At 51.2% G+C, this 54,205-nt stretch overlaps 2 protein-coding genes and 1 long non-coding RNA gene across 10 annotated transcripts; 1 reads left to right on the top strand and 2 right to left on the bottom strand.

Annotated features, from left to right (window-relative positions):
* Positions 1–3,390: 3,390 nt before the first annotated feature.
* Positions 3,391–10,294, bottom strand: LTBR (lymphotoxin beta receptor). 3 transcript variants are annotated; one of them, XM_031650214.1, is made up of 10 exons: positions 9,635–10,294; positions 9,405–9,501; positions 8,943–9,068; positions 8,713–8,865; positions 7,907–8,003; positions 7,630–7,727; positions 6,338–6,445; positions 6,018–6,043; positions 4,627–4,855; positions 3,391–4,300 (listed from the first exon to the last, which is right to left on the bottom strand). In XM_031650214.1, the coding sequence occupies exons 1-10, from the start codon at positions 9,728–9,730 to the stop codon at positions 4,023–4,025; spliced, it is 1,308 nt and encodes a 435-aa protein (XP_031506074.1). In that variant the 5' UTR covers positions 9,731–10,294; the 3' UTR covers positions 3,391–4,022. The 3 variants fall into 3 exon arrangements, with proteins under 3 accessions (XP_031506074.1, XP_031506075.1, XP_031506076.1); XM_031650215.1 differs by having other exon boundaries at positions 9,638–10,294; XM_031650216.1 differs by lacking the exon at positions 6,338–6,445.
* Positions 10,295–16,359: 6,065 nt separating this feature from the next.
* On the top strand, positions 16,360–51,056 carry LOC101014444 (amiloride-sensitive sodium channel subunit alpha). 6 transcript variants are annotated; one of them, XM_021921938.2, is made up of 14 exons: positions 16,360–16,377; positions 16,690–16,789; positions 19,203–19,672; positions 33,522–33,789; positions 35,719–35,909; positions 42,569–42,672; positions 43,014–43,177; positions 43,600–43,698; positions 43,890–44,007; positions 48,497–48,575; positions 48,685–48,742; positions 48,895–48,950; positions 49,098–49,173; positions 49,645–51,056. In XM_021921938.2, exons 2-14 carry the CDS (start codon positions 16,775–16,777, stop codon positions 50,023–50,025), a joined length of 2,079 nt encoding a protein of 692 aa, XP_021777630.1. In that variant the 5' UTR covers positions 16,360–16,377; positions 16,690–16,774; the 3' UTR covers positions 50,026–51,056. The 6 variants fall into 6 exon arrangements, with proteins under 6 accessions (XP_021777630.1, XP_021777632.1, XP_021777633.1 ...); XM_021921940.2 differs by lacking the exons at positions 16,360–16,377; positions 16,690–16,789 and adding an exon at positions 17,823–18,539; XM_021921941.2 differs by lacking the exons at positions 16,360–16,377; positions 16,690–16,789 and adding an exon at positions 18,546–18,711.
* Positions 44,990–45,574, bottom strand: LOC110740636. Its single transcript, XR_002515500.2, has 2 exons — positions 45,379–45,574; positions 44,990–45,122 (listed from the first exon to the last, which is right to left on the bottom strand). It is a non-coding gene; the product is annotated as an uncharacterized LOC110740636 (long non-coding RNA).
* Positions 51,057–54,205: the final 3,149 nt, after the last annotated feature.

The raw sequence follows: 54,205 nt of genomic DNA, 5'->3' as shown, positions 1-54,205 counted from the left end.
CAGGAGATCAAGACCATCCTGGCTAACACGGTGAAACCCCGTCTCTACTAAAAACTACAAAAAACTAGCCGGGCGAGGTGGCGGGCGCCTGTAGTCCCAGCTACTCCGGAGGCTGAGGCAGGAGAATGGCGTGAACCTGGGAGGCGGAGCTTGCAGTGAGCTGAGATCCGGCCACTGCACTGCAGCCTGGGCGACAGAGCCAGACTCCATCTCAAAAAAAAAAACAAAAACAAAAACAAAAAATTAGCTGGGCGTGGTGGTGGGTACCTGTAGTCCCAGCTACTTGGGAGGCTGAGGCAGGAGAATGGTGTGAACCCCGGAGGCGGAGCTTGCAGTGAGCAGAGTTTGCAGTGTCCAGCCTGGGCGACAGAGCGAGACTCCATCTCAAAAAAAAAAAAAGAAAGAAAGAAAGAAAGAAAAGGGAAGCTCTTACTGACCCTTGGTGGGCTAACCCTGCCGGTACTCACAGTGCTTCCTGCCGGAAAAGACTAGAGTGAGTCTCCTGTGAAGTCTCAGACTGGTAGGGAAGCTGAACGCCCACCTCTCATCCACTATGTCCACTGGAGAAACCGAGCATCCAGGGACTCCTCTGCGTGTGGCACTGTGCAGGCTTGGGGAGGAGTGGCGTGGTCAGAGAGCAGCCATCCCCTTACTGTCTTCATGGTTTTCCTCGGCTCTGTCATCCCAGGGGACACAAAGCTTCACTCCAAGTTCTGGGGTATTCAGGGTGGTAAAGTTGCCACGGGATTGTTGCTAGTTGAAATTCTGTTGGGGAGGAGAGAAGCCGGAGAACTCCTACTTTGACATTGTGTTGATACCACTCTCAAAAAGGGAAATTCTGAATTACCCCATCCTCCGCCATCTCCCTGTGCTACTGCTCCTTCCCCAGTTTCATCCACCTTTCTTCTGGGCTACAGCCTTGTCCCCCTCACGGGTGTCCCACCCCCATGTTGATGTGGATTGGACTTGGTGTCAACTGTCTCCTCCCTGTGGCAGAGGATTAGGGTTCTCACAACCAACAGTTATTCCATTGTCAACTGCCATTGCATCCTGTTGCATCTTTTGAAGACCACCATCAAGAAGTTGTCTTTGTTGGTTTTCTGCCAACTTTTCCTTCTAGACAGAAGCTCCCCTCCACGTGGCCTGTGCTCTGTGGCTGTGTCCTGGAGCCTGTACTGACCTAACACTGGCAAAATAGACACGGGCAATGCTTTGCGTGGAAGCATGTCCCCCTCCAAAATCCATGTGCTGAAGCCAACTCCCAGGATCTCAGAATGGGACCTTATTTGGAAACAGGGGCTTTGAAGATGTGATTAAGTTAAAATGAGGTCATCAGGGTGGGCCTAATCCACTAAGAGAAGATTAGGACACACTCATGCACAAAAAAAGACCATGTGAAGACACAGGTGTCAGGAAGGCCACTATTAGCAGGCCAAGGAGAAAGGCCTCAGAGGACACCAACCTTGCCAACACCTTGACCTCTGACTTCCAGCCTCCAGAGCTGTGAGAAGATAAATCTCTGCAGCTTCAGCTATCCAGTCTGCAGTACTTTGTTATGGTGGCTCTAGAAAATTAATTTAGGCAGGCCGGCTGCAGTGGCTCATGCCTGCAATCTCAGCTCTTTGGGAGGCTGAGGTAGGAGGATCATTTGATCTCAGGAGTTTGAGACCAGCCTGGGCAACATAGCAAGACCCCATTTCTTAAAAAAGAAATTAAAAAAAAAAAAGAGCCAGATGTGGTGGCATGCATCTATAGCTCTAGCTATGTGGGAGGCTGAGGTAGGAGGATCATTTGAGTCTAGAAGTTGAGGCTACATGAGCCATGATTGTGCCACTGCACTCCAGCCAGGGTGACACAGTCAGACCCTGTCTCTAAAAACATATCAGCAGGTATAATCATAAATCTGAATGGTGTCACAAAGGGCTGTGCTTTAGTACCATTTCTTTCAAAATATTTTCCTCCTTTTATTTTGTTGAAAAAAATGTGTAAAATTTGTTTTTTTAAATCTAAACACATTAGAACAATTATTAAGAATTCATGCAGTCTGGCCCCAGCATATTGCAGGGGCAGGAGATTTAATTTTATTTAAAGATACAGCTCACCATTATTTACTTTTCAAAAAAGGAAGTTGGATGTGATACTTTCACAGTCAACCTGAAATGACCCATCCACTCAGTTGGATCAGACGCCTTCTGAGGTGTGTGTTTGGCAGCCGCTCCATCCTGATGAGCCCCAGTGACAGAGTTCTTCATATCAGAGCCACGACAGTGGCCTTTTATGGAAGGAGCAGCCAACTGGCAGCAGCTCCCTAACAATCCTGCAAGCTAAGATCCTCTCTAGAGAGCACAGGAGATAATTCAGGGACGGGGAGGGGCAAACACTTACTAATAAGAGGACTTGAGAAGATTTAAAGTCCTTTTGGGGGGAAAAAATAAAAGAAGACAAAAAGAAACCAAAGAAGTAAAAATCACAAATACTCTTTCTGAACCAAAAGGAGGCCAGCCTAAATTTCTGTTCACCAACAGAATGTGAACTTGGCCTCTCTCATTTTACGTCTAAAGTGCACACCTCAGGTCAGGCACGGTGGCTCTCACGCCTGTAATCACTGCATGTTGAGAGGCCAAGGCAGGAGGATTGCTTGAGCCCAGGAGTTCGAGACCAGCCTGGGCAACAAAGGGAGACCTGATCTCTACTAAAAATACAAAAAATTAGCCGGGCGTCATGGCACACACCTACAGCCCTAGCTACTTGGGAGGCTGAGGCAGGCAGATCCCTTGAGACAGGAGTTCAAGGTTGCCATGAGCCATGATAGTGCCACTGCACTACAGCCTGGGTGACAGAATGAGACACTGTCTAAAAAAAGAAAAAATACACACATTTCCCTTCAATCAACCTTGGAGAAGTTTGCGTGTGGCTAGATGTTTGAGAGTTGACTGAGACTTAACACCTGCGGAACATGCAAGAGATCTGATTATTTGAGAAAGCCAGACCATTCTACCTGTTCAAAGAAATTCTGGAAGGGCGTGATTTTTCCCCCCCTCAAGAGGCCTCTAAAAGCCAGACAAACTGGGTGCAAATCCCAGCTTTGTCATTTGCAGCTGAAATGGGAAAGTTACTGCTCTGTGCCTCAGTGTCCTCATCTGTTAAATGGGAATCATGTCTACCTCATGGAGTTATTGTGAGGATTAAATAAGTTAGCATTGTAAGACATTGAGAACACTGCCAGGCACGTTGTCAGCCATCGCTGACTCGACTGTTATTTCCTGGACTATACCCACCAGTTCCTCATTGAAATACCTTTATGGGATTATATTTTAGTGTCTTGACCTTTGTCTTTGGGACTGTCTCCATGGAATAGTGTTTCTGTATAAATCCCAAGAAAATAAATTATCTAGGTCCCATTCTTTTTATTTGCATGTGGTTACAATATAAATACACTCGCCATTTTCCTCCCCTTCCAAAACTCTTCCCCACACCTAGGAATCCTACCCAACCCCCTAGTTGTTAATGACTCCCTTTCCTCTCCTCTAGGAGGGGAGGGAAGGAGCGTCCTCCCTATAATTTCATCCTCATGCAGGGTCTACCTCAGTCCATGTGAAGTGTGGAACCCCAAAGGGCCTCTGAAGCTTGGGGATGAGCACCATGAATCCTTTAGAGGGCCCGGTGACGTCCTTGGAGGTGACCATGTGGCGGCTCCCTCGGTGCCGTGCTCCGGTGCGGCGTGCCATAGTGGGCAGCAGTTGGTATCATGTGCCCTGTCCGTGCCCGAGGCTGAGCAGCCCCAGTGGGTGGGCGGGTCTGCCAGGAGGCCTCAGGTTTGCTCAGGCAGTAGGGAGAGTCCTGTGGAGGGCATCGTACCCAGCCAGTGCCCACCTGCTCTCGGAGGTGTCTGAGCTTTCGTCCCTTAGGGCTGTGCCTCCCCGGGCCCTACTCAGGCCCCCTGTGAATCCCACATGGGCAGGGTGGCCTCAAGGGAGAAGGTGCCCTTGTGCCTCCAATCTTCTGCCTTTTCTCAGACGCCATCAGTCATAGGTGATAAATTGGCTCCTTGGGCCCCTGTTAGAGGGCGTGGCACCACAGTGCTCTGTCTCCGCCAGGTGCCAAGCCTTGCCATCTTCCTGGTGGGGAGTAGAGAGCCCGGGAGGGCCAGGGTCCCCCTCTTCGGGAATGGGGTATGGCGGGTCGGGGGTAGCTGGGAGATCTCCAGGACCTGGTGGTCCCCCCAGTACTGGTCCATTGTAGATGTAGATGTTGCCAGTGATAGTCATAGACCCGCCAGTGACATGAATGCCATTGGTACCTGTAGGAAAGGAGGCAGAGTGTTGAGGAAGGAAGGCCCCCAGTTCAGGCCCGCTGCTTCTTGAACTCCTACCTTCTTCTCGCCTTTCCCCCGGCCCTGCCCCTCTCCTGCTTGCTGCTGGTTTCTTGAGCTCTGTGTTCATTTCTGTTTCTGGGCTTTCCAGTCTCTTCCTTTTTCTCTAGTTGTGACACTGACTGGCAGCAGAGTCTCTGTCTGCCTCTGTTTTGGTCTTTTTATTGCATCTGGCCCACAGTCTCTCTCTGCCAGTCATCCCTCTCTCCCCATCCTTCCCCATCCTTCCTCTCTTCTCCCTGCCCCAGGCTCACCGTGGGCCACCTGGTTCTGCTCCCCAGGTTCCAACTGCGGCTCCCTGGTCAGGTCCAGAGGACTCTGCTGCTGCGGCACCCCTTCCTCCGAAACTAGGGCTGTGGGAAGCCCAGTGGATACTGGGGAAACATCTCCAGAGATGGGTAGCAATGGCTCTACCAGGTCAGGGTACTGTGGATTGGCCTTTGGAGGGTCCCAGCCTGCAGCTACAGGATTAGGTCCCTCTCCCTGCAGGGAAGAGATGGAGACCCAAACAATGACAAGGGCCCCAGACCCTTTTTTCTCCCTCCCTCCCTCCCTCCCTCCCTCCCTCCTTTTTCTCTCTTTTTCTCTTTCTCTCTTTCTTTCTTTATTGAGACAGGGTCGGGCTCTGTCACCCAGACTGCACTGCAGTGGTGCAGTCATAGGTCACTGCAGGCCCAAGAACTCTTGGACTCAAGTGATCCTCTAGCCTCAGCCTCCTGAGTAGCTGGGACTGCCTGGCTAACTGTTTTCTTTTGTTTTGTTTTGTTTTGTTTTTGAGACAGAGTCTCACTCTGTCACCCAGGCTAGAGTGCAGTGGCATAATCTCAGCTCAACTGCAACCTCCGCCTCCCGGGTTCAAGCAATTCTCCTGCCTCAGCCTCCCGAGTAGCTGGGATTACAGGTGCCTGCCACCAAGCCCGGCTAATTTTTGTATTTTTAGTAGAGATAGGGTTTCACCATGTTGGCCAGGCTGGTCTCAAACTCCTGACCTCAAGTGATCCACCCGCCTTGGCCTCCTGAAGTGCTGGGATTACAGGCATGAGCCACCGTGCCTGGCCCTGCCTGGCTAACTTGAAACAACATTTTGGGTAGAGATGGGGTCTGGCTGTGTTGCCCAGGCTGGCTCATCTTTCTTTAGTTCTCGTACGTACCCCACTCCATGCTTTGGCATCTCACCACCTGCCTCTGCTCCTCCCCATGCCCCTGCCTCAGGGTCTTCGCACTGGATGCTCCCTCTTCCTGGAGCACTTTCCCCCCAGATAACCCCATGGCTGGCTCCTCGCTTCTTCAGCTCTCCGCTCAAATACCAGGTTCTCAGAGAGGCCTTCACTGTCCCCTCTGTCTAAAATACCCCCCTCCTTTGCCACTGTCACTCTTTGAGCCCTTACCTGCTTTATTTAGCAATTATACCACCTGATATGTGGTTTAACTTTATTCTGGCTCCACGGGCATGTGGACTCCAGGAGAGGAGGTACCCCCAGTGCCTAGGACAGTGCCTGGCACATGGCATGTTCAGTCAATCATCAGTTGAATGAATGAATGAATGAGTGTGGAGTCAGCCTGCATACTCTTTTCCTGTCTGCTCCCGCTTTGTACTCTCATCACCTCTTCCCCTCCTTGCTGCCTTCTCAGCCCCCGCCATTACCTGTGGACGCCTCTTGAGCAGCGATCCTGCAATGGAGAACGAAATGGGTGTAGGCTCCCGGGCAGGCCTCAGACCTAGCCTTTCAGCCTCCACACCCCACCACAGTGTGTAGCAACTTGACCACCCGGGGGCCAGAGGAACAAGCCACTGTCACTCTCATCTCCAGCCTCAGAATAAGCAGCTGGATGAAGATAAGGATATCTATGTAGGGGGTAGGCTTTGGGAGTCTTGAGGGTGTGGAGGGTTGCACCGGGGAAGTTGAATATTCCTCCCTCCGCCTCCCACCACCAACCCATCCACTGCAGCTGACCCCTTCCTACCCAGTTTCCTGCAAAGAGAAGGGTGGCTCTTCCAGATGCAGGCAAAGATGGTGGCAAGGAGCAGAAAGAAGGCCAGTAGCAGCAGGATGGCCAGCATCAGCATGGTTTCTGCCAGGACAGCAAACAGGAGGGGTGATCACAGCCCCAAAAAGGACAGAGGGGAGGAGAAGGAAGAGCTTTCCAGATCCCTGGGCAACCCAGACAGAGAAAAGGGAGCAGCTTTTTTTTCTTCTAGCCACACTGCAGCTCCTAAAGGCAGAATGAGAGAAACTTCCCTTGGGTTACAGAGAAGGGGAACTAAGTTGGACTTGAGGACCTCTTGGCAGCCAGGAGAGACTGTATCATGGATGGGCATGTTTGGGGGTGGTGCTGGTGCCCTCCTGCTCAGAGATCAGGATTGGGCAGGCTTGTGCGTGCAGGATGAGAGCTTGGGCAGCTGATTTTCAAGGTCTGGAAGTGGGATTGGGAGACAGTCGGGAAGGGTGGGGCTTGGAGTTGTGGCCTCAGCCATTGTACAGAAGGGCCGCTGTAGAGGAGCTAGGGTTGCCCTGCTATACCTGTGAGGGTGTTTACGGGTATGAGAGAGTGGGGAACCTTGCTTTGGAACTGCCTGTGGTCACCTGGGAGAGCAGGGCTTGCAAGTTCTCCACCCCCTTGCTCAGGGCAGATTCTAGGAGGGGAAGAGAAAGAGGCTGGAGTTCAGCTTCTCCAGCTTTGATCTGTAGCAGTGGGTAATTTCTCCTTCTCTGGGTACCAGAGCTGCCAGCAATAGCATGGAGTCTCCAGTGCCCTTCAAGTACGCCTGGGGAAGGGTGGGAGGACTGGCGCATTTCTCTGCTGGGCATTTTTCCCCTTCTCATTCATGTAAATCTGTAGCCTAAGGGAATATGGAATGGGAGGCCTGGGGAGAAACTGGACTGGGAGTCTGGGCTTTGGTTTCCTGCCCAGCTGTGTGACTTTTAAGTCGCTTCACTTCTTTGAGCATCCGTTTTTCATATATAAGATGAGAAGGTTAGCTTACATACTCTACAATTCCAGCTCTAAAATGCCAAGGGATGTGTTCCTTTACATAGTATTACAGTATATATAATTTTAAAAGTAAGAGTGTGTGTGTGTGTGTGTGTGTGTGTGTAAACTAGCCTAGGGATACTCTACTTTTTTCTGTAAGGAACTTTTCTTCTTGCTCCAATTCTGGGAAGGAAGGATTAATCTTTTCCCCATTTTTTTTAGATGTGGAGCATTAAGGCATTTTCCAAGGCACCCCTCTGTTTCCCTCAGCCCTGGACCCTCACCTGACATCTCTGGGGGCAGCGACTCTGATGGATTTCTGCAGGTTGTGTCCGACTGGGCAGTGCCTGGAGCTGCCTCCACCAGACCTTGGTCCTCACACCTGCAGAGGAAAAAAGAGATGATGAGCTTTTCACGCCCTGGCCCACCAGTGTCCCAGTGGGCATGCGGGGCGGCTGAAAGTGGTGAGTCAAGTCCACAGTGTCAAGGATGGGGGCTGGGGGTTGTTCGCAGCTGAGGCTTCTCAGAGGGTGGAAGGAGCACGGGTGGGGCCGCACTCACCTGGTGTGGGGCTGGCAGTGGGCGCTGGGGGAGGAAGTATTCTGGAAGTGTCCTGCCTTGCAGGGGACGCAGTGGTTGTTACCCTTCCCAACTTCATCTGCCAAGAGAAAGGCAGGCCAGCCAGGGTGAATTGGCAAAAGGGAGGAGCCCTTTGCCGGGCTGTGAGTTTCCTTTAAGCCTCAGGATGGCCTCCTCCTTGCCCATCCACCCCATTCCGTAGCTCTCGCCTCACCTTTCCCAAGCTCTGCTTTGCTGCCTACCTTTTTTTTTTTTTTTTTTTTAGAAGGAGTCTCACTCTGTTGTCCAGGCTGGACTGCAGTGGCGCGATCTCGGCTCACTGCAAGCTCCACCTCCCGGGTTCATGCCATTCTCCTGCCTCCGCCTCCCGAGTAGCTGAGACTACAGGCACCCACCACCACGCCCGGCTAATTTTTTGTATTTTTAGTAGAGACGGGGTTTCACCTTGTTAGTCTGGATGGTCTCGGTCTCCTGACCTCATGATCCACCTGCCTCAGTCTCCCAAAGTGCTGGGATTACAGGCGTGGGCCACCGCACCTGGCCTACAGCTTACCATTTTGCCCCAGCTTCTCAGTACTGAGAAGAAACCCCTGGTGTGCCCCCTGCACCTGTCCCAGTTTCATGTCCCTCCAGAACCCTTCTGGGAGCCTCTGCATGGAATGAGAAGAGGAATTTTAAGCCAAGGACCTGGGGGGTCGCTGTGGACACAGTACCATATTCCCTTCTCCCACTTGCCATCCCTGGCACCCAGCCTCCTTTTCACATCCAGCCCCTCAGGGACCTCTGACCTTTGAGCTCGGCTTCAGTGCCAGGCGGGCAGTCAGAAAGTAGTTCGCAGTGTGTACACTCGAGGGCCCAGGCAGCACAGAACATTCCCGGCTGGCAGCGGCACTGGGTCTTCCGTTTGCTTGTGCAGGGGGCAATCTCCTCGAGGCCCATCACTGGTGGGGAGACGGGAGGGCTTGGGGGGGGCCGAGCTCCAGGGGATCCAGCCCCCCGCAGGCACATCCCCACTCACCTGGGTCACAGGGGCGGCACAGCTGGCAGATGGTCAGGTAGTTCCAGTGCTCGTTGTAGGAATTTTCGGCACATGTGGCACAAACTGTGTCTCGGCTGCGGCTACATTTAGCTGAGACATAGGTGCCTAGAACGTGAGTGTGGTAGTAGAGCTTCAGGAGACAGGGTCTACCCTCACCTCTGCTGCCTGTGGTGTGACCCTGGCCTTTCCCTCGGTCTCTCTGGCCCCCCATCATCCTGCCCGTGGCCCTCTGGCTCCCTCTCAGTGAGGTAAGGAAAGAGGAGGCCCAGTGGGGAGGGCCAGTCCTATCTCCTCCACCTGATGTCTAGGGTTTCCCATGCTCCTCTCCAGCAGCCAGTTTTCCTGGGGGACAGTACCCACCCTCCCTCTGAGGCCTCAAGGGGGCTGGAGACCCTGTGACCCACTTCCGAGGCCCAGGTTCGTCCTGCTATTGCCTCTCACCTGGCGGGCAGCGGGAGCAGCAGATGCGGTGCCTGGGCTCATAGTATTCCTTTTCCTGGTCCCTGCAGGTCTGGTTCTCCGATCCGTATGGAGGCACCTTCAGAGGGAGATGGAGAAGAGGAGAGAAGAATTAGTCAGGCGTCAGCTTGGGAGGGCAGAGGGAATGCAGCGAAGCCTGCCCAGATCCCTCTTCCCCACCCTCGCCCACTCCTACCAGGCCCCTTCCTCACCACCTGGGGCTGGGATGCTGCCAGGAGCCCGAAGAGACCCAGCATCAGAGGCCCCCAGGCCAGGCCGGGGGCAGAGGTGGCCCAAGGCAGGCGCATGGCGGCCACTCGGCCAGGCGGCCAGCAGCGTGGGGGCCTGGGAGGAAGGCAGGAGGCCCGACGCCCTGGGCAGCGGTGGCGGCAGCTGCCTGAGCCCAGAGCCTGGGACGGGACTCAGGGCCGATGTGCCCCCCAGGGCCGGGAGCGGCCAGGCCGGGCCTCCAGGGCTCCCACGGCGGAGCTCAGGAAGTGGGAGTGGAGCGAGCTGGCCGCGGGGCGGGGACAGGGAGCGCTGGGAGCCAGGCCGGCCTGTCGCAATCGCAGCCAAGGGAAGAGGAACAGGCTTGTCTGCCTCGATGCGGGGCGGGAGGGGCGGCCGGGAAAGCACGTGAGGGCCGCGGGGCCGGAACCGGCCTCCTCCCTTCTTCGGAAGCCCGACCAGGAGAGCGGACTGCGGACAGCCCGGGCCCAGCCGAGGGAAGGCCGGCAGGCCCGGGGTCAGCCCTTGGACAAGCCTCGCAGGGGGAGCAGAGGGAGTTTCAGAGAGCGCAGGGGACAGATGGATGCGGGATCTGGAAAGCGAGGGGCCCAGGACGGGCGATCATGGAGAGGGCAGGGCGCAGGGACTGCAAGGCCGCAGAAGCAGCTCTGAGACCAAAGAGAACCGGCTGGCAGACGCCCGGGTTCCTCCCCTGTTGTCCTGCCCTGCTTTGGGACTTTGTCAGACAAATTACAAGGGACTAGCAAGTCAGCCAGCCCCCCACGCTACCAACCCAGCCCAATCCACACAGGAGTGGGCACAGGTCACCCAGGAGACCCTTGAGAGCTCTGCAGCTCGCCCTGCTCCCTGTCCTCAGGGAACCTCCCTCCCAAAGAGGCGGGGAGGGTATGCGGAAGGGAGTCCTGGGGCCAGCAGGCTGGACCTGGCCACTCAGGCCCTCTGCTCTGGCTTCTTTGGCCATGAACTTTCAAACCCCTTAGAACTGGAGAAAGCTGAGAGCCCACCCAGTGCAGCCCCCTCACCTTAAGCATGGAGGGGGAAGCTAAGGGTGACACATGAGGGGAATGGAATTCCAGGGTGGCTTGGTCTGGTTCCTTTCATCCTCCCATCTCCCTCAACAGCCCATCCACCCATGGAGCTACTTGCAGCTGCCCCCTTTTACACGTGGTTCTCTAGTCCCCAAGTTTCTGTCTTCCTGACTCCCACCTGTCCTGGAGGCTTCACTGAGGCTCTGGAAGGCGTCCTCTGCCCTAGGTTGTACAGTCCCCGTGAAGACTGCCCTCTGTACCTGGCTGTCTTGTCTGCTTCCTACCAGGCCGTGAGGGCCGCCATGGCCCAGGCTGAATCTTCAAGTATGTGTTCCCCATGCTTAGCAGAGTCTGGTACATACCATGTGCCCAAGAGGTATTTATGGAATAAAGGAGTGATGGCCACGTCACAGAGCCAGTCCACAGCAGGGCCGGCTACAATCTGGGTCTCCTGATGTCTAGGTCCCAACTCATTCCAGCAGTCCTGCCACCTCCTTGTGGCTCAGGGGTGTCTCCCTTGGGATGAGGGGTTAACGTCTCTTGCGATCGGTCACTTGGGCACCATCCCCCGCCCTGAAGGACTCTGTTCAGCACTCATCCTTACACTGGTCTGTCTAACTTCGGGTCTGATGTCTGGACAGGTGCAAGTGATGGGAAGTGTGCATGGGGAGGGGAGGTCACAAAACGGGGAAAGGACCTGCCTAGGCTGTAGGCATGTCACTCTGTGAGGCTGTCTCCCCTCACCTGGTGCAGGCAGCTCACTGTACACATGGGCCAAAGATGGCTGGAAAGGGCAGAAGTGTCAGAACAGCGTGCGCTGCGCGAGCGCTGGGGGCTGGGGTGAGATGCCCCACTGAGCTCTTACATGCGTAAAGGAGTATGTGTGTTGTGACCCTAGGCCCTTTTTTCTCTCTCTTCTTTTTACTTTTTACTGTGGAAATTTCACATGCAAGTTAATATAGCAAAAGAGAAAAAGTAATATTTGGAGTCTCCCGTATACTCCTTACGCAGCTTCAACTCACCGTCAGTTTCATTTATTCTGTATAGTCCCTCCCCCACCAACACACACACTCTTCGAATCCCTCGTGATTATTTTGAAGTAAATCCCAGACATCATATCATTTCATTTGAAAATATTTCAGGAGTTTACTCTAAAAGACAGGGACTCTTTCTCTTTTCTATTTTTCCTCTTTTCCCCACCCTGTCTTACGTGCTGAGACCCTTTCTTTTAATAGAGGTGTAACATATAATACAGTGAAACACATGAGGTACACTGATCTTACAGATACAGCTCAGAGAGTCTTCACTTTTGTGTATTCTTGCAATCCCTCAATTGTTCCAGAACGTCTCTTCTCCTCTCCCCTCCCCTCCCCTCCCCTCCCCTCCCCTCCCCTCCTCTCCCCTCTCCTCTCCTCTCCTCTTTTCTATACGGAGTCTTGCTCTGTCACCCAGGCTGGAGTGCAGTGGCATGATCTCGGCTCGCTGCAACCTCTGCCTCCTGGGTTCAAACAATTCTCTGCCTCAGCCTCCCGAGTAGCTGGGATTACAGGCGCCCGCCACCACACCTGGCTATTTTTGTATTTTTAGTAGAGACGGGGTCTCACCACGTTGGCCAGGCTGGTCTTGAACTCCTGATCTCGTGATCCACCCGCCTTGGCCTCCCAAAGTGCTGGGATTACAGGCGTGAGCCACCACACCCGGCGCCAGAATGTTCCTTGAACTACAAAAGGTTGCTACATGCCCTTCCCAGTCAAAGCTTCCTGCTTCAGAGGTAACCACTATGTCAGACCCCTTTTAACCCCAGCTGGCTGGACTGTATCCTTCTTTCTGCTGCCAGCCCTAAGCTGGCGCTTCAGCCCTCACGGACTCTCTACACCCTAAGGAATGAGCCCTGAGATCTGGGTTTTGATCCTGGCCCCATCACTTTATCTCTGTGGCCTCTTTATTGTTCAGTCGGCTGCTGGTTTGCCTGCAGATCTGTGGGACGGAGGTGGGGTGGGAGGAGAGAAGCAGCCGGGCTATTTCTCCCCTCTCTGCTTTCTGGCTTCACCTGCAGTTGGTTGTCTTCCTTCCTTCCCCGTTCCATAATCCCATCTCCTACCAGAAGTCCACACTATTTAGTTCCTGCCAAATGGCTCCGGAGGCTTCCTGGTCTTTGATGCTACATCACCCTGCTGTCTTTCCAGGCCTAGAGATGGTAGCTGTTTCCTGCTCTGCTGTTTTCTGAGCTACCTCCCATTGGCTTCTCAACTCCTCCATCACCCATGGACCAGTTAGTTCTCTGTGTTAAATTCCTTTGTTTGAAAGACTTTGAAAGAGTGTTTCTTGTTTCCCAGCTGGATCATGAAAGACAAATCTTACCAATAACTGGCTACCACAATGCCCGGCCATCCCCAGGAGGATAAAGGGAGACTCACAGGGGTGAGAAATTCACAAGTTCACCACGGGCAGGGCATTGTCTTTGTTTCTTTCCTTTTGTGTTCTTCACCAGTCTCCCTGAGACTGATTTCCACTGAGCAACACCAGACCCAGACCGAGCGCCCCAGGACTCCTAAAAGGTGTGTGAGGGTGGGACTCTTCTACCAGGACTTCTTCCGAGGGAGCTGCTGAGAGCGCCTTCTTTCCACAGGCCCATGAGGCATCCAGAAAGGGGGTTGGTGGGAATGGATTCTTCTTCTTTTTTTTTCTTTTTGAGACAGAGTCTCAGTCTGTCACCCAGGCTGGAGTGCAATGGTACAATCTCAGCTTACTGCAACCTCTGCCTCCCAGGTTCAAGTGATTTTCCTGGCCTCAGCCTCCCAAGTTGAGTAGCTGGGACTACAGGCATGCGCCAACAGGCCCAGCTAGTTTTTGTATTTTTAGTAGAGATGGTGTTTTGCCATGTTGGCCAGGCTGTTTTTGAATTCCTGGCCTCATGTCATTCATACACCTTAACCTCCCAAAGTGCTTGGATTACAGGCATGAGCCACTGCACCCGGCCAGAAGAAAAATACTATTTCTTCTCTCTTCTTCTCCACTCTGCTCTTAGCTGACTAGTGCTCTTGGAAAGGGTCTGGCAAACACCCAGAAGTGCATAACTGATGAGGGTTGTCTTTTTCCAGAGTATTTGCATTTTCAGTGGTGACAATGCCTTAACCGAGTCTTTTCAACGGGGGTGACTTTGCCCCCCAGAAGTCATTTGGCAATATTTGGAGATGTCTTGGTCACAATGACTCAGGAGGTGCTACTAGCATCTAATAGATGGAAGCCAGGGATGCTGCTGAACGTCCTACAATGCACAGGATTGTAGATAGGACAGAATCATCCTGTCCCACCACAAAGAAAGATACAGCTGAAAATGTCAATAGTGCCAAGGTTGATAAACCCTGTCTTAACTCAAAGCGATCAACTTCTAGGAGTGAACTTCTAAGTAAACTGCCAGGGGACTAGATGAAGAGTGGCATTTTTCTGGTCCATCGTTTTAAATGAAAGAGAAATCTGTACCACATAAGGGCAGCTGAAAAGACTGTTGTCTTCCACAGTGGGCAGCCCCCAGTGTGAAGTGGCTAATTAGCTCCAAGTAGTAAGAATAAAGACTTGCATTTAACTAAGTAACTGATTCTCATCCTGGAAAGGATAGAAGTGAACAGGGAAAAGCGAAGAAAATTTAGACAAATTAATAGACCACAAATAAATGGGTTGTCAGAGGAAGTTAGGGTGTTTGAAGTTTTGCAGATGCTTTTTCATAGCATATCCTGCTCTGTCAAAGATAAACTAGCAAAGATGCTAGTTCTGCTGTCTTCCACAGAGTGGGTCGGCAAACAGTGACCACTAGACACTGAGGTCACCAAGATGAATACACCTGGTCTCTGTCCCTGCATATGTACAAACACACATACATCAGGATAATAATAATAAATAATAGTAAACAGTGGTAAGTGCAGAGATGGGCTCTCCCTAGGAGGCTGGAGTGATTACTTCCGTCATCTCCTGTCCGCGGAGAACAAGAGGCAGGAAGACCCTGTGCACTCATAACCCTCATCCCACGGCAGCCCCTCTGGTTTCACTTCTCTCCCTGCAGCCGTGCATATCTTATGGCCACACCACAGGGTTAGAGGATAGCTGGTGTTGGGAGGGGAAGGCAGCCCTGGGTTGGCGGGAAGGGCTGGGGCTCTGGGGGAGTCTGGGGGTAGTCCTGGGAAGGCGGGAGGTCCTTCCAAGACAGAGTCTACAAAGCTCTTGACTTCTTATAGAATAAAACTACTTCCCTCAAAGTCAGAGAAGGAGAACTGAGCTTGGAAAGGAGTGGCGCAGTTTTCAGTCTGGCCCCACCCCTAACTCCTGGGTGACTGTGGCCAAGTCACTTTGCTTCTGTGGGCCTCAGTCCCCTCATGCGTGAAGCAGGGGGCTAGATGCAAGGTCAGCTGGAAAAAGTCTTTGTGCCCATCCGGGTTGCCTTACCCACCCCTTCTTGCCCTTTCATTTTCTCAGGTAAGATCACCGGGGCCCACAGAGCTCAAGTGCCTTTCTCAAAGTCACATAGTTTAAAAGCAAAAATAGGGGCTGAGCATGGTGGCTCCCATGGTTGTAATCCCAGCGCTTTGGGAGGCTGAGGCAGGAGACTGCTTGAGCCTAGGAGTTGGAGGCTGCAGTGAGCCATGATCATGCTGCTGTACTCCAGCCTAGAGGACAGTGCATGATCCTGTCTCTAAAATAAATAAGAAAATAAAAGCAAAAATGGAAGTTGTAGAAACATACCTATAACATGGTCCCTCTTATAAAAAAGAACTATATGTTTTGTTTTTAAAAAATACATGTAGGCCGGGCACGGTGGCTCACGCCTGTTATCCCAGCACTTTGGGAGGCCGAGGCGGGCAGATCACAAGGTCAGGAGATCGAGACCATCCTGGCGAACACGGTGAAACCCTGTTTCTACTAAAAATACAAAAAATTAGCTGGGCGTGGTGGTGGGCGCCTGTAGTCCCAGCTACTTGGGAGGCTGAGGCAGGAGAATGGTGTGAACCCGGGAGGCGGAGCTTGCAGTGAGCCGAGATCATGCTACTGCACTCCAGCCTGGGCGACAAAGCCAGACTTTGTCTCAAAAAATAAAAATAAAATAAAAAATAAAAAAATAAAATAAAAAATAAAAAATACATGTAAGTTTATAACGGCACACAAAAAGATACAGAGAGATATACAAATTACGGTGGCTCCCCTTGGGGGAGGGAAAGGAAGGGGACAAAGGGAAGCTTTTATTGTTCTACATACTTCCGTATTGCTGAAAAATTGTATTATGACAAAAACATATTTGTGTTTTATTTGTACACTTTCAAAAGATCATCTTTAAAATGGACTTCTGACCAAAGCGCAGGTCTCAGATTTCTATTTTCCTCACAAGACCAAGCCTGCTCTAGCCCACTCCAGGTCTAGAATGCTGCAGCACTGGGCTTGCATTGCCACTCCCATACCGAGCAGGATGTGGCAGGGTCACCACCCTCTGGCTCAGCCCAGACCAGGCATTGCAATTCTTCTCACAGAGCCCTTGATACGAAAACTATTTGCCATGCTGCCTTCAGCTAGTGGTTGGATTTCAGGCATGAGCTAGCAAATAGAAAAGGCAGGGAGGTGCTTTTCAGAACCTTTGAGATCAAACAGCCAGGGTGCTGAGCACCTTGTCTGCAGGGAGGACCATGCCCAATGTAAGGACCTGGCTCGAGGGAGACTGGAGTTTCTAGGAGTATCTGGGATCTGTGGGGTGGCGGGGACATTGCAGAGACCTTTTCACAGAGCCAAGGAGATAACCCTGCACCCAGAGAGTGGATGAATCCATGGGCTCTGTGTGGGAGTGAGGGAGGCCTTCCCGGCTTTCCCATCCTGGTGTAGCGGAGCCCCGATCCCCCATGAGTCTGTCTCAGGAAGTAAATGGCTAAAGCGCTAAGTAGATAACGCCAGAGGAGGAGGATTCTGAATTCTGTTTATAGCTCTGCTCATATTTTGTTTTCTAACCTCAGAAAACTGGTTTATCCTTGGGAAGGGTCAGTTTCTTCATCAGGACAATGAAGAAAAATCCAGCTGTCCCTTCCAAGGGGAGGTATCATGAGCAGTATCAAGGTAAGCAAGGGAACCTGGTTTGGAATCCTGGTTGACACCGCTCTCACTTTAAGAAGTCGCAAGAGACAGCGGCAAGAGAGGAAGCCACAGACCAGGTCGGACCCTGAGCCTGGAGTACTGCCTTCTCTCTTTGCCTGCTAAGCTCCTTGCTCTTCAAGATTCAGCAGAGAGGACACCTTCTCTGGGAAGGCTTCCTGAGTCTCCTGCAGTGAGCCCTAGGCTCCCCCAGCCCTTGGCTCTTATCTCTTATCTCTGAGAAATCTGAGATCTGTGCTTTGGTTAGAAGTCCGTTTTAAAGACGATCTTTTAAAGTGTACAAATAGAAACCTTATCTTATTGTATTGCAGCTACCTATTTGCAGGCCTATCTCCTCCCCCAGTGTGTATCAGTGCTCAGGCTGGGCCTTTGTCTGTGGGCTTGCGGAGGGAGGCAGGACAAGCCAGCGACCACATTCCTGCACTCCTGGCTGCCTCCTGTGGGGCCCTCGAGGGAGCGGCAGGCCTCCCTGTTGCGTGCAGGGCCCAGGCTGTGTGGGTGGTTCTCCAGAGTCTCCTAGAGCCCTTTTTGGGTCTGATTCTCTGACCCTCCCTTCTCTCCTTGCTCACCACTTGGCACTCCACTCCTTATCCTTTTGCTGCATTAAGTTTGGAAAGAGATTTTGGAGAAAAATATAGCCCCTATCAGTGAATTTCTCCTCCTCCCAGGGCCTGTCCAGGCTTGCGCCATGCCCACTCTCTTCCTTTCCAGCGCTGGCCACGTCCTCCCTGCACCTTCAGTGCCTACTGTCCCTGCCTCTCCCTGGGCTCCGGGTCTGTGCCCACAGTGTCCTGCTTGGCCCTCGTGCTGCCTCTGGTTGCCCACATTCCTGCAACTCTGTGACCACAACAGGGGCGATTACACATTCCTGGCCTGGCAGCCAATGGTGTAAAAAAGAACAGAATGTCCTAAGGCCCCGCCTAGCCCCCAGCTTCACCTGGGCCCCTCCCGGGTCTGGACAAGGTTGGAGGGAGTGGTGAGGACTCAGCAGGAAACAGGAGGGACCAGGAGGAGGCAGATGCGCCCCACCTGAGTGCGCCGCGTCCACTTAATGAGTGAGGAGGAGGTTTGCAGAGACCTCTTCTCTCTTCTCTCCAGGGCCTGGGGGTGAGGCTGAGCTGTGGGTACCCTTAGAGGGTTGCCCACTTGCTGAGACTCCAGTTTCTGGAAGCACACTTGGGACTCCCCCCTTGCTCTCCTGCCTGGAGAGAGACTCCCTTTGGTGCTGGCCCCTCCTATTGCCCCCGCCTCCGCCCCCCACCCGCCTCTACTCACTCAGTGCCCCTCCTCCATCCCCATCTCTCCGTCCTTTGCTGTCCCTCTCTATTGTCTCCCTTGTCCTCCAGTTTCCCCACCCAGGCCCTCTCAGCCTGGCTGGCCCCTTCTCCTTGTGTTGCCCTCCTGGCTGTGGGCTCAGGATCCTTCTACTTGTTCTGATCTTTGCCGGTAACCTGCCATCCTGTCCCCCAGCCTCCTTGCCTGTCAGGTCTGCATCTAAAGCCCCTGCCCAGAGTCTGCCTTCTTAGGTCCAGTACTCCCAGTTCACCTGCCCTCGGGAGCCCTCCTTCCTTTGGAAAACTCCCAGCTCTGACTCCTCCTCAGCCCCTCCCCCTGCCCTGCTCACTTTTAATTGAGATGTTAATGAGACTCCTGTTGCTTCTATCCCTGGCTGGCCGGCGGGCGGGCTCCCCAGCCCGGCCGCTGCACCTGTCAGGTGAGGGGGAGGAGAGGCTTGGCTGCCAGATTCAACTGGAAAGGAACCAGTCCCAGTCCAGCCGCAACCTGGGAGTGGGAAGCTGGAGGCAGCCCAGACCTCCTGGAGCCCGGCAGTCCTGGGGTAGAGACAGAATCAGGACGCAGCTCGAGGTCAGGGCCAGAGGCTGGAGGTGAGGGCCTAGAGTGAGAAGGGGCAAGGCAAGTGGGGAAGAGGAAGAGAGGCGGGATTAGAGAGAGGAGCCAGGTCAGGAAGAGGAGAGCTGGGAGAGACCCAAAGAGAAACAGGGCAGATAGAGAGGGAGTGAGAGGCAGGCGCTGAGACACAGATCCCAGAGGAAGATCAAAGGAAGAGGGCAGAGACAGAAAAGGAGGTGCTGGGACAGAAACCAAAGGGTGGCCCTCTCAGGGAAGCAGAGGAGAGGCTGTTCCAGGGAAGCCCAGCTCCGGCACTTTTGGCCCCAACTCCCGCAGGTCTGCTGGCTCCAGGAAAGGTGGAGGAGGGAGGGAGGAGTGGGAGAATGTGGGCGCAGGGTGGGACGTGGGCATGGCCAGGGGCAACTTCACTTGGGTTCCAGGGGTGATGGGAGAGGGCACTCAGGGCCCAGAGCTCAGCCTTGACCCTGACCCTTGCTCTCCCCAATCCGCCCCGGGGCTCATGAAGGGGAACAAGCTGGAGGAGCAGGACCCTAGACCTCTGCAGCCCACCCCAGGGCTCATGGAGGGGAACAAGCTGGAGGAGCAGGACGCTAGCCCTCCACAGCCCACCCCAGGGCTCATGAAGGGGGACAAGCGTGAGGAGCAGGGGCTGGGCCCAGAACCTGCGGCACCCCAGCAGCCCACGGCGGAGGAGGAGGCCCTGATCGAGTTCCACCGCTCCTACCGGGAGCTCTTCGAGTTCTTCTGCAACAATACCACCATCCACGGCGCCATCCGCCTGGTGTGCTCCCAGCACAACCGCATGAAGACGGCCTTCTGGGCAGTGCTCTGGCTCTGCACCTTTGGCATGATGTACTGGCAATTCGGCCTGCTTTTCGGAGAGTACTTCAGCTACCCCGTCAGCCTCAACATCAACCTCAACTCGGACAAGCTTGTCTTCCCCGCAGTGACCATCTGCACCCTCAATCCCTACAGGTCAGTTAGTCCCTCTGCCCATTCCCTGGTGCCTGCGCCTGGAAGGGTGGTCCGGGGTGCTGAGGTGCTCACTGGGCAGGCACAGCCTCAGACCTGAGGGTGGGAGCTGATACCCCTGTCCCAGGTAGAGCTCACCACTGGCAAAACGAGGAGCCTCCAGCTTGCTGGACTGCTGTCCCTGCCCAGTGGAGCCGTCCTAGCACCCCAGGCTCACCCAGAGTGTGGTTGTTGGAGCAGCGTTGCCCTCCCCTGCCCTGTCTTCTCCTTCCCTCCCGTTCCCTTCTCCCTCCTGCAAGTGGGAGGGAGTGCTGCAAAAGGGCAGGGGTGTGCTCAGCTCCATCCTTTTCTGGAGCAAGATGCCAGCAAAGTATACGGCCTCATCCCCCTCACAGGAGAGTCTGATGGAGAGGTGAGGCTAGGTGAGGGGAGGCGAGGCCTTGCAGGTGCTGCAGAGGTGAGTGCTGTCAGTCTTTGTTTAGAAGGGGAATTTGTTATGGAGAAAGCAAAGTGGGGGTTCGTGGAGGTTAGGGCTGCAAGTGAGCCCAAAGGCTGGAGGCAGGGGCCTTACAGAACAAGGAGAATGGGTCAGGCTAGAGAGCAGCCCCTTGTGAAGCTGTTCCCCCAAAAGACCCAGGCTGAAATGCCGCACTGTTGACCTGCCCAGGTGCCTGACCTTTACGTGCTTGGGTGTGTCCTGAAGTTTTGGGTTTCGTCAGTGCTGTTTTGCCAATGTTGGGTCTGGAAACCGGAGCGGGTGGTGAGCGGGTGGTGAGCGTGGAGAAGAGAGGAGGGCAGGGCTGAATGTTTTTATATACCTTTTATTTGCATTCACCCAGCCATGCCACACCTTGGGGACACCTGCGTCAAGCCAGACACAGGGCTAGGCACCAGGCAAAATGGATTCGTGAATAATTCATACACCCTTTATTGAAGGGCATGTAGTTTGCTGTGTTCTGGAGACAGATAAAATAAGATGGCAGAGACAGGCATATAAGCCAGTAACTGTGGCACACTGGGATAAGTATGATAAAATAGTGAGTTAGTGTGCCTTCAAGGAGTGTCAGATCTTTATGGGTGTGAGTGTGTGTGTGTGTGCACACACTCGTATGTGTGCGATTATGGATGCTTGGGATTTGTCATGCTGTGGGTATGCCTTCGCATATTCCATCATGTCCAAAGGTGTGTTACGGACTGAGAAAGGTTGGGACGTCCTGTCCAGGAGAGAGAGAGAAAAAAAAAGCCGGGCCATGTTGTTGATTAACGTCTGTATAATGTCCCGGGTAGGGACCATTTCCTTAAGAAGCTGCTGTGTGCACAGACACTGCTAAGGTGTCCACTGGCATCTCATTTCATTCTCACGTCTTCCCAGGCTGGTGCTATTGTCATCCCTATTTTACACTTGAGGAAACTAAGGCAAAGAGAGGCAAGTCACAACATCACAGAGAGAGTGACTGAGCTGTGACTCATCCTGTTTATGCCTAATCCCAAAACTCTGCCTCTTTTTAATACCCAAGATGTGGGGCGTTGAGTGAATGAAATTTCCAGGCAGACATGGTTTCCATCTCATTTCAGAGCTCTCTTGGGTACTTCCCCTCAACCTCGTTTTTCTCCCCCTGGTGCCTGCAGACATCTTCACCCCTTAAGGCCTTGGTGGAGGGGAGGGATGCAGCAGGAGGGGGAAGGACAGCAGGCGGGGCAGTGGGCACTCAATAAATATTTGTGGTTGAAAATATGTCAGTGAGAGATGGAGAGGGAGGGCAGGGGTGAACAGGGCGAGGCCTGCACAGTTCTTAGGTTCTGCTGTCCCTAGACAGTCCAGGAAAAAGCCAGGGAAAGGAGGCCAGAGGCCCTGCCTCTGGGGACTGCAGACTGGGAAGCAGCCATCCGCCCAGAAAGAATCCCTCCTGGTTGAAGGGCTGCTGCGGGAGTTAGGAAGGCAAGAACACCTAGGAGGGGAGGGAAGTCGGGGAAGGCTCCCCAGCACAGGGGAAGGAGATTCAACACCCACCAAACACTACGCGCTTGACCTTGTCACATGATGTGCTACACCCTAAAGCTGGGTGCTTTATAGACACTCTCTCATTTAATACTGACAAGTGCAGGGAGGTGGGCAGTATTATTCCCATTTTTTTTTTTAGATGGGAAAATTAAGGCTTGGCAAGAGGAAATAGTTTGAACAAGGGAACATACATTATTTATTTATTTATTTATTTATTTATTTAATTAAAAAATAACTGCCGGGCGCGGTGGCTCACGCCTGTAATCCCAGCACTTTGGGAGGCCAAGGCAGGCATTGAGGGGTCTGGGATGGAGCCCAAACAAGGTTGTTTAAAAGAGCCCCTCACTTGAGGCCAGGAGTTCAAGACCAGTCTGGCCATCATGGTGAAATCCCCATCTCTACTAAAAATACAAAAATCAGCCAGGCATGATTACGCATGCCTGTAGTCTCAGCTACTTGGGAGGCTGAGGCAGGAGAATCACCTCAGGAGGCCGAGGTTGCAGTGAGCTGAGATCATGCCACTGCATTCCAGCTTGGGCCACAGAGTGAGACACTGTCTCAAAGAAAAAAAAAAAACAGTAATAACGCTTGTATATATTTATGTGCCAGACATTTTTACAAATGAATCTAAATCAGATGATCTGCTTTAAATTATTTCTCACAACACACCTTGAAAGTAGGTATCATGATTACTCTAATTTTATGGATGAGGAAACTGAGGCCCAGAGAGTTAAGTAACTGGCTCAGCTTCAGACAGACAGCAAGTGGTGAAACTGGGACTCAGAAATCATCCCCCGCCCCCCAATCCCCTCCCCCTCGCCTCCCCACTCCCCCCTCCCCGCCAGGCTCCAAAGAAAAGCCAGGGCATCTCAGGTTAGCAGCTGAGTCACAAACCAAGTGTGTTTGATTTCAAAGCTCTTTTTTTCCATTACACTTTAAGTAGGGATCGGGCAGAGACCTCCCAGGGTCGGGGGCAGTTGGTGCGAGCCCAGCGGGCAGAGCAGCAGTCCTAGGAGGACAGCTTGTCAGGCGTGCCGGAGGGAGGGATCCAGGGCCACTCCTACTCAGGAGAGAGGCAGGAAGGTAAACAGGTTAACCAGCCCCAGTGAGTGAATCACAGGGAGCGCGGTGAGTGACTCCTACCGAGGAAATCAGTTGATGAGCTAGAGGAACTGGAGTGAGGCAGAGCTGCCCAGGGCTGCCCACCTGCCGAGGGTCATCCCCAGCAGAGGGAGAGGAGGAAAGTGGACATGCAGGACTCTGCTGCTTTCTAACTTCAAGGAAAGTGGACAAAGCACTGAAGACTTTTCAGACTAACCAAGGAAGTGCTGAGTCCAAAGGGAAGGGTTACCCACTGCAGCCCCTTTTTCTCTGGTCAACAAAGGACTTCTTCACCGAAAGGAGTGGGCCAGTCATACCTACAGTCATGGGAAACAGAGCCCACAGACGTATTTTTCATCCAGTCCCAGGAACGGTTTAGACTGGACCTAAGAACTTGGGGTTCTTGAACAATGAAGGTCATGCTAGCTTCTTTCCTGGAAATGGCACAGCAGGAGGCCAGGAGTGGGTGAAGCAAGGGGCAATTTCCCAGAAAGAACCCCTATGGGGAAGGTGGGGAAGGCCTGAGCTAGGGAGTCCGTCCCTGCCTGCAGTTCCCTGATGTGGTGGGCAGGCTTTGCACTCCCCGGGCAGTCTGGACACCAGGCTTTACTCAGCAGGGCTGGCAGGAAAAAAAGCCTGGACTTTTAAGAGTTGACTCCGGGCCGGGCGCGGTGGCTCAAGCCTGTAATCCCAGCACTTTGGGAGGCCGAGGCGGGCGGATCACGAGGTCAGGAGATCGAGACCATCCTGGCTAACACAGTGAAACCCCGTCTCTACTAAAAATACAAAAACTTAGCCGGGCGAGGTGGCAGGCGCCTGTAGTCCCAGCTACTCGGGAGGCTGAGGCAGGAGAATGGCGTGAACCCGGGAGGTGGAGCTTGCAGTGAGCTGAGATCCGGCCACTGCACTCCAGCCTGGGTGACAGAGCGAGACTCCGTCTCAAAAAAAAAAAAAAAAAAAGAGTTGACTCCCCTCTAACCCTGCCACGGTGGTTGGATCCTTCTCATGTCAGGAACCTTGCTACCTTTGTGGCAGATGCTATTAAAAAGTTCTTCCTGGCCAGGCGCGGTGGCTCAAGCCTGTAATCCCAGCACTTTGGGAGGCCGAGACAGGCGGATCATGAGGTCAGGAGATCGAGACCATCCTGACTAACATGGTGAAACCCGGTCTCTACTAAAAAATACAAAAAACTAGCCGGGCGAGGTGGCGGGCGCCTGTAGTCCCAGCTACTCGGGAGGCTGAGGCAGGAGAATGGCGTAAACCCGGGAGGCGGAGCTTGCAGTGAGCTGAGATCCGGCCACTGCACTCCAGCCTGGGCAACAGAGAGACTCCGCCTCAAAAAAAAAAAAAAATTTCTTCCTGGCCAGGCATTGTGGCTCACACCTGTAATCCCAGCCCTTTGGGAGGCCAAGGCGGGCAGATCCCTTGAGCTCAGTAGTTCGGAGAGCAGCCTGGGCAACATAGTGAAACCCCATCTGTACAAAAATAAGCAAAAGATAAAAATAAAAAATTAGCTGGGACATGGTGGTAAAAAGGCCTGTGGGGGAGGGATGAGAATCACTTGAACCCAGGAGGTGGAGGTTGCAGTTAGCTGAGATAGCCACTACACTTAGCCTGGTTTTACAGAGTGAGACTCTGTCTCAAATACATAAATAAATAAATAAATAAACAAATAAAATAAAATAAAATAAAATAAAATAAAAATAAATAAAATAAAAATAAAAATAAATAAAATAAAAATAAATTAAGAGAGTTCTTCCTTAGGCAAAGCCAGTCATTTCAGGATAACTTCTGCCCTCATCCTGCTTCTGTGTCCTGAAGCAACCCTAAAGGCGTCCCTCCTTCCTCTCATCAGTTCAGGTGCAGCTATAATACAGTAATTGCAACTGCAGCTCTGCAGCTCACCCGTCATATTTTGATCCTCATAACACGCTTCTGTTTAGGCAAGTCACTCTCATAGTTAGAAAAGAAGATGGAGGCCTCAGAGCCTAACAGGCTTTGCAGAGGTCACCCAGCTGGTAAGTGGAGGAGTCAGAATCGGAATCTGGCTTTAGTCTACTGTTGTTAAGACACAATAAGGTCACATGGTAAAGTTAGCATGGCAGGCAGTGCTCTTGTGTCTTGTGTCTCCTTAGCTTTTCTTCCAATAACAGTAATACCAACAGTAATGATAATGAAAACAACATCAGCAGTTATACAGTACCTACTCTGCAATAGTACTTTTTAGTACTTTTTCATATATTAAGTAATTTAATCTTCATAACACCCTACGAGGCAGGTTCTACCATTATTCCCATTTTGCTAGATGATGAAACAAAGGCAATAGAAAACATAAGTAACTTGTCCAAGGTTAGCCAGCAAATATGTGGTGAGGTCAGGATATGAGCCTGGAAAGCTGATTAGAATTTCTTAGTCCTTTCCCTTTCCCTTGAATGAAATGGTTTATAGACATCTCACTGCCCTGGCTGTCCATCCTCTGGGTAATCACTGGTTTGTGAGCACCTACTGCTCTTCAAATGTCATAAAGAAAGCATGCTGGAAGAGTGCCTGTAATCCCAGCACTTTGGGAGGCTGAGGCGGGCGATCACCTGAGGTCAGGGCGCTCGAGACCAGCCTGTCCAACATGACGAAACCCCTGTCTCTACTAAAAAATACGAAAAATTAGTCAGGTGTGGTGGTGTGTGCCTGTAATCCCAGCTATTTGGGAGGCTGATGAAGGAGAATCACTTGAACCTAGGATGCAGAGGCATGTGTGAGTTGATCACACCACTTCAGCCTGGGCAATGAGTGATAATACTCTGTCTCAAAAGAAAAGTCACACAGCCAGGACTGAACTCCACATATGATCTGAGAGCTCAGAACAGGCTCTAGTGTAAGGACTTCTGTGACCTGCCTCTGTCCTCAGGGGACTCATGGGTTTGGAGCACCTGGGTTCAGAACACACTGTGGTAGAGGCCGGACTTGTAGGGACCAAGTGTGGGGAGGACTCATTGGCCAGGTGTTCACAGCCCCCTGGGAGACAAGGCTGGAGATGCTGAGAGGAGAATGGGGGCTAGGAAGGGGCCAAAGAAGGGGAAGTCAAGGCTTCTAGGTGGTCCCTGGAGGGAGACAGCACAAGAGAGAAGAAGTTGGTGCATTTCCCGGGGCCCAGCCTGCCTGGTAATCTGGGAATGTGCCGAGTGCTCCAGTAGGGCTTTCCTGGGCTCCAGGCTCCTCTGTGTCTCCTGGATAGTCGATGGTCTCTTTCCACTTTTGTGTCACTGAGTATTTTTTTTTTTTTTTTGAGATGGAGTCTCGCCTGTCACCAGGGCTGGAGTGCAGTGGCTGGATCTCAGCTCACTGCAAGCTCCTCGGGCCCCGGTTTACACCTCATTCTCCTGCCTCAGCTCTTTCCCGGAAAGTAGCTGGGACTACAGGCTTCCTCACACCTCAGCCCAGCTAAGTTTTTGTATTTTTAGTAGAGACGGGGTTTCAACAGGCAGGAAGCTGGTGATGGTTCTGATTTCCCTTTGACCTCGGATCCGCCTGCCTCGCAAGCCTCCCAAAGTGCTGGGATTACAGGCTTGAGCCACCAGCTCGCCGTAAGTGTCACTGAGTATTTTCACTTAACCTCTCCAAGAGCTTCCAAGGTAGGCAGATCTAGTGTTATGCCCATTTTACAGATATAAACCTAGAATTGAGATTCAGGAAGACTAGGCCACTTACCTAGCTAAGCATAGACGAAAGACATGGCCCGAGACACCTGCCCCTATGTGTAGAGATTCTGGCCAGGTGCTCTTTCTGAGGCATCATGTGGCCCTCCCTAAAATAGCCAGAGGTAGTAGGGAGGGACCGAGGCAGTGTGTGGTGGCTGGGTGCCGTCTAACCCATTTGCTAGCTGTGCCTTCTGCAATAAGTCATCTCATGCCTCAGGGTTTTCACCTGGAAAAGGGATGACAACTGTGTTAGCTAACAGTAGCCAACGGTATATGCGTTACACATAAAAAGGCGGAATCATGTTAAATGATTTTAGCCTAAAAGTTGCACTCTTTACAGTTTTTGAGTTTGGCCTACAGGTTTCTTACGTTGCATAGTGAAATGCCACCTAACTGAATGTCTTAAACACACTATAACCTGCCTTTATAGCAATCATGGGGTTTGGCCAATAGAAGGCAGCCCCACTGTTCAGCTTTGTCCAAATAAAGAAAAACAAACATATGTAGAGGTGCCTTAATCCAGGTGTTCTGTACCTCATTTCCGTTTTCTGTGGGTCACTTTCCTCTTCTGTCCACGAATATTATCTAATCATGCAGCAGTTACAGAGTCTCTGAACCTATTCTGGATTTGGGGGCAGGGGGCACTCGTTAAGTTCATTCTTTACTCAGTGAAACTCAAGTTAAATTTAATTTGTTTAAAAGTTTTCTTTTCTTTTTGAGGTGGGAGTCTCACTCTGTCGCCCAGGCTGGAGTGCAGTGGCGGATCTCAGCTCACTGCAAGCTCCGCCTCGAGTTCTACGCCGTTCTCCTGCCTCAGCCTCCCAAGTAGCTGGGACTACGAGGCGCCGACCACCTCACCGGCTAGGATTTTTGTATTTTTGGTAGAGACAGGGTTTCACCCGGGTTATGGGGCGGTCTCAATCTCCTGACCTGCGTGATCCAGCCTGTCTCGGCGCCAGAGTGCACGGGATTACAGGCTTGAGACACCATGCGCCCGGCCCTAAGTTTTCTTTTAACAATCTTTGTCATCCTTTTTATTCTAATACAGTGCCTGGTTCATAAAGCCAAGTGCTCAATAGCTTCCTTCTGTTGTCATTCTTTTAAGTACTAATAATAAGCTGAGTCTCTTGATGCAAAACACACACCTGGAGAGCTACATTTTCTCTGGTTAGGGGGCTGCCAGGCTGATGCCTGGCTGCAGCCAACTATACTTTTCTGGTAGGGTGAAGCAAAGGCTGACTGGAAGAGGAAGTGAAGATCTGGACTAGGCAGTGCGGTGTCTGGCACAGCGTTAGGACCGTGGGGGCTCTTTTAAACAACCTGGTTCTGTGGCTCCTTCCAGACCCATTAAATCTGAATCTGGCAGTAAGACCCTGCACTGCTATTTTTCTTTTTGAGATGGAGGTCTCCTCTGTAGCCATGAGCTGGAGTGCAGTGGCGGATCATCACTGCAAGCTCCGCCTCCCGGGTCCATCATTCTCCTGCCTCAGCCTCCCGGTAGCTGGGACTACAGTAGCCATACCACCACCCTCGCCAGCCGTTTTTGTATTTTTAGTAGAGGCGGGGTTTCACCGTGTTAGCCAGGATGGTCTCGATCTCCTGACCTAAGTAGTGCCCGTCTGCATTTCCCAAAGTGCTGGGATTACAGGCTTGAGCCACGGCCTTGGCTTTTTCTTTAAGTGAGGCATAATTCACATACAATAAAATGAACAATCTTTTTGAGACTCAAGTCTCGCCCTGTCATGAGCTGGGATGCAGTGGTATGATCTGGCTCACTGCACCCTCAAGCCTCCCAGGTTCAAGCAATTCTCCTGCCCCAACTTCCCAAGTAGCTGGGATTACAGGTGTGTGCCATCAGCCCAGCTAATTTTGTATTTTTAGTAGAAGTGAGGTTTCACTATGTTGGTCAGGCTGGTCTTGAACTCTTGACCTTGTAATCTGCCCTTCTCGGCCTCCCAAAGTGCTGGGATTACAAGCATTGAGCCACCCGCGTAGCCAAAATGAACAAATCTTGAGTGCCCACTCAGGATTGACAGTCAAGATGTTGAACACTCCCATTACCTAGTGCCCCCTTTCCATCAATTTATATTTCCTACCATATGTTTTTGAATGCTATCACCATCAACTAGTTTTGTCTGTTATAGAATTCATATAAATGGGATCGCCCAGTATGTATTTTCTTGTATGTGTGTCTGACTTATTTGACTTAATGTTTCCTGGAATTCTTCCCTATTTTTGCATGTATCAGTTCCTTTTTATTGCTGAGTGGTTTTGATGAGCCTGTTATTCGGGTTGAGGGGCTGCACACTGATTGGTACATAAATAATTTCTTTGCTCAAGTAAGCTGTTAAATTTAATTTTGTCTAACGTTCTTCTTTTAACAATTAAATAATCATTCTAATACCACAGTGCCTGGCTCATAGTAAGTGCTCAATAAATGCTAGCTAGGATTGCCATTCTTTTTCAAGACAGGGTCTTGCTCTATTGCCCAGGCTGGAGTGCAGCCCACCTGATCATGGCTATTTCGCTGTAGCCTCAAACTCCCAGACTCAGGCCTCTTTTTGCCTCACTCTCCTGAGCAGCTGGGACTACAGGTGTGGCTTTTTCCTGTCTGGGTGAATTTTTGTATTTTGTAGATACAAGGTTTCATCGTGTTGCCCAGGCTGGTCTCAAACTCCTGAGCTTGAGTGATCACCCTTGGCCTTCCAAGTTCTGGAATTACAGGGTGCAACGAACCATCATGCCCGCTGATTGCCATTCTTTTAATTAGCAGTAATGAAGGCAAGTTTCCTAGATGCCAAACACTTTTGCTTCAACACACTTTTGAGTTGCTTTGGGCTCTTTGGCTATTATAAATAAAATGGCTATGAACATTTATGTACAAATCTTATTTATTTATTTGTTTTGAGATGGAATTTCACTCTGGTTGCCCAGGCTGGAGTGCAATGGCAAGATCTTGGCTCACTGCAGCCTCATCCTGAGTTCCAAAGCGTTCTCTCAGCCTCAGTAGGGATTACAAGCATGTGCCACTGCATGACTAATTTTGCATTTTTAGTAGAGATGGGGTTTCTCCCATGTTGATCAGTCTGGTCTCGAACTCTTGACCTCCCAGGTGATCCCACCCAGCCTTGGCCCTCCCAAAGGGCTGGGATTACAGGTGTGAGCCACTGCACCCAGCCTCAGGGGTACAAATCTTCATGTTTTTCTTGCTCTTGTGTAGTAGCTAGGGGAGGTGGATCTGGTAAAATATTCGAAGAAATGAAATTACTGGGTCATAAGGTAGATATGCATGTTTAAATTATAAGCAAACTACTAACTGGGTCCTCCAAAGCAGTGAGTTCATTTTGTGCTCCTATCTGGCAGCTTAGAAGAATTCCAATTGCTCTCTACATCCTCATCAAGCACTTATGTCAGTCTTTTAATTTGCTTTCTAATGGTACCTTATGTGGATTTAAATTAGCATTTCCCTGAGGACTAATTATGTTGAGTAACTTTTCTGAGTGTAACAGTGACCATTTGTATGTATGCTTTTGGTCATTAAAATTTTTAATTGTTAATTTACAAAATTTTTGAATGGAGTCTAAGCTCTGTAAGCCCAGAGCTGGGTATTGGCGGATCTCGGCTCACTGCAAGCTCCCTTACTCGAGTTTCACATGTTCTCCTGCCTCAGCCTCCTGAGTAGCTGGGACTACAGGTGCCCGCCATCTCCCCCGGCTACTTTTTTGTATTTTTTTTGTAGAGACGGGGTTTCACCATGTTAGCCAGGATGGTCTCAATCTCCTGACCTCATGATCTGCCCCTCTCAGCCTCCCAAAGTGCTGGGATTACAGGCTTGAGCCACCGTGCCTGGCCTACAAGAATTCTTTATATATCAAGATGATCTTTTCATTAGGTATTTTTCCTTTAAAAAACAGCTTTATTGAGATGTAATTCACACACCATACAATTTACCCACTTAAAATTCAATCGTTTTTAATATATTTCACAGAATTGTGCAATTATTAGTACAATCAATTTTAGAACATTTTCATCACCCCCAAAAGAAACCCCGTACCCTTTAACAGGCATTCATCTTTCCCTCCCATCTACCTAACCCCTAGCCCTGTGCAACCACTAGTCTACTTTCTGTCTATAGATTTGCTTATTCTGGACATTTCCTATAATTAGAATCATGCTATATGTCGTCTTCTGTGAGTGGCTTCTTTCATTTAGTATAATGTTTTCAAGCATCATCCATGTTGTAGCATAAATCACTTAATTCCTTTTTATTTGCCAAATATTATTCCAGTGTATGGATGTACCACATTTTATTTATACTTTCATAAATTGATGGACATTTGGCTTATTTCTACTTTTTGGCTATTAGGAATAATACTGGTATGAACATTTGTGCACATTTGTGTGTGTGTGGGCGGGGGGCATATGCTTTCATTCTCTTAGGAGTGGAATGGATGGGTTATATGGTAACTCTATATCTAACTTTTTGAAGAACTTCCAGATTGTTTTCCAAAGTGATTGTATCATTTTATATTCTCACTAGCTGTGTACAGGGTCAGAATCTTTAAAAAATGTAGGTCTGTTCGGCTGGGCGCGGTGGCTCACACGCCTGTAATCCCAGCACTTTGGGAGGCTGAGGTAGGCGGATCACAAGGTCAGGAGATCGAAATCATTCTGGCTAACACGGTGAAACCCCATCTCTACTTAAAAAAATACAAAAAATTAGCCGGGCGTGGTGGCGGGGGCCTGTGTAGTCCCAGCTACTCGGGAGGCTGAGGCAGGAGAATGGTGTGAACCCGGGAGGCAGAGCTTGTGAGCCGTGATTGTGCCACTGCACTCCATCCAGCCTGGGTGACCGAGCGAGACTCTGTCTTGTTAAAAAAAAAAAACAACAAAAAACGGTAGGTCTGTTCATAAAGTGCCTACTACATAGGGTCGTTGTAGGGATTATTTGTTAGATATTTTTCTTACAAGAGAATTTTGCCTACCCCAAGGTCAGGAAGATATCTTCCATCTTCTAGAGTGTTCATGGTTCTGAATTTCATGTTTAGGTTATGATCCATCTTGAATTAACTTTTGCCTGTATAGTATAAGGTAGAAATTGAGGGTCTTTTTTTTTTTTTTTTTTCCAGTACAGTATTCAGTTGTTCTAGCAGAATCTGCTCACAAATTTTATTTTCTCCACTGAATTGAATCGGTGTTTTGGTCAAAAATCAATTGACCATCTATGCGTGAGTTTATTTCAGGACTCTATTCTGTTCCATTGATCTATTGTCTCTCCTTACGAAGAACCACATTGTTTTGATTACTGTGGCTTTATAGTAAATACTAAGGTCAGGAGGAATACATTTTCCAGCTGGGCTCTTCTTTTCTAAAATTTTCTGGCTATTCTAGATTGTTTGCATTTCCAGATAAGTCTTAGAACCAGTCTGTCAGTTTCTTTAAAAATATCTGCTGGGGCCGGGTGCAGTGACTCACGCCTGCAGTCCCAGCACTTTAGGAGGTTGAGGCTGGTGATTGCTTGGGCTCAGGAGTTGGAGTCCAGCCTGGGCAACGTGGTGAAACCCCCTCGCTACAAAAAAATACAAAAATGAGCTTGGTGTGGTGGCACACTTGTAGTCCCAGCTACTAGGGAGGCTGAGGTGGGAGGATTGCTTGAGCCCAGGAGGAGGCTGCAGTGAGCCGTGATTGTGTCACTGCACTCCAGCTTGGGTGACAGAATGAGATCCTGTCCAAAAAAAAAAAAAAAGCTGGAGTTTTGATAGGGATTGTGTTGAATCCATATATATACACATATATATCTCTCCACTTATTCTGAACTTGGATGTATTTCAGCTGGGATTTCAACATATTTTTCAGTCTTGCACATCTTTTGTTACATTTATTTCTATGTATTTGATGTTGTTTCTGTTATTTAATATTGCTGTTGTATTTCTGGTTTTCCAGTTTTTTTGTTGCCAGCATGTAGAAATGCAATTAATTATTTTTTTTGAGACGGAAATGCAATTTTTTTTTTTTTTTTTTTTTGAGATGGAGTCTCGCTCTGTCGCCCAGGCTGGAGTGCAGGGGTGCGATCTCGGCTCACTGCAAGCTCCGCCTCCGGGGTTCACGCCATTCTCCTGCCTCAGTCTCCCGAGTAGCTGGGACTACAGGTGCCCGGCACCACGCCCGGCTAATTTTTTGTATTTTTTTTAGTAGAGACGGGGTTTCACCGTGTTAGCCAGGGTGGTCTTGATCTTCTGACCTCGTGATCTGCCCACCTCGGCCTCCCAAAGTGCTGGGATTACAGGCGTGAGCCACCGCACCCGGCCTAAATGCGATTAATTTTTGTTGTGTATTTATTTTGCACCCTGCGACCTTGTTCAGTTTATTAGTTCTATATTTGTTGTGTTTTGGTAGATTACATCCCTAAGGCCCTGCTACTCTGGACTTTCATGATGGAGATGGTAATAGGAACTGCATTAAGAAGGAATGTAGGGATTTACAGTGAGCTGTGTTTAATTTATGGTGTTTGGGCCGCACCCGAAACACATTAGAACAGTCTTTGGAGGAGGGAGGCGGGGTGGGTGCGGCATCCTGTATTTTTACAGTTGGAGATTCTAAAAGTGCAGTTGTGAACTCTTGATTTAGGTGCCAAGCGGCATGCCGAAAGGCCACTCCCCTGAGAGGATCAGGGCCGGATGACCTGGGCACCGCGGTCACGCCAAGGCCGAGGCCCCCACTCTTCTCCTGCTTGGGAAAGGGCAGACAAGTTCCGGGTTCCCTTCTAGGTCCGGGCGAGGGGGAGGAGAGCGCCCCACAGACGACAGGCGCCTCCTGCCTCTCTCCTTCAATAAACAGTCCGCAGTAACTGCCGTCCCGGCCGGGCTCCCGGCGGACACACCTGTTTACCCTTCACCACCGGACGGCCGGGAGGCGCCACGACGACCCCAGCCCCGCCCAGGCTTCTCCGGGATGGACCCGCCTCCTGGGGCACAGATGAGGATCCTGACCCGCGGAGGGGCCAGACACTCGCGCCAGGGCCCCTGGCCTGACCCTTTTCCCCTCGCCCCTTCAGGTATCCGGAAATTAAAGAGGAGCTGGAGGAGCTGGACCGCATCACACAGCAGACGCTCTTTGACCTGTACAAATACGACTCCTCCGCCACCCTCGTGGCCGGCTCCCGCGGCCGTCGCGACCTGCGGGGCACTCTGCCGCACCCCTTGCAGCGCCTGAGGGTCCCGTCCCCGCTTCACGGGGCCCGTCAAGCCCGTAGCGCCGCCTCCAGCGTGCGGGACAACAACCCCCAAGTGGACTGGAAGGACTGGAAGATCGGTTTCCAGCTGGTGAGGCCCGCAGCGCCGAGGGGCCCGCCCCGCCCCTCGCCCTCCCCTGGCCCCGCCCTCCCGTGGGCTCCGCTCCTTTCCGGACCCGCCTGCGCAGCCCACCGACACCACACGGGGCCTGGTGGGCTCGCGGGCAAAACAATAAGTAAATAAATACACATAACAACTAGATAATTAAAATAACACCTGTTGGTGCCCCAGCTTTTGGAGCCTCTTCCCTGGGGTCCTGTGTAGAAACGTTTCAGGCGTAGGAAGTCAAATTTATGGAAAATGCACTTTTATTATTATTATTATTATTATTATTATTGTTTTACTGTTTCTGGTCCTTGATTCAGGAAGGAAAATGCAACTTTCTGAATTCCAGTCCCCACTAGTGGGACACACTTGGGACCCTCCAGCGTGATGGAGAACTGGGCTAACAGCCCAAGATAGAGAAGAAGGAGACAATAAAAAAAGGAAACTTAGCTGGGCGCGATGGCTCATGCCTGTGATCCCAGCACTTTGGGAGGCCGAGGCGGGTGGATCACCTGAGGTCAGGAATTCAAGACCAGCCTGGCCAACGTGGTGAAACCCCATCTCTACTAAAAATACAAAAATTAGCCGGGCTTGGTGGCACGCACCTGTAATCCCAGCTACTCGGGAAACTGAGCCAGGAGAATCGCTTGAACCCAGGAGACAGAGGTTGCAGTGAGCCGAGATCGAGCCACTGCCCTTCAGCCTAGGCGACAGAGCAAGACTCCATCTCAAAAAACAAACAAAAAAAAGGAAACTTAATTTTTTTTTTGAGACGGAGTTTCGCTTTTATTGCCCAGGTTGGAGTGCAATGGCGTGATCTCGGCTCACTGCAACCTCTACCTCCCGTGTGCAAGCGATTCTCCTGCCTCCATCCTGAGCAGCTGGGATTACAGTCATGCACCACCATGCCTGGCTAATTTTTTATATTTTTAGTAGAGACAGGGTTTCTCCATGTTGGTCAGGCTGGTCTGGAACTCCTGACCTCAGGTGATCCACCCGCCTCGGCCTCCTGAAGTGCCCTATTACAGGAGTGAGCCACCGCACCTGGCCCAAATTTTTTTTTTTTTTTAATATAAAATGAGGCTGGGCTTGGTGACTCCCACCTGTAATCCTAGCACTTGGGAGGCCAAGGCGTGCAGATCACCTGAGCACAGGAGTTGTAGACCAGCCTGGGCAACATAGTGAAACCCCATCTCTACAAAAAAATACAAAAAGTAACCTGTGTGGTGGCACAAGCCTGTAATACCAGCTACTCAGGAGGCTGAGATGGGAGAATCACTTGAACTCGGGAGATGGAGACTGCAGTGAGCCTTGATCACACCACTGCACTCCAGCCTGAGTGACAGAATGAGCCCCTGTCTGCCAAAAAAAAAAAAGAGAGAGAGAGAGAAAGAAAGAGAGAGAGAGAGAGAAAGAAAAAGAAAGAAAGAAAAGAAAAGAAAAGAAAAAGAGAGAGAGAGAAAGAGGGAGGGAGGGAAGGAGGGAGGGAGGGAGGACCCAAGGAAAGGAGATAGGGAGGTTCCCACTAGTAAGAGTGGGCTGGGGACTAGAGTTCTAGTCCCAGCTCTTGCTGGAACAAATCGGTTGATCCCTCAGTCTTCCCATCAGTGAAATGGGAGGGAAAGTCTTGCTCCTCCCTGCGCCCCCCCAGCAGGGGAGGTATAAATGAACCCAAACCGTGTGTGTGGAGCTGCTGGTCTCCTTCCTGGCCGGCAACTCCCTTAATCCCATGCTCTCCTGGTCCATGCTCCTGGGGACTTCTGCTTCTCTTCCACTTCTGTCTTTCCCCGCTCCTGGCTTCCGACCCCGTCCATCAGTCCTCAGAACCCCAGATCACTCATTCTTGGCCCCTGGCCCTGCCAAGGGGCTTATCCACGGCTGCGTTTCCCCTCTGACTCTGGTCTCTGTGTCCAGTGCAACCAGAACAAATCAGACTGCTTCTACCAGACATACTCATCAGGGGTGGATGCAGTGAGGGAGTGGTACCGCTTCCACTACATCAACATCCTGTCGAGGCTGCCAGAGACTCTGCCATCCCTGGAGGAGGACACACTGGGCAACTTCATCTTCGCCTGCCGCTTCAACCAGGTCTCCTGCAACCAGGCGTGAGTCAGTCTTGCCTGGCTCCTTGCTCTCCTCAGGGTCCCCTTCCCTGGGTCAGCCTCACGCCCTGCATGGGCAGGGCCCAGGAAATGCTTGTTGACTAAAAAAATGCCAGTGCCGGCAGGCCAGGGGGAAGCACTGGCTTCGGGCCCACACCCTGCCCCAGAGTGCCCTGTGAACTCCTGCTGCTCCCTGCACTGCTGGATCTGAGGGAAGTGGCCTCACAGGATAACTTGGGAAGACTGGGGCTTTGAGAAACCAAAGGCTGGCAGCATGGGTCTTGGGTCTTATTTTTTTTTTTGAGATGGAGTTTCACTCTTGTTCCTCAGGCTGGAGTGCAATGGCGTGATCTCGGCTCACTGCAACCTCCACCTCCCGGGTTCGAGTAGCTGGGATTACAGTCATCCGCCACCACGCCTGGCTAATTTTTTTGTATTTTTAGTAGAGACGGGGTTTCTCCATGTTGGTCAGGCTGGTCTCCAACTCCCGACCTCAGGTGATCTGCCCGTCTTGGCCTCCCAAAGTGCTGGGATTACAGGCGTGAGCCACCGCGCCTGGCCAGGGTCTTGGTCTTTCTAAGGCCCTTTTCTCCCTAGCATCAAAGCTCAAAAGGGCCTAGGAGGTCGTCTGTCCCATACTCTGCTCCCGGAGCTGAGGCTGGCAGTAGTAGTGAGGTGGAGTTGCATGGGTTGAGGGACTCCCACTCTAGCTCTGTCAGTTGCTGGCCAGGTGACTCTGGACGTATCATATCATTCTTCAGAGCCTATTTCTTTGATTGCAAAATGGAAGTAAAACAAAAAATGAGATTCGTTCAATATTCATTCAACAAATAGTTTTGACTATCTGGGCTATGTGCCAGTCACTGTTCTAGGCATTTGGGCTACATCAAAGGAAAAACTATATAATTCGTGCCCCTTTGGCGCTTTTACTCAAGTGGTGAAGATGACGACGATAACACTCATCTCAAGAGCTGCAGCAAGTGCGAGATACAAACATGAGGGCACTTTACATTACAGACCGTGGTAAATGATGGGTTTCATTACTCTTGTACTCAAACAGGTGAAGTGACTTGCCCCTGGGAATGGGCCGGCCCTGGCTACGGATTCTTCCCACCCCACCGCCCCTCGGGCATTCATTCTTTGAGGACCCCTGTTATAATGTCCTTGCAGTGAGCTCATAGCAGCTGCAGGTTCTCTGATGGCTGGGAGAGGCTGAGGCAAGGGGGGTCCCCTTCTATAACCTCTGGCCCCCTCCTGCCCTGCCTCCTCCTTCTCCTGCTCATTGATTTTCCGGAGCCATCTCCCTGCCTCCGCCTGGCTCCACTCTACAGGGGGCGTTCCCTCCCCTGTTGCTGAAGAATGGCCACAGGGCACGGTGTCACTTCTCACCCTTCACACACACTCTGCCAGTACACGATTTTGTTCCGTCTTTAGCCTTTTTGTTTGTTTAAGGACAGAAACTACCAGCTGGGAAGTAAGATGGTAGCAACGCCTAAGCCTGAGTCAGCCCACACCTGCCACCAGGATCATCTAACCATTACTCGGGCACCTGTGCTTTTCCTATGCCCTCATCCGCTGCCCTCCCTTTGCTCTGTGTGCCTGCCTCCCCATCAACAGAAAGTCCATGGTTCATCTTTGTCTTGGCACTTAGGCACTTAGGTCAGCTCAGAGCCTCATTTCTCGCTTGGGTTGTTATACCCACCCCTCCACCCTACTGTGTTCTTCTACCTCCAAATCATCCCTTCCTTCTGCAACCACAGGAATCTTTGTACTTCATCCTTACTTCACGTCACCACACGTCACTATTCCAGTTAGTCCTGTGTGTTAGCCCATTTTGTGTTGCTATAAAGGAATATCTCACTGGGCGTGGTGGCTCCAGCCTGTAATCCCAGTACTTTGGGAGACCGAGATGGGCGGATCACCTGAGGTCAGGAGTTAGAGATCAGCCCCACCAATGTGGTGAAACCCCGTGTCTACTGAAAATATAAAAATTAGCCAGGTGTGGTGGTACGCACCTGTGGCCTCAGCTACTCAGGAGGCTGAGCCAGGAGGATCGCTTGAACCCAAGAGGTGGAGGTTGCAGTGAGCTGAGATCGCACCACTGCACTCCAGCCTGGGCAACAGAGCAAGACTCCGTCTGGAAAAAAAAAAAAAAAGGAATATCTGAGTCTGGGTAATTTATAAAGAAAAGAGGTTTAATTGGCTGAGGGTTCTGCAGATGGTACAAGCATGGCACCAGCATCTGCTCAGCTTCTGGGAGGACTCAGGAAACTTTTACCCATGGTGGAAGGGGAGGAGAGGGGGCAAGAGAGAGAGACCAGGCTCTTGAACTAATTAATAGTGTGAGAATTCACTCATTACTGCAAGGAGGGCACCAAGCCATTCAAGAGGGGCCCGCCCCTGTGACCCAAACACCTCCCACTAGGATCCCCTCCAACATTGGGGATCACATTTCAACATGAGATTTGGAGGAGACGAACATCCAAACTATATCCTGCTGTTTAAAATCCTTCAGTGTCTCTCATGGCCTCCAGCATCAAGCTGGAGCTCCTTAGCATAGCTTTCTCACCACTCTCCTCCCCCGTAACTACACCCTTTTCCCCTACCCTGTAATCTTTTTTAAATAACACTTTTATTGACATATAATTTACTTACCATAAATGTATCCTTTTAATATGTATAATTTAGTGATTTTTAGTATATTTGGAGTTGTGTAACCATTACCACGACCTGGTTTTTTTTTTTTTTTTTTTGAGACAGAGCCTCGCTCCGTCGCCCAGGCTGGAGTACAGTGGCGCGATCTCGGCTCACTGCAAGCTCCGCCTCCCGGGTTCACGCCATTCTCCTGCCTCAGCCTCCCGAGTAGCTGGGACTACGGGCGCCCACCACCACGCCCTGCTAATTTTTTGTATTTTTAGTGGAGACGGGGTTTCACCGTGTTAGCCAGAATGATTTCGATCTCCTGACCTTGTGATCCGCCCACCTCAGCCTCCCAAAGTGCTGGGATTACAGGCGTAAGCCACCGTGCCCGGCCACCACGACTTGTTTTTAGAACATTTTCCTCACCCCAGAAAGAAACCCTGTACCCATTAGCAGTTCTTCCCCATTTTCTCCCCTCCTCCAAGCCCTGAGAGCCACTCTTCTGCTTTCTGTCTCTATGGATTGCCTATGGTGGACGTTTCACATAAATGGAATCTTACAATATGTGGCCTTTTGTGAGTGGCCTCTTTCACTTAGCATAATGTTTTCAAAACTTATCCATGTTGTAGCTGGATCAGAACTTCATTTTTATGGCTGAATACTATTACATTGTGTAGATATACCACTTTTTTTTTTTTGAGACAGGTTCTCACTCAGTCACTCAGGCTGGAGTACAGTGGCATGATCAGACCTCACCGCAGCCTTGATTTCCTGGGCTGAAACGGTCTTCCTGATTCAGCCTCCCAAGTAGCTGGGACTACAGGCTCAGGCCACCATGCCCAGCTGTTTTTTTTTTAATTTTAGTGGAGACTAGCTCTCACTATGTTGCCCAGGCTGATCTCTAACTCCTGAGCTCAAGCCATTCTCCTGCCTTGGCCTCCCAAAGTGCTGGGATTATAGGCGTGAGCCACCACACCCGGCCCACATTTTTGCTTATCCATTCTCAGTTGATGGACATTTGGATTGTTTCTACTTTTTGGCTATTATGAATAATGCTGCTGTGAACGTTCCTGTACATGTTTTTGTATGGATCTATGTTTGTATTTCTCTTGGGTGTTCACCTACGAGTGGAACTGTGGGGTCATGTGGTAACTCTATATTTAACATTCTGAGGAACTGCGAGACTTTTCCAAACGGCTGTACCATTTAACGTTCCCAACAGCAATGTATGAAGATTCTTTTTTTTTTTTTTTTTTTTCGAGACGGAGTCTTGCTCTGTCACCCAGGCTGGAGTGCAGTGGCGTGATCTCGGCTCCCGGGTTCATGCCATTGTCCTGCCTCAGCCTCCCAAGTAGCTGGGACTACAGGCGCCCGCCACCACGCCCGGACTAGTTTTTTGTATTTTTAGTGGAGACGGGGTTTCACCGTGTTAGCCAGGATGGTCTCGATCTCCTGACCTCATGATCTGCCTGTCTCAGCCTCCCAAAGTGCTGGGATTACAGGCTTGAGCCACCGCGCCCGGCCCAGCAATGTATGAAGATTCTAAATTCTCTACATCCTCCTCATGTTGTTTTCTGTGTTTTCGACTTTAGCCATCTTAATGAATCCCTGTAATTGTGCTAGTGAGCTAATACAGCTCTTACTAAGGCTAAACACCATTCTAAGCATAATTTCATGCTCGACACCCCTGTGAGGTTGATATTTTTATTATCCCCATTTTACAGCTGAGGAAACTGAGGTACAGATTAAGTAAGTAACTTGTTTGGTCCCACATCTAATACTTGTTAGAACCCCAGGATTCAAATACAAGGAATTTAATTCTGGAGTCTGTGCTCTTTTTTTTTTTTTTTTGGAGATGGAGTTTCGCTTTTACTGGCCAGGCTGGAGTGCAATGGCGCAATCTCAGCTCACCACAACCTCTGCCTCCCAAGTTCAAGTGATTCTCCTGCCTCAGCCTTCTGAATAGCTGGGATTACAGGCATGCACCACTATGCCCGGCTAATTTTGTATTTTTAGTAGAGATGGGGTTTCACCATGTTGGCCAGGCTGGTCTCAAACTCCTGACCTCAGGTGACCCCACCCGCCTCGGCCTCCCAAAGTTCTGAGATTATAGGCATGAGCCACCGCGGCCGGCTGAGTCTGTGCTCTTAACCACCACATTATACTGATTCTCATAGGCCACTATGTTAATGTGCTTAGTGTGTATCTCTATGTGTTTTTGCAAAATCTGTATTTAATTTACATAAATGGTACTGTGTTATAGATCCCATTTCACCTCTTACTTTTTTTTTTTTTTTTGAGACAGAGTCTCACTGTAGAGTGCAGTGGTGCAATCTCAGTTCACTGAACCTCCCAAGTTCAAGCGATTCTTCTGCCTCAGCCTCCTGAGTAGCTGAGGTAATAGACGCCCGCCACCACACCTGGCTAATTTTTGTATTTTTGGTAGAGACGGGGTTTCACCATGTTGGCCAGGCTGGTCTCGGACTTCTGACTTCAACTGATCCACCCGCCTCAGCCTCCTCCCAAAGTGTTGGAATTACAGGTGTGAGCCACTATGCCCCGCCACTTTTTATTTATTTAATTCAACAAAGCTCTATGCTTTAAAATCCATCCATGTTGCTCCACCTCACCTGCTGATCGAACCTGTGCCTGCTTTCCATGGGGGCGGCACCCACCACATTGTGCTTGTCCCCTCTCTGTGTGCAAAGGGCTCTCCAGCCTTCAGGACTGGCCACTTCTGTAGCCTCTCCTTCAGTCCTTCCCTGCATCTAGTCTGGGCTCTAGAAGTGCTGACTTCCCAGTACCTCCTAGAATGGGCACCAGTATGTCATGCCTCTGTGCCTGTGTTCTTCAAGGGCCAATGGAATATCCCGGATCATCTGGTTCCAATCTCCTCATTTCACAGAACCATCCTACATTTTACAGAGGAGGAGAATAAGCTTAGAAACAATCATTTGCTCAAGGCCGTACAACCAGAACCCCACTCCTTATCTCTGGCCAGCCTCTTCTCCCTCTTCTCTTTATTCCTCCTCTGCTGCTCACTGGCCCCTTTCCCTCTTTGCCCTGCTCCCGTCATTAGCTCCAAGATGGCAGGGTAGCAGAACACAGATACTCTCTGCGCTGTGTGGCACACGTGCTGTGCTTTACCCCACACAGGCTCCCTGTTCTGGAACCTGTGGTTTGCTGTGAAATTACAGTCCTACTGCAGCTGTGATGCCTCTGTGATTGCTTTCTCTCTGTCCCCACACCTGTCACAGATGAGTTTTGGACCTACCGTTCTGAGACATGCCGATGCAAGAGGCTGCCCGGAAGCACTTGGTACTGATCGTCCTCCCGTCAGCTCCGTGCTCACCACTGCTCACACTTTCTCCTTTAACCCTGCTCCCCTCCACCTCCCCACTTCATTCATTCATTCATTCATTCGTTCATTCCTCACTCAACAACTATTTATTAATCATCTCCTCTATCTCCTAGATGACAGGAACTATGCAGCTAACCTAGAGATGACACAGAGATGAATGAGATGTGGCTGCTGTTATCAAGGAGCTCATGATTCAATGGGGAACTAACATTTAGACACATGGGCAGTTAGGGACATGCAAGAATCTTTGTAGTGCAACAAGAGAGAAGTTACAAGGCAGCACGGAAGTCAAGGCCGGTGAGCCTAGATGGCCTGGTGAGAGGAGCCTGGGCTAGAAGGTAGATGACCTAAGGTGTGAACCCCCAGGCTCATCATCGCAATGGGACCTTGGGCCGGCTGTTGGAGCTCTCTGAGCCTTAGCTTCCTCCTCTGTGATATGAGGATGAGACTCTCACCGGCTGTTGGTTGGAGTGACTGAGGGAGTGTGAGTAAAGCTCTCAGCATTGTGCCAGCACATGGTAGGTGATCAGGAAACAAACGACTCTGAAAGCCCAAGTCCTGTAGGAGTTTAAGGGAGTGGAGAATTCTCTCTGCCTCATCTCCCTGCTCCCTGGACCACCTACACTTTCCTCTCTGACCCTACTCTCTCTTTCCTGATAAGGAATTACTCTCACTTCCACCACCCAGTGTATGGAAACTGCTATACTTTCAATGACAAGAACAGCTCTAACCTCTGGATGTCTTCCATGCCTGGAGTCAACAACGGTGAGCAACTCCCCGCTTGCTCCATGGCGCCCCCTGCCTCAGCCACTCCCGTGTACTTACCTTGAGCTCACCTCCTAGAACTGCTGGGAGGGGTCCCCTGTGCTCTCTCTCCCCAACAGGTGCCACATAGTCCGTTCCAGGCATGAGAGGAATCCTGTCCCAGGTCTTCCTCGTGCCTCCAGATTCCAGCCCATGGGTTGCCAGGTCCCTTTGTGGGTCTTCCTGAACTTGCTCCTCTTGCAGTGTTGGAGACTGGGCAAGGAAAGGAGAGTGGATTTCCATCTTCTAACTCTTCTCCAGGATTCCCGCCTCTGCCAACTCTGCTCTCTCTGCACCCCTAGGTCTGTCCCTGATGCTGCGCACAGAGCAGAATGACTTCATTCCCCTGCTGTCCACAGTGACTGGGGCCCGGGTAATGGTGCACGGGCAGGATGAACCTGCCTTTATGGATGATGGTGGCTTTAACTTGCGGCCTGGCGTGGAGACCTCCATCAGCATGAGGAAGGCAAGGATGCTGACTGGGAGGCCTGGAAGGAGAGCCTCAGATTGCAGAGGGGCAGGGGGGAGGCATGGCAGGCTGCGGAGGGAGAGCGTGTAGGGTGGGCCTTGAGCATGTGGAGGTCTTCAGGAGCAGGAACAAGGGGCAGAGGGGTTGGCACTGGGAAGTAAGGCCCTGCAGGGTGGACCTTGGGGGACAAATGCTGAGAAGGCATTCAGGGTATGCTTACGATTTCTGGGGATGCTCTGGGCCCAGTGGCCTTGAAACGAGCAGTGGGTAGGCATGAGGTGGCTGGAGGCATGTATTGAGAGGGTGAGGCTGGTAGGAGGGCCTGGCCGGTGTGAGATACAACCAGGAACTGAGGGAAGGGAGAGAACCCGGAGGCACTTGCTCTGTCCTCTGATCTCTTGGTGTATGTGGGTTCATAGGAAGCCCTGGACAGACTTGGGGGCGACTATGGCGACTGCACCAAGAATGGCAGTGATGTCCCTGTCAAGAACCTTTACCCTTCAAAGTACACGCAGCAGGTGAGGCCCAACCTGATTCTGTGGCAGCCACTCCCAGGCCTGCCCTGGCTGGTCCTGCAAAGCTGGAGGGATTGTGTGTGTGTGAGAGAGAGGGAAACTGGGGGGTGGTGGAAAGAGGATGGAGGCTCTGTGCAGAGAACTGCTGAGTTCAGTCCCGAACTCCCTCTCCTCTCCACCCTCCTCCCTTCCAGGTGTGTATTCACTCCTGCTTCCAGGAGAACATGATCAAGGAGTGTGGCTGTGCCTACATCTTCTATCCGCGGCCGCAGAACGAGGAGTACTGTGACTACAGGAAGCACAGTTCCTGGGGTGAGACTCCAGGGAGTCCCTGCCCTGCCCTGCTGACCCCAGTACTCACTGAGGCGCTTCTTCCTGTCAGTCCCCTGTTTGTGGGGATGACTTCTGGCTGGGATCACATCCTACCTGCTGGGATGAATCCTCCCTTGCTCTTGTTTTTCAGCCTTTAGTCTCTGCCTCTGTCAGTTTCCCTCACCCTCAGTCTCTCTCTCTCTCTTTTTTTTTTTTTTTTTTTGAGACGGAGTCTCGCTCTGTCACCCAGGCTGGAGTGCAGTGGTGCAATCTCAGCTCACTGCAAGCTCCGCCTCCCGGGTTCACGCCATTCTCCTGCCTCAGCCTCCCAAGTAGCTGGGACTACAGGCGCCCGCCACCATGCCTGGCTAATTTTTTTGTATTTTTAGTAGAGACTGGGTTTCACTGTGTTAGCCAGGATGGTCTCGATCGCCTGACCTCATGATCCGCCCGCCTCGGCCTCCCTCTCTCTTCTGTTTCTTTCCTCCCTCTCAGTGTTGCCGTCTCTCTGTTTTGGCCTTTGTGTGTTTGTCAAGGAACTGTCCCATTTAAAACAACCTGCAGCAGAAGGAAGAAGAGCACCCGAGAAAACCTCCAGCCGTTCCTCACTGGCTGCTGAGGTTTCCGTGCACGCTCTGCCCGCAGCTTCCCTGCTCAGTGCCCAGGGTGCGAGAAAACCTCCAGCCGTTCCTCACTGGCTGCTGAGGTTTCCGTGCACGCTCTGCCCGCAGCTTCCCTGCTCAGTGCCCAGGGTGCTTAGCTGGGCAGGCTCCGGAGGGGCTGGGTGGGGTACACAACACTTCCCTGGGGCGCAGGAAGAAAATATTAGAAGTTACATGGGTCCGTCTCGTTCCTTCACATTTTCCATCTTATGTGCTTTAGAATGGACGTACTGTATCCATTCAACAGTAGAGGTATGTAATTTATAAATCAAATATGTATATTGGACCTGCTTATTTAAGATTTTTTTTTTTTTTTTTTACCTGAACAAGGGCACAATCAATAAAGTTTGAAGCACCTTGGAATCTCCTCCTTATCCTGGTGTAGGAGTAGACAAATCTCTTTCCTTTGGACTACAGCTGAGCTGTTTGGCAGGGAAGTTGTGTGCCAGGAAGCTGAGAGAGAAAGAAAATCACAAAAATAAAATATGGAAGCTGCAAGGGTTTGCATTCCTGGAGTGCATGCTCTTCCCCAGCACAACCAGCCTGTTCCCCCTGCAGTTCCTCCTCCCAGGGCTCTCCCCTGGGCCCAGCTGTCCCACAGGGTGGGCCGAGGGCCATCCCGGGAGGTGACATGGTAGCGGACACTGGAGACACGGAGGCCTCAAAGGCAGCGGATTGTCTCACCCCAGAGTTCAGCGTCCATCCCTACCTTGTTCCTGTCTGTGGTGACTTTTCCACTTCTGTCCTTCCCTGGGCTGGCTCCGCAGTTCTCTTCTGCCTGGACTTTCCAGTCGTGGCCTCCTGGTTCCTGTCTCTCTGACCTTAGAGGAGTGTAGCACATCAGAACTGGGGGAAACCCAAAGGCCATCTGGCCTCACCTCCTTTCTCAGATGAGCAAATTGAGGTCCAGGGGGAGGATGTGACATGTCCCAGGGTATACAGGACCGGGACAGAGGGGATGCCACCCGGGATTTCTCCCTCCCCTCAAATAATTATTTCTACGTCGTGGGTTTGCACATCTGTGAGTGAAAAATAACAATATTGATTGCTGAGAAGTTGTGAGGATGAGAGAGGAAGTAAGGCTAAAAACACAGTCTGCTGCATTTCCTAGGGCTTACTTCCCCGGAGAAGAGGACCAGCTGCTTCCCCTTCTTCCAAAGATCTCCAACCCTGGTAGGGATTTGGGTCAGAAATGAAGAAGGACTTCGGACTGAGGAAGTAAAAGTAGCAATAATGACAAAATAACCTTACTTAGAATTTGGGAAATAGGGGAGGAGGGGAATCTGCAGTTCCATTATTCTTTTTTTTTTTTTTTTTTGGTAATAGCTTTATTGAGATAATTTATATCCCATAGGATTCACTCATTTAAAGCGTACAGCTTCATTTTAGTCAAATTTTAGTTTTTAGTTTTAGGTTTTCAGTATAGTCCCAGAGTTGTGCAATCATCACCACCATCAATTTTGGAATATTTTTAGTGTTCCCAAAAGAAACCTTGTACTCACTCAGGCCGGGCATGGTGGTTCATGCCTGTAATCCCAGCATTTTGAGAGGCCAAGGTGGGCAGATCACTTGAGCCCAGGAGTTCGACACCAACCTGGGCAACATGGTGAAACCCTGTCTTTACAAAAATTAGCTGGGCATGGTGGTGCACACCTATAGTCCCAGTCACTTGGGAGGCTGAGGTGGGAGAATCACCTGAGCCCAGGAGGTCGAGGCTGTAGTGAGCCATGATCAGGCCACTGCACTCCAGCCTGGGTGATGGAGTGAGACCCTGTCTCAAAAAAATAAATAGATAAACCTTGTACTCATTAGCAAATCCCAAGCTTCCCTCCCCTCTTCCACCACTGCCAGCCCTTGGGCAACCACGATTCTTTCTTTCTCTATGGATTTGCCTATTCTGAATCTTTTTTTTTTTTTTTCAGAGACAGAATCTCCCACTGTCGCCCAGAATGGAGTGCAGTGGCGCAGTCTCGGCTCACTGCAACCTCCACCTCTCAGGTTCAAACAATTCTCCTGTCTCAGCCTCCCAAGTACCTGGGACTACAGGCGCATGCCACCACGCCCGGCTAATTTTTATATTTTTTAGTAGAGAGGGGGTTTCACCATATTGGTCAGGCTGGTCTTGAACTCCTGACCTCAGGTGATCCACCTGCCTCGGCCTCCCAAAGTGCTGGAATTACAGGTGTGAGCCACCATGCCCGGCCATTCTGAATCTTTCATACAGACGGAATCTTAGAGTGTGCGACCTTCGTGTCTGCCTTATTTCACTTAGCATAATATTTTCAAGTTTCATCCATATTGTAGCAATAGCAGTGCCTCATTCCTTTATATGGCTGAATAACAACACTCCCTTGTATGGATAGACCACACTTTGTTTACCCGTTTATCAGTTAGTGGACATTTGTGTTGTTGCCACTTTTTGGTTACTGTGAATAATGCTGCTGTGAGCATTTGTGTACAAGTTTTTGTGTGGACACGTGTTTTCCATTTTTTTGCGTATATACCTAGGAGCGGAATTGCTGGGTCATACGGTAATCTATGTTTAACATTTTTTGAGGAGCTGCCAGGCTGTTTTCCAAAGTGACATCACCATTGTACATCCCTAGCAGCCGTATATGAGGTTTTCAGTTTCTCTATATCCTGCCAGTTCTTGTTATCGTCTTTTTAAATTTAAATTTAATTTAATTTAATTTTTGAGAAGACTCTCACTCTGTTGCCCAGGCTTCAGTGCAGTGGCACAATCTTGGCTCACTACAACCTCCACCTCCTGGGTTCAAGCAATTCTCCTGCCTCAGCCTCCCAAGTAGCTGGGATTACAGGTGTGCACCACCACACCTGGCTAATTTTTGTATTTTCAGTAGAGACTGGATTTCACCATGTTGGCCAGGCTGGTCTCGAATTCCTGAGCTCAGGTGATCCACCTGCCTCAGCCTTCCATAGTGTTGGTATTACAGGCACGAGCCACCGCGCCTGGCATATTGTCTTTTTTTAAATAATAGACATCTTAATGGGCATGAAGTGTTATCTTATTGTGGCATAGTTCCCTTATTCTTATACAATTATTGTTCCCATTTTTCTTTATGGCGTTTAAGTTTTTGTCCATAGTGTGTATTTCCTTATACTGGTGTATCCTGTTTTGTTTTGTTTTTCCCCTGACTTAGTTTATTTTCTTTCTTTATTAATTTATTTTTTAGGCCGGGTGCGGTGGCTCACGCCTGTAATACCAGCACTTTGGGAGGCCAAGGCGGGTGGATCACGAGGTCTTGAGATCGAGACCATCCTGGCTAACACAGAGAAACCCTGTCTCTACTAAAAATACAAAAAAATTAGCCGGGCATAGTGGTGGGCCCCTGTAGTCCCAGCTACTTGGGAGGCTGAGGCAGGAGAATGGCGTGAACCCGGGAGGCGGAACTTGCAGTAAGCCGCGATCATGCCACTGTACTCTAGCCTGGGCAACAGAGCGAGACTCCGTCTAAAAAAAAGAAAAAAAATTAATTTATTTAAAAATTTTTTTTTAGAGACAAGGTCTCACTCTGTTGCCAGGGTTGGAGTACAAAGGCACACTCATAGCTCACTTGCAACCTTGAACTCCTGGCCTCAAACGACCCTCCCACCTCAGCCTCCCAAAGAGCTGAGCCACTGTCCCTGGCCTAGCTTAATTTCTTAAACATTTGGTACTTCTTGGTACTGCCACTCACAGGACATCATTATAATGCTAAATAGTGCTCTTGTAAAGTGGGTACCCAGGGATCTTGGGAGACCTCTTGGGTGTGGGGTAGAGAAAGTTGAGGTGCCCTAGGAGAACAGGCATCTCTCTGTACCCACAGGCTACTGCTACTATAAGCTCCAGGCTGACTTCTCCTCAGACCACCTGGGCTGTTTCACCAAGTGCCGGAAGCCATGCAGGTTAGTGTCCCCTTCCCCGGGTGCAGGTTGGGTAGAATACAGGTTACCCAGCCAAGCCTTCGAGTGGGAGAGCTCTGCCCCAACACTGAACACCTTTCTCCATCCCCAGTGTGACCAGCTACCAGCTCTCGGCTGGTTACTCACGATGGCCCTCGGTGACATCCCAGGTAGAGTGTGGGGAAGCGACGGGTGGGGGATGTGTATGCCCGTGTAATGCTGTGGCCTTCTCTGGGTATTTTGTGTATGAGTGTGTTTGACACAACCTATCCCTGTAAGCCTGAAGCGTATGGACCTTGATGACAGCCCCATTCTTTCCTAGGAATGGGTCTTCGAGATGCTATCGCGACAGAACAACTACACCATCAACAACAAGAGGTGAGTCCCGCCCTGGTCCCAGCCACAAGAAAGGAATCTTTGGGAGGGAAAATAGACCTAGGAAGAGGGATCGATATGGTTGATTAGAGGAAGGTCCAGGAAGTTCATCCTCTACCATTTCTTCCCACCCTCTGCCCCACACCTAAGAAATGGAGTGGCCAAAGTCAACATCTTCTTCAAGGAGCTGAACTACAAAACCAATTCTGAGTCTCCCTCTGTCACGGTAGGTCGTGCCTGGATGGAGCCTGTGATGCTCTGAGGGTCTTACTTAGCAGGGCAGCTGTCAGGGGAAACCAAAAGGTTGTCTGTGGGCCAGAAGGCTCTAGGTCTCAAAGGCAGGGGACCAAAGAAGAGGGTCAAGGGAGAGGTCAGGAGGGTTGGAAGAAGGAGCTCGGCCGGGGCATAAGGTCTCTGGGGGTGGTGGGAGGGATAGGCATGCTAGATGCTGAGGTGAAGGCGCTTGAGCCATGCCCCCATTTCAGCTGCCCCTGACTGTGGGCCAGTTGCCAGTTTTCTCTGGGTGACGCTGGCCAGGAGCAGAGACAAGGAGCCCAGGGGGCTGCTGAGAGGCCGACAGGACTCAGGGGTCCTCAGGGATGAAGGGAGACAGCTTGGTGAGGAGGAATGGGGGCTCCTCTGCCAGAATCCATCCAGAACCCTCTGTCCCATCGTCAGTGTACCTCTTCTCTCACAGATGGTCACCCTCCTGTCCAACCTGGGCAGCCAGTGGAGCCTGTGGTTCGGCTCCTCAGTGCTGTCTGTGGTGGAGATGGCTGAGCTCATCTTTGACCTGCTGGTCATCACATTCCTCCTGCTGCTCCGAAGGTTCCGAAGCCGATACTGGTCTCCAGGCCGAGGGGACAGGGGTGCTCAGGAGGTGGCCTCCACCCAGGCATCCTCCCCGCCTTCCCACTTCTGCCCCCACCCCACATCTCTGTACTTGTCCCAGCTAGGCCCTGCTCCCTCCCCAGCCTTGACAGCCCCTCCCCCTGCCTATGCCACCCTGGGCCCCTGCCCATCTCCAGGGGGCTCCGCAGGGGCCAGCTCCACTGCCTATCCTCTGGGGGGGCCCTGAGAGAGAAGGAGAGGTTCCTCGCACCAAGGCAGATGCTCCCCTGGTGGGAGGGTGCTGCCCTTGGCAAGATTGAAGGATGTGCAGGGCTTCCTCTCAGAGCCGCCCAAACTGCCTTTGATGTGTGGAGGGGAAGCGAGATGGGTAAGGGGCTCAGGAAGTTGTTCCAAGAACAGTGGCCAATGAAGCTGCCCAGAAGTGCCTTGGCTCCGGCTCTGTACCCCTTGGTACTGCCTCTGAACACTCTGGTTTCCCCACCCAACTGCAGCTAAGTCTCCTTTTCCCTTGGATCAGCCAAGCCACACTTGGAGCTTTGACAAGGAACTTTCCTAAGAAATGGCTGATGACCAGGACAAAACACAACCAAGGGTACACACAGGCATGCACGGGTTTCCTGCCTGGCGACAGCTGAAGCCAGCCCCTGACTGACCTGGCCACACTGCTCTCCAGTAACACAGATGTCTGCTCCTCATCTTGAACTTGGGTGGGAAACCCCACCCAAAAGCCCCCTTTATTACTTAGGCAATTCCCCTTCCCTGACTCCCGAGAGCCAGGGCCGGAGCAGACCCATGTAAGTAAAGGCAGCTCCAGGGCTCCTCTAGGCTCATACCCGTGCCCTCACAGAGCCATGCTCCAGCGCTTCTGTCCTGTGTCTTTCGTCCCTCTACATGTCTGCTCAAGATATTTCCTCAGCCTGAAAGCTTCCCCAGCCATCTGCCGGAGAACTCCTATGCATCCCTCAGAACCCTGCTCAGACACCATTACTTTTGTGAAGGCCTCTGCCACATCTTGTCGTCCCAAAAATTGATCACTCCCCTTTCTCCTGGGTTCCCGTAGCACACTATAACATCTGCTGGAGTGTTGCTGTTGCACCATACTTTCTTGTACGTTTGTGTCTGCCTCCCCAACTGGACTGTGAGGGCCTTGTGGCCAGGGACTGAGTCTTGCCCGTTTATGTATGCTCCGTGTCTAGCCCATCATCCTGCTTGAAGCAAGTAGGCAGATGCTCAATAAATGTTTGTTGCATAAAGGAATGTCTGGAGAGCTGGATGGGGCATCTTGAAGGGGGTAGGGAGTGGATACAAGTCACCACCCAAGCTTCTGGGTGGTCATGGGGCTGGGGGAGGGTACACACTCCCATGGCCCTTGGTTGCACCATGGAAGTGATCGTTCTTCACAGGGTCTTAAGAGGGGCAAACGGTCTGGTGAATTCCTCCATGGTCATTGCTGAGCATCTGCTGTGTGCCTATGGGCGTTGCTGAGTGTCTGCTGTGTGCCCATGAGCGTCTTCCATGTTAGGGTGGAAGGGGGAAGACATGGTGCCGTCCCTTCAGGGGACCTACCTCACAGTGTTTGGGGAGACTTGCCCTCTCCAGTGTCTGAACCTCCTTTTCCTTCTCTCCTTTAGTCACCATCATCACTAACCTCCCCACCCCCGCCACCGCATTTGCTGAGTCCCACTTACCACCTGGAGGCAATGAACCGTCATCTGCCTGCCTCCCATCAGCTGCCTGGTGGTGGTGGAGGATGACGAGGCTCAGGCCAGTTTCTCCCGGAAATGCAAAGCCTTATGTGGTCTTATTGGTACATGATTGCAGAGAGGGGCACAAGGAATCCTCCCAGCTTTCGTAAAGGAGAGACTGAGCTCCAGGGAGGGGCTGAAGGATGTGCGAGTGGAATTCCAGCTCTCTGACCCTGGCTTCTCCCCCACGCCAGCATAAGACCTGGAATCCGGAAGTGACCCTTTCTCACCATCTTTGGGGATTCTGTCCCTGCCACCTTAGTCTCATTCATCTTAATTGCAGCCTTCCTGTTCTGAGGAGCCAAAGGGGGAAGACCTCCGGGAAGGAGGAGAAGGAGCTGGTGACGGGGATAGGAAGATAGACAGGGTCATGACCTAATACGGTGTGGCGACTGCTGACTTCCCTTTCCTAGACTTGAGCTGATGAAGGGGAAATGGTGTTGCTTCAGCATTCTCCTCCGTCAGAGCCCTCAGGTGCAGATTGCCGTTGTCTGCCCTTTCAGCCTCAGCCTCGGCCCGCCTGGGCCCCAGCGCCCTCTCCTCTGGCTGGGGCAGGAGGACCTGCCCGACACAGCCAGATGTATTACGGATGACTGTAGTCAGCTCCCCCAGACTCCTGCTTCTCTTGCCTCCTGCTTTTTTTTCCCGGAGCTGTCTCCTTATCTCCATTCACTTGTCTATGGGTTACTCCTGGACCCTGGGGTTAGGAGTTGGAATCAAGCTGTTAGCGATAAAAGGGTTCAAATTGACTCATTTTCCTTATCAGGCTTAGTAGTTGAAGTGACTTGCTGAACTTCATAATTCTTACAGAACTAGCCATGAACCCAGCTCCCTTTCTATGACTCACCCTGCCACCCTGTGACACGTGGAGTCTGAATGGCAGGTCTGGGGCTAGAACCCACGTCACCTGGACTTGGAGTTCAGTGACCCTTTGGGTTAAGCATGTGCCTCTGTGTGTGTGTGTGTGTGTGTGCGCGCGCGCGCACGTGCACGCACCTATGTGTGTGACATGGGGGAGGAAGGTCACTGCTCTCTGTAGCTGTTTTCTTCATCCTTTGCTCTACAAACCCAAACAGCCAATTCTGCCATCCCCAGTCTGCCCCTTTCCTGTTTCTCCATCTCCTCTGACCATGATTTTTTTCTATCCCTGGAGGGATGATGGTCTCATTCTCACCTCCTCCACAAAACGTGCTGGCTTTTCATATTCCTAGATCCACCCACTTCTCACCATCTTTTCTTTTTTTCTAAACAAAATTTTATTGAAAATTTTAATACAACCTATGTCAAAGTTGTAAAGTCATTGAGTAAATAAGCATTTATCCTAAATATTGAACAATATTCTCCTTTTGTGGCAGGCTATGTGTCATGGCTTTGGCACTTTGCACAGACTATTAGAAATACCTTTTAATATTAAAAATAGGACATTGAGGGCGGGCGCGGATCCCAGCACTTTGGGAGGTTGAGGTGGGTGTTACCTGAAGTCAGGAGTTCAAGACTAGCCTAGCTAACATGGAGAAACCCCGTCTCTCCTAAATACAAAATATTAGCCGGGCGTGATGGCACATGCCTATAATCCCAGCTACTTGGGAGGCTGAGGCAGGTGAATTGCTTGAACCTGGGAGGTGGAGGTTGTAGTGAGCCGAGATTGCGCCACTGCACTTGGGCCTGGGCAACAAGAGCGAAACTCTATCAGAAAAAAAAGGCCGGGTGCAGTGGCTCACACCTGTAATCTCAGCACTTTGGGAAGTGGAGGCAGGTGGATCACAAGGTCAGGAGATCGAGACCATCCTGGCTAACATGGTGAAACCCCGTCTCTACTAAAAATACAAAGAAAACTTAGCCGGGCTGGGCACGGTGACTCAAGCCCATAATCCCAGCACTTTGGGAGGTCGAGGTGGGCGGATCACGAGGTCAGGAGATCAAGACCATCCTGGCTAACAGGGTGAAACCCCGTCTCTACTAAAAATACAAAAAATTAGCCAGGGGAGGTGGCAGGTGCCTGTAGTCCCAGCTACTCGGGAGGCTGAGGCGGGAGAATGGCGTGAACCCAGGAGGCGGAGCTGGCAGTGAGCCTAGATCGTGCCACTGCACTCCAGCCTGGGTGACAGAGTGAGACTCTGTATCAAAAAAAAAAAAAAAAATTAGCCAGGCGTGGTGGTGGGTGCCTGTAGTCCCAGCTGCTTGGAAGGCTGAGTCAGGAGAATGGCATGAACCTGGAAGGCGCAGCTTGCAGTGAGCCGAGATTGTGCCACTGCACTTCAGCCTGGGCAACAAGAGTGAAACTATCTCAAAAAAAAAAAAAAAAAATAGGACGTTGAAGTTGGTTTCTTTTTTTGATACAGAGTCTCGCTCTGTCGGCCAGGCTGGAGTAAAGTGGCAGGATCTTGGCTCACTGCAACCTCTGCCTCCCGGGTTCAAGGAATTCTCCTGCCTCAGCCTCATGAGTAGCTGGGATTACAGGCACGGGCCACCATGCCTGGCTAATTTTTGCATTTTTAGTAGACACAGGGTTTCACCATGTTGGTCAGGTTGGTCTCGAACTCCTGACCTTGTGATTCGCCCGCCTCAACCTCCCAAAGTGCTGGGATTACAGGCATGAGCCACTGCGCTCTGCCTTTTTTTTTTTTTTTTTTTTGCCGCCCTCTCCCATACCACACTCCC

Source organism: Papio anubis, chromosome 9 (genome assembly GCF_008728515.1).
Source record: "Papio anubis isolate 15944 chromosome 9, Panubis1.0, whole genome shotgun sequence".
Lineage (NCBI taxonomy): Eukaryota > Metazoa > Chordata > Mammalia > Primates > Cercopithecidae > Papio > Papio anubis.
This window is presented reverse-complemented; position numbering and strand designations above follow the sequence as displayed.

Excerpts from the sequence above, each read along its gene's own strand:
- LOC101014444 (XM_021921936.2), top strand. The coding sequence starts at position 19,086 with ATGGCCAGGGGCAACTTCACTTGGGTTCCAGGGGTGATGGGAGAGGGC. Across the intron at positions 44,008-48,496 it reads CAGGAAGCACAGTTCCTGGG|GCTACTGCTACTATAAGCTC; the intron begins GTGAGACTCCAG and ends CTGTACCCACAG. Across the intron at positions 48,743-48,894 it reads GGCCCTCGGTGACATCCCAG|GAATGGGTCTTCGAGATGCT; the intron begins GTAGAGTGTGGG and ends ATTCTTTCCTAG.
- LTBR (XM_031650214.1), bottom strand. The coding sequence starts at position 9,730 with ATGCGCCTGCCTTGGGCCACCTCTGCCCCCGGCCTGGCCTGGGGGCCT. Across the intron at positions 9,069-9,404 it reads CTGCTCCCGCTGCCCGCCAG|GCACCTATGTCTCAGCTAAA; the intron begins GTGAGAGGCAAT and ends CTCACGTTCTAG. Across the intron at positions 4,301-4,626 it reads GCAGAACCAGGTGGCCCACG|GTACCAATGGCATTCATGTC; the intron begins GTGAGCCTGGGG and ends CCTTTCCTACAG.